Genomic DNA, 72089 nt, shown 5'->3' on the forward strand with positions numbered 1-72089 from the left:
TCGGAAAATAAAAACTTTAAATGTCAAATACTTACAGGAAGAAAATAAAGTGAAGTTAAGTTCTTGTCCAGGTCAAAAGTATAATTTCCCTGGGTCTTCGTTTCGACCATTATTGTAATGAAACGAAAAAACTTAGAATGTAACGCACTGCACCACTACACTCGGTCATTTCATCCCAAGAGGCCATTGCGGCAGGACAGTACGTCGTTGATCAGTTTCGCGACAAATCGCATAAACAGGTCCCTCCTTGGGTTTTTGTTTACTAAAAAGTCAATTTCTTTGGTGGCATAAAATGACCTAGGAAATTATAAAAGACCTTTAATAATTCGGCGTAAAGTCAAATTTTGAGTATTTCTTTATTGGAATAAGTTTAAAATTTACATTTTAAGAAATAGGTATCAGAATAGATAAAGAATAACTTGTTTTTAACTCTTAACCCAATCTACTGCATTTATCTTCCTTAGTTGTGTAAAAAGGTCGTAATGATATAATATTCATTGGCATGTTTGCTTGCGAAAGTACACAAAAATGAGGCGAACAAAAAAAAAACAAACCACAGAAGAAAACTTAGAGAAAAAAATATTTATAATAATTTCCTTGGCTACCAAAAATTTATGACCTCATAACTTTGTTTCTAAAACGAATTATGACACCCCTTCTAGATATATTAGCTTAGTTTTTACTACTTAATGCATTGGGAAACAAAAAATAGTTAAAAACAAAAATAAAATTCGTGCCAAGGAAATTAGGCAAAATTGACCATTTTTGGCGAAATACCCATATCCTGCGATGTACTCTTAAGAGTTAAAACCATGGTCCCTGTATGTGGTGCACTCATACCGATCCCAAGGAACCGTACTTACTCATAACAATAAGACACATACTGATCCATGTATTCATGCACTTGACAAATTTTTATCTTGAAACGCTGGTAGGGTAAAAAAATAACGAGATTTGACGATTTGTGAGAATTAATTTATTTAAAAAGGTAAATAAAGATGTTTTTGATTTTGTATTTAACAAATTATCAGTTTTATCGGAATTAATTAATTTTCGATTCGAGTCACACGATATCTTTCGATGACTTTGCGAATGCAGTACGATGATACGATTATTTTCACGTTGCAGCAATCACTAAAATTTGCTAAAATGACACTAATGACGTTTAAAAAGTGGCACGCTCGGCTTCATACAATTTTTTTCACATGCTGCATCTATCCTTATCTGTGTATGGGACGGTTCAATATAGGTAGTTCCAAAATACTGAACTGTCCTATCCATGACATTGACAGTGGGGCGCCACCGTCAATACCGGTGGGTCTAGACAAAGTGCAAATTATAATCGCAAACCAGTCGAAAAGTGGTCGAAAAGCCCCTTTTTTGTATGGAGTTTTGACGGATTCGATTTTCGATTCGATCAAAAAGTGCGTTTTGTCTAGGGGGGCGGATCGCTGATTCCGACTTTTGCCATGTTGGAAACCATATAGTTGAACGATGGTAGCGCCCCCCTGTCATTGAGTTTGGTGGGACAGTTCAGCGTGGGTCATCTATAGTTGGACTATTAATAACTTCTCTCAACCGTCCCACCTGTGACGCCACGCCTGTGACATTGACTGAGGGCGCTATTGTCAAGGGTTACTTTAAACACAAAAACATTGATGCATTAATGTATAAAAGCCGTCAAAGACTCCAAAGTACAAGTTTCTTTATTATCTGATCCAAATGCGCAAATAACTTTAAAAACTATACATAACCTGGATTGCACCATCTTACTTTTACTGTAATAAATGTCAAAAATCTGTCAAACTTCATACAAAAAATCATCGTTTATCGTTATATTTACGATTTGACCGTTTAGTGGTGCGCAACCCAGCCTTAAATTTTTTTCTTAGGAAATACGACAAACGAAATACAGGGTGTTGATTTCAATACTCGCCATATTTAGGGAGTTGATTAAGTAGCTTATTCTGATCACGAATCAGTAAAAAAATTTACTTCGAAAAAAATTAATAATAACTTTAACTTTAGTTAGTCAATAAACACTTTTGGTCAGTGTAAACTATTGCAGTATTGCGAGCCACAGTACAGTTGATTTCGTACGGAAAATATTCACTAAAAATTCTACTTTCAATTGTATTTTTTTTGGTAAATTTTTTTTTTTTTTTTCGTTTATATAAAGTCATAACACTGCACAACAAAATTGCAACTTTTGGCTGATGATTGACTTTCATTACATGATGTTTACTAATTTGACGTCGCTGATTCTGAATCTGCCGTCCATTTTTTCGTAGCAGCTCTTGTTTACGTGTTATAGCTTTCACTCAAAAATTGCTAAATTTCAGTCTTAATTCGCCGACAGTTCAAAAAATACTATGTTTTCTTTGTATAATTTAATATGGTAGCATTAAGAAGTGTTTGTGTGAATTATCTAAATCAATTTTGTTTCATTTGCGGAGAGGATATGTTTAAATAATCCGTTTAAATGTGACAAAGTTCGTAAAATTGGCTTAAAAAAATTAGTTTGGGGACCCAGTGGAAATGAAAGATAAGCCTTGAATTCCGCAAAAGGCGTGGAAAAGATGCGTTGAGTTTTTACGTTTATAAACAAATAAGAATATGTGTAGATTTAGGTACGAAACCGCTATGATCTGAAAGGAACCCTTGAACCATCGCGACGACTGTTATTTTTATTTTTGAACAAAAATGGTATTAACCAAAAAATATTGAACTAAATAGTAATTCCTTGCATACGTTTGGCATGTAGACGTCTTTTCAACCCTAAGAAGTCACCTGAACCTCATGTTGATACTTCACATGAGGATTTTGAGGCGAAAACTGTCAGTGTGGTAGAGACTTTGAATGTGACCCGAAATTTTCAAAACCATGTAGCCAAGATGGTTTAAACGATCGTTTTAGAGATTTAGGATCTTCAAGTCTTCCGAAAAGACATGGAATGAGTTATTTTGGCATTTTAATTTTTTTTTTGGAAAATCCGAAAAAATCTTACTATTCTTACACATCGAACAACGTATGAGTCACTTACAAACATGTTTTTTTGGTTGGATGTAATATAAACATCGAATTACACTCTCTTCGCAATCACCTGAACAATTTTATCACAACTCTTAAGGATCTAAGTGAAGAACATGGCGAGCAAATCCACCAGGGCCTTCGTACGATAGAGGGCCGCTATCAGGGCCACTGGAATGCACACATGATGGCTGACTGCTGTTGAATCATTCAGAAGAGCTGTCTGCCTTCAGCATCAGCAAGGAAGTCAAATAAAAGAAAGTTTTTTCAACTTAACAACTTCATAAAATAGGATCATCTCTAAAAAAAGAGTGTTTTTTTACAAAAAGACCCAAGTGTCATCTTTTTTTAACCAGAGCTGATACAGATATTTCAATCACAGATTTGAAATCGCCATTAAAAATTGGACTAATATCATGTAACATAACCCAATCATCAGAAATGCTGTTGTGCAGTGTAATAGATCACCTATATTAATATGGCGAGGATTGAAAAATTTTTTTAAAAAATCTATTGTATTGTAAACTTTGAATTTTATGAGAATGTGTGCATGCGCTAGACTGCTGATATTACAAATAAGCTTAGTACAGGATTCATAATCTAGGTGGCAGCACTATTCAATCAATGGTGTCAAAAAGTTGACTGAGAGAGAGGGCCTCTATCTAATCCATATCTGTGGAGAGGGCTCTGTGTTTAAATATTACTTTTCTTCTCTGTGGTTGACATTTTGTCGTTCATTCGGTCACATCCTATTTCCGTCGGCCATTTGTTTTTTGACAAAAACCTATCTGTCAACCATTGTAGCGTTAAAATAATTTGCGTGTCAGTGAAAGAAACCCATTTGATTGAAGATTGGGAAAAGTTTCAAACCAAAACAAACATCAGAAAATATTAGAATAGGTTAGTCTGGATTTCTACCAATTTCTACATAAAATACTTACATATATCTAATACCTGCTAGCTGTATGTTGCTACAGCTTACATTAGAAAATGAGCACAGTGCTGCAATAATTTTAGTGTGTTTATTTTTGTCAGAAGTTACTAATAGTTCCAGACTAACTTGTAACTAATTTTCTCACCTTGTTTATTTCTCACTGTAGTCACTAATAATTTAAGAGACCTGTTACTATCTGGGTAAAGGTTATTAAAAAAGGAATGAAACAAAAACAAAATAATTACTAAATTGTGCCATATCTTTTATTTCTTTCTCTTTCTTTTCTTGTCTTGTATGGTGTACAATTAAGTGTGTTCTATCTATCTATCTAATGCCCGTGCGAGATAAAAATGTTGAATGAATAATTGTACCATTTTCAGATCTCTGGAAAAAATATAACCAAAGCGTTTGAAGCAAATGATTACCGGAGCCTCATCGTTAGTCAATTGGGAGCATTACTAAAATGACTACACCACATGAGCATGGTCAAAGGCAAACCGTTGAATGTAGAGTAACAAGTGAAGGCATCGTTACAGCTCAAAGTGACGATTGGATGGTAAATCAGCACGAAGAAGAAATTGATTATCATGAACAGGAGGTTGAAAACTTCGATCTCAACAATTCTCATGCTGTTGAACCTGAGGAGTCTGTTGAAAAGAGACCAAAAATTTTGATTCAACGGTATGTTTATAGAGAAACTTGTTTCATTGTATCTCATTCTGGTTAGTGCTTAGGCATATCAAAGGTTATTTGTATTTGTACTTACCTTAACCCTTCATTCAAGATCTGCGAATTGAGACACAATAGAGATCAATTTGTTACGTGGTCTTGTACGACCGCTTGGGATTCTTGGGGTTTGATGGCTTAATAGCCGTACATCACTGTCATCTTAGATAAAGCCTGGTCCGTGAGCACATAGAATTTTGTCCAACGACCCCAAGCTACCCATCCTTATCGCTCGCGCGTAATTATATTGCTGTTGCGCTCGCACACTCACTGCGGGCGCCCGTCGCACAGTCGCGACAGCAATATAATTACATGCAAGCGATAAGAATGGGTAGCTTGGGGTCATTGGACAAAATTCTATGTGCTCACGGACCAGGCTTTAGTTAATAATAGGTATGGTTTTTATTGCTGGCTACTTATATCTCATTTACAATGATTGCAGGGTTTTTCACCAGCCCCAAAAAGGTAATGTGGTTCAGAAGTTAGATTACATCCTTGCCAAGTCAGATGAAGAGATTACCAAACATGTCTTTGGTGGGTTATTTAAGAGCAAGTACTATGGTGAGTTATCAAAATAATTATCATTATCTTTGTTTATTATAATAATAAAAGATAAAAGCTTTATTAACATCCAACTTTTCACATTCAGAGTGGTTTTATAATACATATTAATAAAAGAATCTTCAGGCTACATAACTGAATACATATACCTACTTTAGGGAAATGAGAACATGTATTTAAAACTTCATTTAAATGTAAAAAAAACATGTTTCAAAGTTGAGGTTAAAGTGTAATGAAAACCCTGAATAAAAACTATAATATAGTATAATAAAAAGTTTCACTTTTTTATACTTTCAGCTTATAAACCTGAAAATTACTGCAAGAAACATGATCCAAATTTGCCTGAACATATAGATGATGGACTACTCAAAGTGGGGGACAAGTTTGATTCCTTAGAAACATTTCGTTTATATGTTGATAGTAACGCGAAAAAGTGGAAATATTACCTAAAATGTGCTGATTCACATATAAAAGATGGCAAATCAATATTCGTCTATAGATGTGTGTTTGCAAAGTCATCAAATTATAATTATTTTAATGCTAAGGGACTAAGAAAAAGGTAAGGAAAGGTATATTTTTAAAAGTAACTTTAATCTTGGACACATTTTTCAAGTTTCGGATCTCAATGCCTTTTATTTAATTCAAGGTAGACTTGGTAATAGTAGTAATTACTAATTTCAAATCACTCATACAATGTAAGCACAAGCCTATCCTTATATAAAATTATGTATGTACTCTATGCTTTAATGGAAATAAATGCTTTAATAATTAATCAATATTATTTTTTTTAATTGTTGAATCATGATAGTTGTTGGTAACACAACCATTAGTACCTACATTTTTTTATGCATAACTAGGTATTTGACCACAATCGCACCTGGTGTTGAGTCAGTCGGGATGCAGTCTAGGATGGTACAAATCTGCCCTGTGCCTATTTATTCTCGCCTTGAAAATTATTTATAATTATTGTGCTGTTTTTAGAACTTCCAAAGTGCCAAAAAATGAGTGCCCCTGCAGAGTAGTGTTAAAACCAGTACCAGTAACCGCTGACACCTTGACAGTGGTGTATGTGTGCAATCATCATGACCACCCTTTGACTGACGATTACTTCGACAAGTTGCAGCACGGAAGACGGATACACCCCAGTGTCAAAGAAGAGGTAAAGTTGTGTTCAATTTTGAACTGCTTCTGGAATAGGCTGCAAGAAATCGTGCGTTTAATATGTGGGGTTTATGCTGATAGATAATTTATAAAATAGGTTTGGATTGGCACACTATAACACTAATCAATGAGGGCTATTGCTGCTTTTACACTACGCGGAAATTTGCCGAATTAAGTCAAAAAAACAGTGGAGTGGGGATGAAATTAATTCATTTTTCATCCCCACCCCACTGTTTTTTGACTTGGCTAATTTCCGCGCAGTGTAAAGGCAGCATATCGTTTTAGCGCTCACCAATTGGCGCCAATGTCACAAATGTAGTGTAAAATCACTGACACTTGCTAGTGGCGAAGACAGTGGCGCCAAATGGACTATTGCATTTGCATCTTACACTCGCCAGGATGGCACCACTGTAGAGTAGGGTCATGTCAATCGCCAGTGGTGCCAACTGTGATGTATAAAAACGGTAGCCCTCATTGCACCTGAGGCATTTATTTTTATTTCAAAAATTACATAAAAATCTAACTTTCAGTTTTTTTTAGATAATGGACCTCTTATCTTTGGATGTAGACCGTGAAGTAGTGAAAAAATATTGCGAATCATTGACAGGTTATAAAATGGATGGAATATATTTTAACAATTTAATAATGAGGATGAAGAGAAATAAAATTGAAAGGCAATTTACATTAGATCAACTCAGAGAAATGTCGAGGAAGATTGAAAGTAAGTATAAAATGTATATCAACATTAGGAAACAAATTTAGTCTCCATAGCAAGAGCACACCCCTTTAATTTACTAGTGGTAAATGGACAATTTGGCATATATTCCTCACAGTGGCGGCGTAAGGCGTAGGCGACGTGGGCCACCGCCTACGGCCTCGCGGAACAAGGGGCCTCGCACATCAAAAATTTTGAAAAAATGTATACAAGGTGGAGATGACAATATCACAATACGACCATAAATGCAAACATTGACTATTAAATATAAATTCTTGATAGCTAAACAATGTAGTTAAAAAAATATATTTTTTTCCAAACAAATTCAGCCATAATCAGACACAAAATTAAGCAACAACACGGTTTTAAGTGACGAACATTAGGTATTCTTTGGCGCCATATTCCCCCGTCTTGCCCCGCCACTGATTCCTCATGCTTGAAGCATTGGGTTGGGTAGGCTGATGTTCAAATATTTGTCCCATAGTTATGGTAACCAAACTATACATTCACTTATTCCCAATCCTCTTAGCTGTATCAAAGTTTGTTTTTGCAGAAATAAAAGAAGAATTGGGTATAATAGATAAAAATGATGAAGAGGATACTATTAATAACGAATTTATGTCGGCTGATGATGAAGACAAAACTAAAGGTAAATTATCTATTCCAAAGAGCGATATCGAAAGTCATAAGTGCCAAAATACTGGTTAAATATGAACAAATATTTTTGAATTGATTTGTAGTAATAGACAGATCTTTTAAATTCTTTAATTATTTTCAGATAAAGCGTCACAGATTAAGGAGGCGATAAATGTATTGAGAACAGTGTCGGCGCCCAAGAAAGTTCCACCAAAACCGAAAACACCTCGTGAGTATTAACTTAGAAATACTCATTTAGAGAAGCGTTTTTACGTAATTATTTTTGTAAGCCCGTAGTTTGTGACGAAGTATAATTATCGTTCCATAGCCATAGATAGGACACCAAAACTATTGCAGACACGCTCGTAATGAATAGAATTCATTGAATAATAATGTAACAGTTATAATTCATAGATTTACAGATTACATTGTGTTTCAGGTAATCCCAATATAGGTAGAAGACGACCCAAAGTAATCAGCAAACAAAATTACGAAGGTGGGTACTTACTATTTGACAAGCCTCTATGTTTTTCGATTGACATTATTTTACTTGAATATCTATTACATTATTCAGTCAAAGGAGCACCTTATTTGCTGAATTTTCTATAATTTGATATATGATTATGATATATGTTTCCTATACCCACTTTTTACGTATTTTCACTTTCGTGTATTCGTGTATTGAACCTATTACCTATCATTGATTGTAATGTCATTGATTGAACTTACTATTCTAGATTTCGACATGGAAACTCCAGTGACGAGTAAGAGTCGTTTAGAAGCGCGTCTCCAAGAGTTGTCGTTCGATCAAGAGACCCTACAGAGCATAAAACACTTGCAAGACTCGGTGAGGGGTGAGACAGAAAATTCTTCTAGCTCATTTCAGCTGGAATTTGAACCTTCTAATAGGTAAATTTTCTTCTGTGTGTGATTTTATAAGTTGATGTAGCAATTCTACACTATTATTATAAAGAAGAAAGATTTGATTGTTTGTCTTTCACAATTTTAGAATCCTAAATTATTTCTGATGAATACGCTGTACGAAGTTCGCCGGGGCAGCTAGTATAAAATATTTCTGTTGTGGATTGATCTCAGTTTGATATTTACATTTGAAACTGAGAGTGAGAACATCAGCTCAAACGCAAATTTATTATGTAGAATATGATTGATTGATTAGATTTTTTATCCTTGCTTTTTCAGGATTCAGAGAAATAAATTTAAAAAATACGCCAAAAACTCCCAAAGAGTTCCTGAGCCTGTTCCAACTGTAATACCAAAATTAGAACCCCAAGCAGTAGTAATAGAAAATACTCAAAACGTCGATCCCTATGAAGAAAACCAAGACATCGTCTATGAAAACGTAATGACTGTTGTGGAACCGGTGGAAAATTGCAATGAAATAATAGTATACGAAAGTCAAGAAAATAATAACACGGAAGTTATAGCGCAACCTGAAGATTATTGCTTGCAATTCGAAGAAAACACTGAACCGAAGGAACAAACGATTGAACAGTTTATAATGATGGAAAATTTAGAAAACGTGCCAGAAGTACATATTCAGGTTACAGACTTGGCTACAGTTAGTATTGTGTCGAATGACGAAGCTTCGAAGACTGATGATCAAAGGAATAATAATGATGAGATTACAAACAATGATCAAGAAATCCCAACTGTGACTGAAGTACACGACCCGGCTGGTAATGATGATGAAAAAATAGACGAAGTAAAGGAAGCAAATATAACAATTTTAGGCGATGCAGACAAAAACATTGATCTTGGGACAGATGCGCTCTACGAAGTGGTAGTAACGGATGACAAAAAGTTAATACCGAGTAGAGAATTTGTAAGAAGTGTGATATTTAATAAGCCCATCAAACCTAAAAGTAAACGTCGTTTAGCAATGCCCCAAAAAGCTATTTCTAAAGGTCAACCTAGGAATAAAGCGAAACCTAGTAATAAAGGTGAACCTAGTTATAAAGCTGTACCTATTCAGGAGGAAAGGTTAGTACTTAAAATACGTTGCATCAGAAAAGTATGTTTGGTTCACCATGTTGAGAAACCTAATAAAATACATAAACAATTACTCGACAGAACATTCACAAACACGCCTTTAATTTAATAAAACAACAAACCTTTTTATTCTTAAATATTAATTCAGCATTATGTTATTTTGTATCAAAAGAGGCAAAACTAATAATTTCTATGAGGAATTATTTTATTTCTGTTGTTTATAATTCAATTATTGTTATTTTCCAATAACTTGCAATGCACTTACAGGGCTTTTGTTTGTGTCTAGACATATTTATTTGTAAACACCTAATTCAACAACAGGATGCAATAAATGAATATGAATACTAAATGTAATTGTAGCCTTTCTGTAACTATTAACCTTTTTTAAACAACTTACATTTTCAGATCCGATTTAAAACGCGTCATCAAACAAATGGAACTTGACGAACTAGCTGATGATGAATGTTATATGGTTGTGGTGGATGATATCGATGTTGATGAAGTACAATCATTATCATCTGAGGATGACATGTCCTGTGATTACTCTGTGGAAAATAGTGCTGTTTTCAGTCGCAATGAAAAGATTCAGCGTAATGCATTAAGTTCAAAAGGAAAAGACAGTTTGCGTTCTAATAAAATTGAAAAAGAAATCGAAATTATTGATCGATTAAAAAAAATGAGGAAAATTTTAGAGCAAGATGTTAAGAAATTAGTAGTTAGAAAAGATATGTTGGTAAGAGATATTATAAGAGCCAAAAGATGTAGACGATTTTAACAGCATACCGACCGTATATTACACATTGTAAAAAATATTGTATTTATAATTTATGATAACAGATGGTGCCTTTATGGCCTTATGTTATATTTATTACAGCAATAAATAAGTTAATTTAATATAACTTTTGTTTTCTTCGTAAATAATATCCTTATAAGTTAAAATAGGTAGGCATATTAGAGACCTTAGGGCCTAATGTGAGTTTACATCAAAGGCGATCACTTCACTTCTCTAGCTATAAACATTCAAAAACTAAATTTTCATACGTTTGATGTCTCAGCCCACTGATCTATCATAGCACCATAAAATACAAACATGTCGCGAATAGGTTTTAATTTAAGGTATTGATATTTTAAGTACAATATTTCCATACAATATTTAATTGTTTATTTAATTTGCTCAACTTTTTTAAAATGGAACGAACGAAAAGAGAAAAAGTTGAGTCTTAACACACCATCTCGCCCAAAGCATATTAAGAATGAGTATTGCTATAGTGACTTTGTCTAGAAAATGCCTTATCGTACCTTGAACTTGAAGGCTTTGGTTATAGAGACAAAAGTTTTCATGATTATGGCCTTAAGATTTTGTCTTATCAAGTAGGCAGTGGTGTCTGGATGAGGTTGCTGTGTATTAATCTGCAAGACAGATACGTAAATTTCATCACCGCCATAATTTGCACGAACGAAACCGGTTGCACGGATCGCTGGATAGATCACAGACAATGACTGTCAGACAAAGCCACTTTCACCTCGCCCCAGGCCAGGCATGAGGGTTTTAATGACATGGCTTTTATTTTTAGACAATAGGATAAGTATTTTAATTGACAAATAATGAATGTTAGATTATAATTAGGCGACGAACGTGATGATAACTCAACATAATAGTGAAGTCAAAAGTGTTTTTATGTAATTAGTCTATAATATATTTATTTTGTAGCTTACGAACTACGAATATTCATGAATCATGATATTACCCACTTACTTACTTACTTAAATTTTTACAGTTTCACTGCAATTTATGATTTACTATTATATCCCATCATAGTACTTATCTGAAGTAGGTAGCTCTTACCACCTACATAACAAATACTGCCAAAAGTACCTAACTACTATTCTGAAATACTAATCAGAAAGAGTTATTGTGAACCTAATTTCACTTAAAAGATTATGTAAACGCTGCCATTTATAAAAAGTTTCGAATACAAATAAAATTTATTCTTGAATCTCTAAAGTAGGTAATTTATGTGTATGTGAGCTGCGAGTCAATCAATCGATCGTCAAGAGAACAAGTTTGATGATGTAGCTAGGCGGTTCTGAGACTCGTGCTGCGTTGAAATGTGCATGCACTTTAGAATGTATTCAGCGCTGACTTCAGAAAGTTTAAACGGCTTCTGTTACGCCATATTATACCCACTGTCAAAACTGTACTGGAACCGCAAGGATAAAAACTGAGAGTTCATCAAAGTAGCTTAAGCTCCTTGATCAGTGAGGTATCCGAAAAGAGGAATCATGTACCTTCAAATCTACGACGATCGTTGCTTTATTTGGACACAGCTATCTCCTGTCCACGATCAGTGCCTGTAGACAATGATACAGTGGTGACATTATGTTAATAACACTGTTCAGACACTCGTTTGTGGGAAATATGCCATCCATTCTTTAATACATACCCACATAGACTGTTTTTAGTATACCTATTAGTGAAGTGATCAAGAAATCAAATCAATAACGAATCTTACATTGTAGGTCTGGTGCAAGATGACAAGACAAACTTCCTCCTCGACAAAGTTCACATTATAAAATCCGAGGCTACCAATGTAACACGCAAAGTGCAAATGTGAAAATGTGATGTAACGCTATTTACACCGATATTGTAAAGCAAATAGTTTGATAGTTATTTCACTTCCGCTACTTCTCCTAAAGGCCAAACTTGCAATCGTTCTCGGCATATGAAAACCCTGAAGATTGTGCACTATTAGGCAGTGAAGCACTACCCTTTAAGATAATACAGAATATGAGGTTCTTAATTACATAAGTATATATTTAGTTTACTTACTGGAAGAACCGATTTACTAATTAAGTAGAGAAGCCAGTTGATTTGGACTCCAGGTCTTGACTATTTTGCTATGTGTTTGTGTGAAGTTACGTACTAAACAGTGGACATAATCGTCAGTATCGTCTAGCTAGGTATCTTTTTAAATCAATTTCTGAATCGGTTATAACAAAGACAACAATACGCTATTGTTGTATTTGACTTGTACTTGTTATGTTCTTGAATAATATACTCTTCAGCTTGTTACACAACGTTTATTTAATCATTTACAATTTCTTATAACCTTCCAGTTGACTCACTAAGATGGACGCTTACACAATGGCGCCAAACCCGCCATGACATCTAGTGTTGTCCTAGGTGCCTAGTGATGTCCATACCTAACATTTCCTCCCCCTTTATCATCTGATCATCTCAATACATTACAATTTCCTGTACCTCTCAGGTACCTTTATAAGTCTACCTGATCGACTTCTTATCTCATTATTTCCCGGTACATTCTCACTATCATTCTGATCCGATACTACTTCCCTTTCCGGTACCGAACTACTCTCATTTCCATTAACCAAAATAGGGTTCCTGTAATACCAGTCATTAGTTTCATTAAATTGTACAGGTTCCCGTTTCTCAAGCATGTTTCCACTTCTACACTTTCTTAAAGCACTACCATGATAATATTTTTCAACACCGTTTACCACAACTAAAAATCTAATAGGGGACAAACATTTTGAGACAACCCCTTTTACCCACCTCTTTTTATCATAACTCTTACACCAGACCGTTTCTCCCACTTGATAAAGATCATTAAATTCACAGGATTTCTGATAATCTTTGACATGACTTTGCGGTTTCATTAAATCCAGAGGTATCATTGGTTTATGTTGAAAAATACTATCATTGGGTGATTTTCCAGTATAATTTGGGGTGTTTCTATACATGAACAAAAATCTTTGTAATTGTAACTCCCTAGTTAGTCCCGACTTAGTTTGTTCCAATCTAGACAGGCCATTTTTTACAGTTTGTACTACCCTCTCAGCCAATCCATTAGATTGAGGGTGGTAAGGTGGACTTTTAGAAACTACAATGCTATTACTTTCCAGAAATCGTACGAACTCTTGAGACGTAAAAGGCGGACCATTATCACTGACCAATTCAGTGGGCAATCCAATAATCGCAAAAGTTTTACATAACTTCTCTATCACCTGTGAAGCGGTAGTACTATTCATAATATGTATATCTATCCATTTTGAGTGAGAATCTACTATTAACAAATATGTAATGTTATTTTTCATGAAAAAGTCTATATGAATTCTTTCAAAGTTATAATTTGTTTTCGCCCATGAAAAGGTAGGACAACTATTCGTATAATTTCTGGAAGCTTGACAAATATCACATTCAGCTATTAATTTTTCAATGTCCTCGTTTATCCCTGGCCACCAACAATAGTTTCTAATTAACATCTTAGTTTGAACAATCCCATTGTGAGATTCATGAAAACGATTCAGATATTTTTTTCTTAATTTGGGTGGTACAATCACTCTACTTCCCCATAAAATACATCCCTGTTCTACAGTTAATTCTGCCCTTTTTGAAAAATATTGTTTTAAGTTTTGATCTTTTACAAAGTTAGGCCATCCTTGCTGAATATATTTAAAGACCTGATTTAACAAAGAATCTTCCTGAGTACTAACAGAAATTTCTTTAAAACACAAATGGCCATCATCCTGACCAAAATTAAAATAATTGACACAGTCGGTTACTTCAGCTAATTCTGGCAATGGCAACCTAGATAATGCATCAGCATTGCTCAGAAGTTTGCCTTTTCTATATGAGATTTCATATTGATACCCAGACAATATAAGTGCCCATCGCTGTAATCTGGCATTTGCTGTTATTGGTATTTTTTTTAATGGGTCAAATATAAATTTAAGTGGTTGATGATCTGTTACTAAAATGAATTTCCTACCATACAAGAATTTATGAAATCTTTGTACTGCAAATATTATAGCTAAGGCCTCTTTTTCAATCTGTGAATAATTTTTTTGAGCGTCATTTAAGGTGCTAGATGCAAAATAAATAGGGTCACCATCAATCTTATGGCTTAGAACTGCCCCAACTCCATAACTACTTGCATCAGTTGTAACATAAATATCTTTACTGCTATCAAAATGAACTAATAAGTTATCACTTGTAATTAATTGTTTACTAGTCTTGAAAGCATTATCACATTGTTCTGACCATTGAAAACTTTGACTTTTATCATTTTTTAACAAACTATATAGTGGAGCTAACTTTTCTGACAAACATGGTATGAACTTCCCATAGTAATTTATTAATCCTAAGTAAGACTGTAACTGAGACAAAGACTTTGGAGTTGGAGCATTCATAATTGCCTTTATTTTGTCAGGCAATGGTCTAATTCCTTGTTTTCCTACTACATGCCCCAGAAATTTAATTTCTTCACAAAAGAATTGACATTTCTCAAAGTTGACTTTAACGTTGTATTCTCTAAGTCTGTCTAGAACTTTTATCACATTTTGATTACATTCAGTCCTACTTTTTCCTGTAATCACCAAATCGTCAATAAAACATTTAACATTTTTAAGCTCTTTTAAAATTTGATCCATGACATATTGAAAAACAGATGGCCCACTAGAGATACCAAATTGTAATCTTTTTGGCTGGAATAGCCCCAAATGTGTATTTATAGTTAAATACTCCCGTGACTTTTCATCAAGTAAAAGTTGTTGGTACGCTCCAGAAAGATCTAACACACAAAAACAACTAGCACCACTGAGCTCATTAAAGATATCCTCTGGCAAGGGCAAAGGATAGTGTTCAACATCCAACATTTTATTAACTGTCACTTTGTAATCCACACAGATCCTAATTTTATTATCATTTCTTTTAGCTAAAACAATTGGGCTTGCCCACTCACTATGTTGTACTCTACTGATTATACCAGCCTTTTCTAAATTCAACAATTCTTTTTCCACTTCTTCCTTCATAGCATAGGGTATTGAGTAAGCTTTGTGAAAAATTGGAACTGCCCCATCTTTTAACTTCAATTTAGCTTTCATGTGATTAATATGAGAAGACCTATCCTTGCTAAAAATATCCTTGTATTTAGTTATCAACGTCAATATATCACCCTCTACTTTTTGCACCATCCNCAGAGGTCTGCTCCTTGGGGTCTTCCGGTATGCCTCCAAACAGCAGGCATTTCCTTCGGTGCCTCATCTCAAGAGTGTCTGTGACTCCGGAAAGCTCACTTATTTGCTTGCGTAGTAGCAATAAGATACCGTGGACGACTTCTTTGAAGGCCTTGAATTCCTCGTGCAGCTGAACAAGCGATGATGGCTCCGCTGAAGTCTTGAGCTGCGACTCGAACTGGCTCATGCGCTGATGTAGCGATGCCTCGAGAGAAGATTGGAGCTGTTGCACGTCAGATAGTGTAGCCATGACGACGATGTGATGACAGTGACTTCTTCCCTGGAGGTAAACGTCAATGTCATCTCTTCTCTAAATATAATGAGACCGCTCGGACACCGAGCCCACAGCGTGGTGGGGGTGGGGTTGCCAGCTCTTTTGTTTTTTACTACTACTACGCTGAATATTGTGTGCGGATTGGCTTGTCGTACAGGGGTACTACACGGTAAAATAAATCTCTTCGGCGAAAACAGGATAATTCAGATCGAACTTCACTTGGTAAGTTCGTTTGATCATCTAAGCATAGGGTATTGAGTAAGCTTTGTGAAAAATTGGAACTGCCCCATCTTTTAACTTCAATTTAGCTTTCATGTGATTAATATGAGAAGACCTATCCTTGCTAAAAATATCCTTGTATTTAGTTATCAACGTCAATATATCACCCTCTACTTTTTGCACCATCCCTGTAATGTTTTTTAAGTCACAATTTTTCACGAAACTTTTTTTCCAATTTGGATATATTACAGCCAACCAATCCCTGCCTAGCAGTGGTGCAAAATACTGATCACTTTTTATTACAATTAACTCTAAGCACTTTTGTTCATTTCCAACAGACATTTGGATCAGTACCTTCCCACTTACCGGCAAATAATCTCCAGATACATTTCTTAACTTAGACATGCAATCACTTAATTTATATGACTTAAAATACTTTTTGAAATCACTTTGATGAATCACTGTTTTGCATGCTCCTGTGTCAATCTGCATTTTCATGACCTCCGAGCCTAGTCACAATTCTACATAAGCTGGATCCTCCTCCACGTACATGATGCTCCCCAGTATTGCGTCCTTTTCATCTTCACTGGTAGGTGACTTCTCATCGTTCTGCTCCATATTGTTTACCTTGTTTCTGAAGTACTTAGGCTTCATTGTCATTCCCTTGTTGAACCGGCATTTGATAGCAATATGCCCAATTTTCTTACAAATATAGCAGGTTAATGATTTTCTGAAACATGCGTCTGCTTTATGAGAACCCCCACAACGTGTGCATTCCAATCTGCTGCTCACTCTGCCTAGCATGGTGGAGGAGTTTGGCTGCATATTGCTCACTCCTTGTTCCGCATTCTCATAATTGGTAGCTATTTGAATAGCTTTTTCGAAGGTTAAAGATTCATTTTCAATCAAAAGTTGTTTAGTAATATTTTCATTCTTAATACCACAAACGAACTTATCTCTCAAAGCTTGGTTCAAAAACTCTCCAAATTGACAGTTGCTTGCCTTCACTTTTAATTCCAATATGAACTCGTTGATAGATTGTGTGTCTTTCTGGGTACATTTATGAAATGTAAATCGTTCAGCTATCACTGATTTTTTTGTCACATAATGACTTTGCAAGATATGGACAAGTGCCGAGTAATCTGAATCACACGGTTTTTTCGGTGCAATTAAGTTTTTCAGGGTTTCATAACCTTCCGCCCCAATCAACGTCAGGAACAATGCTACCTTCTTCTCAGGCTTTACCTCATTCACGATGAAATACTGTTCCATTCTGTCTATATAAGTTACAAAATCTGTGTCCGTTTTATAGGGCTCAATAGATCCAATCATGTTTGATGTTGCTTTTTCTGTCGTGGACTCGATGTTCTCGTCGTCGCCAATGTTATGTTCTTGAATAATATACACTTCAGCTTGTTACACAACGTTTATTTGATCATTTACAATTTCTTATAACCTTCCAGTTGACTCACTAAGATGGACGCTTACACAATGGCGCCAAACCCGCCATGACATCTAGTGTTGTCCTAGGTGCCTAGTGATGTCCATACCTAACAAGTTAAAAACCAGTTTACTGAAATTTACTTCGCACTTGAATCCCTGCTGTTCCCAAGATGGTGCTTCTCAAGTTGTTTCGAAACCGAGTCATCTTAATTTGCCCAAAATTGTAATACCAGTATTTACAGGCAAATATTCGGAATGGCCAACATTTTTTGATTTGTTTACTTCATTGGTGCATCATAATGATGACTTAACAAAGGTTCAAAAGTTCCATTATTTAAAAAGTTATCTCAAAGGCGAAGCGGAACAGCTTGTGAAGCACATTTCGATCGCAGAATGTAACTATGACAGATGTTGGGAATTACTGGAGGAGCGATACAATAATAAGAAGTACATATGCCAACAAACGTTGATTAGATTTTTCAATCAGAAAACCATGGTTAATGAGTCCGCACCCATACTGAAAGAACTGATTGACACCACGAATGATTGTATGTCCACTTTACTGAACATTGGTGTCAACGTGGGGAGCTGGGACGTGATTGTTGTACATATTTTGAGTCAGAAATTGGACACAGAAACCAAACGTAGTTGGGAGTTTTACGTGAATAGTCATAGCTCGGCGGATCAGCTACCAACATATTCAATGTTTCAGGAGTTTTTGACAAATAGATACCGCGCAATCGAATTTTTGGTTTCTGGATCCAACACACCTAGGAAAAACGTGACTCAAAATTCAAATAAGTTGAAAGCCCTCCATGTAAATAACCATAGTTGTGTTTTATGTAAGGAAGCACACACACTTGCATTTTGCCCGGGTTTTGCGAAAGAAACAGTTGACAGACGTAGAGATTTCGTGCAGGACAATAATATTTGTTTCAATTGCTTAGGTAGAAGTCACCCAGCTAAGTATTGTCGTATCAAAACAAGATGTCAGATCTGCAAAAGGAAGCACCACTCACTGCTTCATTCTAATGGGAAATTTATTTCAGAGGCTAGTGAGGATAAGGAGCAAGGGTCTTCAGCAGTTGTCAGTTGTACGCTTACTGAAGAAGCAGGAGGTGCAGAAGGAAATATTACTTCGTGTTTTTCGGCGGATAAAACGGGAAAACAGGTACTATTAGCTACAGCTGTGGTAAATATTGAAGCTAATAACGGAACACGGAGAACGGTACGCGCTTTGCTCGATCAAGGATCGCAGGCGTCATTTGTGACCGAAGCGACGATACAAGGTTTGGGTTTAAAGAAGACAAAGACGAAAAACGTTGTATCGGGTCTGGGAGGAGATAAGAAGGTCATCATCAACTCGACGGTTAACATCAACTTGCAGTCTCGGGTCAATCCTAAAATCAAGTTCAAGGTCAAGGCGTACGTGTTAAGAAAGATCACAGCTTGTCTTCCAGCGAAAAAGGTTAGTGACCTGGAAGGTTTGGATTTAACGGGAATTACCTTGGCTGATCCTGAGTACCACACGCCCAACAAAGTGGATCTTTTGTTAGGTGCAGATGTGTACGGGCAGATTCTGCAAGAAGGATTAAGGAAGAGTATCCAGGGTGGAGTGATTGCACAATCTACAGCTTTAGGCTGGATCATTTCGGGCACGGTTATGGATTCACAGCAGAAGCCAAAGAGTATAGTAGTAATGCATTCACTGATCGATGAAAATGATCTCCTTAAGAAGTTCTGGGAACTGGAAGCGGAACCTGAAATAAAAAGAGAGAAAATGTTTACAGAGGAAGAAAAAAGATGTGAGGAGATATTCACAAAGACAACTTCAAGAGACGAGGAAGGGAGATATGTAGTTCGACTTCCCTTGAAGAATGATCCTCCTTGTGTAGACAACTCCAGGGAGATATCTGAAAGGAGATTTCTTTCGTTGGAACGGAAATTCATGAAGAATGAAGCCTTGAGAGAGAAGTACTCTGAAGTGATGCAAGAATACATAGATCTGAATCACATGGAACTTGTACCTGATGATCAAGTTGACAATCCATTGGCGATATACTTACCCCATCACGCAGTCATACGAGAAGACAGGGAAACGACGAAGGTACGGGTAGTGTACGATGCCTCCTGTAAGGGTAAGAATAATATGTCTCTAAATGATAACCTTCTAGTGGGACCTACCTTACAGTCAGAGCTACGGCACTTGGTGAGGCGATGGCGTACGTACCCCGTTTGTCTCACGTCTGACATAGCCAAAATGTATCGGCAAATGAAGATCTCGGAATCAGATGTGGATTTTCAAAGGATTCTCTGGAGAGATAACCCTGAAACTAAGATAAAGCACTATAGAATGTTAAGAGTGACGTTTGGAACTGCATCTGCGCCATACTTGGCTGTCAAGACATTGCAACAAGTGGCTATTGATGAGGGTGGGAGTTATCCTATGGCAGCGGAGAGAGTATTTAGAGATTTTTACATGGATGACCTATTGACGGGATGTCAAACTAAAGAAGAAGGATTCCAGATATTTAAAGAAATGAATGAATTGCTAGAAAAAGGAGGATTCGAGTTAATGAAATGAACGAGTAACTGCGACGAATTAATAGAAGAGATGAAAAGAGAAGTAGGAAATAGCAAATGGTTCAACGGTCAAGTAGAAGCCTGTCTTTATTCAAGACCGCTGTCAGTTGTTTTAAGCGATGCTGAAGGTGTTTCTGTTTTGACTCCTGGTCATTTCCTTGTGGGAGAGCCTATTGTAACGGCTCCTGATAAAAATTATGAGTCTAATAATGTTAGTTCTTTAAGGCGGTCGCAGTATATTCAGAAAATGCTGCAAGAGTTTTGGAAGGTATGGTCTCATGAGTACTTAACAAAGTTTTATAATCGGTACAGGTGGTCATCACAGCAGCCTCAGCCACAGGTGGGCGATGTCGTGTTGGTGAAGGAGGATTACCGCCCTGTCGTTGGCTGTATGGTAGAGTTTATGCTGTCCATCCGGGACAGGACAATTTAGTTAGGGTAATAACGCTTAAAACAAAAAATGGGACAATTAAGCGCCCAATATCTAAGTTGTGTCTGCTTCCAATATAGACTGATGTGTAAATAGGTATAAGATAAATACTCTAAGGTAGTTGAATAGTTTGAATTTTAAGTTAGCAGTTATCGGGTAGTTACATTGTTTGTTTTGTTAGATAAGGAAGGACAAATTGCATATTTGTCCTTGGTGGGCGATTATGTTGACGTCGGTTTAAGGTTTGGTAGTTTACCGATAGATGTCACCGCGTGCTAGATGACAGGTAGTTCACGTAGTTTGGCCAATAGATGGCACCTCTTAGATTAAGGCAAAATATTAGCGCGCGGTGTCCAGATTTTTTGCCCGCCCTTTATATATAACCGAGGACAAAATAAAATTGAATTCAGTTGACCTCAAGACGGTGTTTGATTTGATTCACTAGTTAGTAGTACCCCTAGTCAGTGTAGGAGTGAGTGATAGGAGTGATAACGGCTAGGAGTGCTCAGGGTGAGGGAATTCCACCCTCTCACTACGGGAGGGTTAAACACAGTTAAAAACTTATTAAAAAAGAAAAAGATTAAAAGATCATTTGTTCACCGAGACAAGGTAATACAATAAGAAAGATTTAAATTCCTAAAAAAATAGAAATAGATAGTTTCCAAAATCTTTTAATACTATAACAAATTAAACTTTTATTCTTACAGAACCTACGTTCTATCTGTTCTATTTTCTATTTGATACTTTTACAACAACTGGTAACATACCTACCAAGAAAATAATAATACTTATTGCTCACACAATAAACAATGTTTCGTCGAAGACAAAGAAAAACGAGTAACCTACTAAATATAACCTTGATTATAACAAGAGAAGTTATATCGTTAGATCCAGCTCTTCTAGAGGCCATATTGTCTATGTCAGAGCGATCATCGGCTACAAGAAATAGTAATTTTGTTTCTTTGTTCAACTTGTATAGAAATTCGTCACAATAACGAGTGTTTGGAAGCCAACATAAGCCTTTAGCAAATATTTCTCATATCCTAAGAAAGTATACACAAACACAGAAATTACTTTATGTCTTAAAGTACAGTACATCAATCTATACTGTTGGTTCCAAATAACACCTATTGCTGGCTACCTAACATGCAACAATGACTCTTATGCCAGTTTTCACCATCAATCCCTAATTTTTAAGTGACCCCTTTGAAAACAAAATTCCTGTGATGTGTTACCAAGTCATCAAGGTTTCGTCCATGTCCCAAATTGTACCTACAGGTGTCCATTTTTTATTGAGGAAAAAGATTAACGGTACAACAAGAGTGTGTTAAATAGGCAACGGATACCTATAAACATACTTACATACTTTTATAAAAACATACACATAGAAAACGTCTAGACCAATACACACTTACTAAACACTCACTGAGTATGTTTATGATACCCAAAACAACGAAAAAACCTGAAAAATGTTTTACATGTAGTGACTAGCAAGTTAACGACGTGCCTAGATATAAGAACTTGGTAATACTAATATATGCTGTAGGCAGCCCCTTTTGTACCCTTTGCACCACCGGCCTGCACCACTGGTGGTGCAAAGGGTATTTTTTAATCCCTTTTGCACCACCAATAGTGCCGCCCTACCATTAACTNATTATTTAAATAATATTATAATTTATAGGTCAGGTTTCAATAATCAAAAGATTGCTATTAAAAGGTGCTATTAAATAGAAACCAAACGTTTTCCTCGCAACAGTGTTGCTTAGAATCCAAATTAATACTGTTTTGGAATACTGGTCAAACTGTATCCAAATAAATTAATAAGTTTGAATTAACCACATTATATCGATGGGTGCCTGGAATAAAGCCGCAATCGACAAAACACAATTTTACAGGAGAAGAGATTTATATTGGAACTAGGCAGTATTTCAGCAGTATTTCAGTAAATAAAAAATAAAGTTAGATTTCTTTACGTTTATTACGTACTCGCAGGTGTCAGAAAAAGAAAACATATCGCATACATTTACGAAGACATTTCAACATTTTCAACAAAACGTTTACGAAGATAGTTATTAACTTAAGAATTTATATTAATTATTCAACACTCCCCCTTAAATTCATAAGTTACACATAACAATTTTACTTTTAACTAAACTCATGTCTTATCTAACTTCTATTCAAATTTAAATTATTTACTTAACTTTTACATAATTCTTTCATTTACAATACTAGTAGCATTAGCCACATCAAACTTTTCTCATAATTTTATCTCTAATTAAATTGAATTTCCCTACAGGCAGAGCTTTAGTCAAGAAATCTGCTATCTGATTTGAACTCTCTACATATTGAATATTAACAATTTTTCTTGCAACATTATCTCGAATAAAATTGTATTTTATATCTATGTGCTTACTTCGTCTGTGAAATACAGGGTTGTTGATCAATTTAATTGTACTTTGATTATCGACATTTAAAGTAACGGAACCTTGTGGCTCCCCAACATCAAATAAAAATTGTTTAAGCCACAAGATTTCTTTAGTAGCTTCACTAGCAGCCATGTACTCAGACTCAGTTGTGGACAATGCCACAGTATTTTGCTTACGGCTAGACCAAGTAATAGGACCGCCATTCATCAAAAATATATAACCTGTGGTAGATTTTCTAGTGTCCAAATCACCTGCATAGTCAGAGTCTGAGTAGCCAATTAATTTAACATTACCATTATAAACAATATGTCTATTGTTTATAATGGTAATGTTAAATTAATTGGATATAATAATCTTTAGAATAAATTAAATAACGTATGATTCTTTTCACAGCGGTAACATGTGAAGGACTTGGGTCATTGACATACCTGCTCACAACATTCACAGCATATGCTATGTCAGGTCTAGACACAGATGACAAGAATAGCAATGCTCCCACTGCTTCTCTGTATGGGAAATTAATAAAAAAAAAATTAAAAAAAAAATCGTTTATTACCAATATATCATTACATATTTTCACATAATAACGTTGGACTCCACACTAGGCAAGCCTGTGTCGTGGAGGCCAGGAGACAGTTTTACGATGTAGTAGGTACTTAAAACTAACAACAATATTAATGTATGGATGCTTTGATAAATTTACATTTACATCAGCAGGAGTATTACTACGTTTAGCCTCTGACAAATTAAATTTATTTATTAATGTTAAAATATACTGTTTTTGGTTTATACTTATATAATCTTTTTCTCTATTTATTACCATACCAATAAATGAATTACAGTTTACAATTTTAATCTCAAACTTTTGTCTTAGATCATTTAAAACATCAGACAAAACAACTTTACTTTTGGCCAATAATAATCCATCATCAACATAAAGAATCAATATTACTTTGACATCTTTAAAATACCCAACAAATACACAGTTATCAGATGGACATGGTTTGAAACCATAACTAGACAGAAAAGAACTAAATTTCTCATTCCAACATCTCGCAGATTGTTTAAGGCCATAAAATATATAGATTTAATTAACTTACATACTTTGGAAGACTGAGTTTCTAATCCCTCTGGCACCTCCATGTATATTTCCTCTGAAAGCTCACCATACAAGAAGGCTGTCTTCACATCGAATTGCTCGATCTGTAGTCCATCTCTCGCAGCAATACTAAGCAGCACCCTGGTGGAATCGTACCTGCTAGTGGGGGAAAAGGTCTCATTATAGTCCAAGCCCTTGACTTGTGTGAACCCTCGTGCACACAGTCGTGCTTTGTATCGTACTATTTCTCCATCTTTATTCTTCTTTACGTCGAATACCCATTTACAAGTAACAGGTTTCTTTTCAGTTCGATCAGTCAATATCCAAGTTTGATTTTCTTCATGTGACTGAAGCTCATCAGCTATAGCTTTCTTCCATAGATGAGAATTTGGACTATTTACCGCTTCTTCATAAGTGTTCGGTATTTCCAACTCTGTGAAATTAGCCTCAAATCTTATATCTCGACGAGGACGTAATGTGATATTTCTCTCTTCTTCCTGTATCAAATGAACACGTCTTGGAGGGATATAATTCTCATCATTATCTTCCAAACTTTTCATACTGTCATCTGAAGAGATTTCTTCTTCAGGTTCTTGGTGTTGATGTTGGAGCTCAATCAGTGGGGTAGACATTGTGGATTGTTCTTTTTCTTCTTGTTCAACTCTCATTTCTACAAAACTCTGTTTTTCTTCCAGTGTACTAGATTCATCAAACTTCACATCCCGCGACACTGTCACCTTCCTGGTATTTTGATCGTACATCCTGTAGTTATCTTGGTCATATCCAACTAACAACATCTTCACACTTTTCTTGGCAAGTTTTCTTCGCTTTTCTTTTGGTATATGTACATAACCAATGGATCCAAATATTCTGATATGCTGCAAGTTTGGCTTCACTCCATGCCATAGTTCAAATGGTGTAACATCTCCGGTCTGGCTTGATGTATTTCTATTTAACAAGTATATTGCACAATTGACAGCTTCTGCCCACATGTTCAAGGGAATGTCCTTCGCATATAACATTGTTCTTGCAGTTTCCATGATAGAACGCATCTCTCTCTCTGCTCTCCCATTCTGTTGTGGGGTATAGGGGGCAGTACGTTCATGTGTTATTCCCTTACTCTCCAAAAATGATGTAAATTCTTGGTTCACATATTCACAACCATTGTCTGTATGTAGTATGTGCAAATCACGTTGAAATTTGTTCTTCACAATAGCATAGTACTTCTGAAAACATTGGAATACTTCACTCTTATGTTTCATGAAGTAAACGTGGCAATAACTTGTAGCTCCGTCTTTGAACAAAACAAAATACTTCATACCCGACACAGAAGGTTCTTCTATAGGACCGCACACATCGCTGTACACAATCTCACCAGGATGCGTTGGACCTCGGGTAGATTTCATAAAGGGGCGTCTAGCTTGCTTCCCATATTGGCACGCTTCACAAACAAAATTCTGATTTCCACTCAATTTAACAGGAATCACTCCACTCTTGCACATGTTTTGAAGCTCCTTCACATTCAAATGTCCTAATCTTTCATGCCAAACTTTTATGTCAGTTTGGACAATATTGCAAATTTCTTGTTTGATTGTTTTGACATCCAGTTCATATAAATTGTTCTCTGTTAGTTGTGCACTCATTACAACAACATTATTTTTCATTATCATTGCTTTTTCATTATTCTTTAATATAGTGTATCCTCTTCTAGTGGCAGCGCCTTCAGAAAATAGATTTCTTCGTAACTCAGGTACATATAGCACATGCTCAAGTTTACATCTCTCCCATTCGCCATTAACTTGTTTATCTATCAGTACAGTTCCTTCACCATGTACTTTGATGCTCTGTTTGTTACCCAGTTTAACAGAATCGTTGCATTGAGACTCGTTCAACTCACAGAAGTAGTCGTGTCGAAAGGTCATGTGCATAGAAGCTCCACTATCCAATATCCATTCCTCATCATTATGTTCCGATGAGTATCCTTCTGCGCTGAACGCCAGCATATTGTTAGGTTTCTTATCATTGTACTTCTTCTTTGGCAATCTGCAGTCTCTAGCAAAATGGCCTCTTTTATTACAATTGTAGCAAACAAATCTATGCTTTGAATTTTTCTGATCATTCAAAGTTTTCTGATTATTTCCATAACTTGATTTGGAATTTCCTTTTGATGTTACCAATGCAGTCTCACTATTACTAGCATCGTTGGCAAGGCTGGCTTCTTCATCTATCAAACGAGAAGTGAGGTTTTGAATTGTTTGGCAATTTTCATCGAGTGACAACCATGCTGGTCTCAGCGAACGGTATGTTGTTGGTAATGTGCTTAAAATCTTTGTCATTATAGCTGTGTCACTGATCTTCTCACCAGTTTCCCGTAGCTGCTTTGCCAAGCCTTCCACCTTAGACACATGCTGTGCCATAGTATCACTATTATTATACGCATATTGGTAAAACTTTTCATGAATCACCATCTTGTTGAATTCTGACTTTTGTTCATATATTGCCTCTAAAATTTTACCATTATTTCTTTGGCAGTCTCACAGTTTTCTATGAGGGAGATTTGTCTCAAATCCATCGATGAGGTTAGGATGAACATGGCCATGCCATCATCTTTGTCCCACTGCACTTGTGAGCTGCTTTCTATAGGCCTCGCCTTTTCTATATTAATTCCCTTCGCTCTTAGTGCACACTTTATTTGGAATTTCCACTGTTGGAAATTTCTGCCGTCGAACTTTTCAATCTTCATGGCATTTGACACTTCCATTTTTGTATCAAATATAATCTTGAAGAATCTTGCTCTTAACTTGATATTTTTGTTGAAATATGCGTTCACTTTATGCCTGGGCCCATAACCTATTGGAACTAGGCAGTATTTCAGCAGTATTTCAGTAAATAAAAAATAAAGTTAGATTTCTTTACGTTTATTACGTACTCGATTGTGAAGGAAAAAGATTGCGAACACAGCGCCACAAGTGTCAGAAAAAGAAAACATATCGCATACATTTACGAAGACATTTCAACATTTTCAACAAAACGTTTACGAAGATAGTTATTAACTTAAGAATTTATATTAATTATTCAACAATTTAGTGAAATTTTTGAATAATAACTAAACTACGAGGCGTATCCAAATGGTTTGTATATCAAACGATGCGTTATTTTTTCTGGAGTAACATATAATGTGCATAAGGTTATAGTGCTTAGAATATACCTTAAAAAAGGTAGAAATACATATTGCCGCTTCATACATTGAAAGTCGGTTCCGTAAGAGTCCATTGTGGTTTTATTCCGGTAAAAAGTGCAAAAGTAATCATACAGCAATAGTGCATTGCAGCGTTGTGCGCTGATCTGAAGGATGTATGGCGAATACAGTAATAGCGGTTTGCTTGAATTTAATGATCGACTTGGAAAATGTACTGGTGAATGCTGTGTACATTATATGTATTTATATAACTTTTTTTCAATTTCATGACCTAGTAGGCTTTAAAAAAACTTATCTTTATTTCGGGTTGACTTATCTCAGATTTTTTTATTTTGACAATATCGCTATTAATTGCAAATGTTTGAAAAAAATATTCACCTTCCTATCTTTGATGCAAGATTCAAAATTTTTGCTAGAAACATAAAAAAAATGCTTTTAGCAGAACATTCTCAAAATTTCAACTTAAATGTTTAAATAATAAAAAATGAGAACTTTCATAGGTCTAAAATAATTTTAAAAACTGCGCAGTTTTCTGGACATTCATAATAATACAAAAAAAACATGTACTTAATAGGCCACTATTTTTGTAATCGCTCCACTAAAGTGGTAAGTCGCTAAATGTTTTTGACTTTCTTAAAGTGAATTAATATGGGCAATTTTCTAAGTTTACATTACGTAGAACAGATTTAGAGACAATAACTGAACAGAACATGTTTTTATTCTCAGCAAGGAAGCTTTTGCCCTTTATCACACCTGGTGGAAACTGTGATCAGGCTCAAGGTAGAAGGAAACTTCAACTACAGAGAAACTATGGCTTCCTACCTCCAATGCCGAAACATATTGTTATTATAAATAAGCTTTAATGAACATAAACCAAATATCCCTCCTTCTTCTCTTCCTAAGTCCCCTTTATCTTCCTAAGTCTGTCGCCATAACAATAATGTTGACAGCATTACTGTGTTCCAGCAGTTGTCAGGTAGGTACACAGCATTGCTTAATGTAAATCCAATCAACATATTTTTATTGCATAGAAGAACACCATGAAGTATTATTACTTAAGAAAGTTTAAAGAAATTGTACAAGTAGGTAATGTTTATTGTGACTTGGTACACATAGTTTGTTTCGGGGAACAAAGCCGCAATGGCCGTTACTTGTAAAAGTTTGAAATAAAACTTTTAACATTGAACATGCCACGATTATTCTGGTAAACAAATTTCCGGGAATAACTCAGCCAGTTTCAAAGATAAAATTCTGAAAAAAAATCACAAGGTGTATAGGGACCCCCAGATTACAAAAATCGCTTAATCGGAAAACTGCTGCTATGGCTATTGCGGCTTTATTCCAGGCACCCATCGATATATTTATTTAATTAAAATGCAAGTGAGCTCATGTTTTACAACAATCAGAGTGTTAGCCTTGCAGTCACTGTGATCGATTCGGTGTTAACCACTACCGTCGTCAAGCTCAGTTCTGAGATGAAACTGGATAAATATAGGAAAGGAGTGTCGACACGAGGGTGTTCGGCCCACACAGCACGCGACACGCGGCAGTATTGCCTGCGGTTTGCGCCGCTGTCAACGTTGACACAATTAGCCAGTGTGCTGGATAGACAGGATGCTCTGTCAACTGTCTTGGCAACTTTTTACAATCAGTAGTCGTACTTAACAGTTAATAGAAGTACAAATAGATGTAGATATTATACAGGGTGGAAACGATAAGTGATCTCACTCGATTATTTCTAAACTATACAAGATATCAAAAAACTAGTTACTGATCCTGAAAGTGCTTCATGAGCTCTATCAAACGGTATTAATAATCCCACCAAAAACATTCTGTAAAAAATTAGCCAAGTCTCGATGGAGCTGCCTGTTTATCTCTAAAAAGTAATGAAATCTAGACAAAGTCGTGCCAAGTCTATGGTTCCTTACTGCGATTTCTTTATTATTATATTTAATGTTGTGTGACTTGGCCATTGTAGGGTACCAAACCAGATGCTCCATGACACCATTGCACCAATCTGTCGCCAAATCCGCTACCCATTGACGATGGAAAATAAATTGCACTTGGAAAACGTTGATGCAATAACCAGTCAATTGTAGGCTTAATAAAGCTGCGTATTTCAATAATACTTANTAAATAACAAATACAAAATAATGAGGCATTCAGTGTGCAGGTGTATGATAATGAATGATATACCTAATTTGTCGAGGTCTAGATTGGCCGGAGGATAAGTTTCACGTCTTAAATGATAATATGGTGAGACTTCGGGGCTTAATTACATGCGCCACTTGGTCAGCCAAGCAGCTGACTGTGCAGTCTAGTCACTTTAAGATTACAGTTACATTTGAGGAATGCCGCAGCTTTCTGGTGTCTGGGCTACTTTGCTAGTAGATGTTATAGAGTATCGGACCAAATACAGAGTCCTGGGGTACTCCAGCTCTGCAGCTAAAAATAGAAGATTTTGTCACCGAGTTTGATTTAAAACTGTCTGTCACTGGGATAAGAATCCATCAGCAGGTAGTAGAAGCGTGCTAGAAGGTACTTTTTAATTTCATAGAGTAGTCCTTTATAATAAACCCAGCTGAAGCCGCAGCGAAAGCACGAGACGTACAAGATTCTTTCTTTTCCAAACATTGTACTGATTATGGTTGGTATGGTTTTTGCCAAAATTTATGGTCGGGTATAGTATATTACATGGGTCATACTTAGGCAAGGGAATAAACGAGCAAGAATGATCCTTTTCCATAATTTTAACAATAAAAATGTCAGATTAATTCAGCGATAAGAGAATTCGTTAGGCGACTTGCCAGCCTTATGGATCATTTCCAAAGTTAAGAGGCGAGGCGACTTGCGAGGTTCTTCTCACTCAGAGTGGTCATTGTCAAGACCATGGACTTAATGGTGATCAGATCAAATGCAAGTGCTTTAAGAGGGTCCATTTTGACTATTTCTTTAGCTTAGCCATCTCTCTTAGCGTTAGTTCTTTCTTTTCAGCTGAAAGACGTCCTGCGCCGCTCGCATCCAGGCACTTCCTGCGACCTTCCCCAAATCGTCGGTCCACCTAGTGGGAAGCCTGCCCACGCTACGTCTTCCGGCTCGTGGTTGCCACTCAAAAAATTTACTGCCCCAGCGGCCATCAGCTCTACGAGATATGGGCCCCACCCACTGCCACTTGATTTAAGCGATTCTGTCGACTATGTCAGTCACTTTGTCCTCCTGCGTCTTTCGTCCGCAATTATTAGCGTAGTAGGAATCAATCTTCTACTTTGAACTTGAGGAGGGTAAGCGGAAATATGGCGGTCAACTCCTCAGATAGTCAAGCACAAAGATGTCCAGAAGCAGCATACGAAAAGATGCAAAATGAGCCCTCTCAAATCACAATGGGAAGGTTTGGCAGCACAGCACCTAGAATGGCGGGAGATTGTGTTGTGTAGAGGTGAGTCCGCGAATTCAACGAGCAGCGCACAACTGAACTCAACGCAAAACGCGATGATGTAATATTAAATGCCGTCCATCTGCAGCCATTCTCTATAATTATGTTGGCGGCGGGTAATTACTCTCAATATGCGAGGAGTTTAGGTACCGCGAAGATCGGCTATGTAAGCCATCTTCGGGCGCACCAGCGCCGCATAAAACAGCTAAGTCGAAGTGGTCCCCAATAGTCACCATGACCGAAATCGGTCGGATGAATCATCATCATCAGTAGGAATCAAAGGCAGGCATAGCTGCAAGTCTCGGATCAAGTCCAATGCTTGATCTTATTTTTTTGATTGAATTGTAGATTTTTTGGATTATCCGTGTTAATGGGTTTAAATAAACCGGCTTGTCATGTAGCAAAGGTCTGTAATTTTTCTTGTCAGTTCGCACTCATGTAGTCCGGTAACCGGACCTAATAAGCGGAGAACACTTTGAGGGAGGTATTTTGTTGCCTTCCAGAGGTTGTGGTTCCCATTTGCATTCCGAGACATATTTGCCAATTTCTGTGTGAGTGATTCACTTAAAGAATAGTCCAATAGTGTGGGTTATCTGTCAGACGAAGGCAGGGATTTTTTTCTTGACAGCAAGAGGGACCGGCGCCTCTCGCGATCAATTATTTACTGGACCAAGCAGTAACTTGAATAATGTACTTGATTAACTGTTAATACAGGGTGTCCCAAAAACAATGGATAACCCTGTAACCATCGATAGGCCTCGCCATGGTCTCCCTAACGTCCAATTTTGACCCCCGTAAAAATATCACCGTTTTCAAGATTTTTAAGTTTTTGTGCATTTNCGGACCTGCGGCACTTGGTGATGCGATGGCGTACGTACCCAATCTGTCTCACGTCTGACATAGCCAAAATGTATCGGCAAGTGAAGATCTCGGAATCAGATGTGGATTATCAACGGGTACTCTGGAGAGATGACCCTGAAACTGAGATAAATCACTATAGAATGCTAAGAGTGACGTTTGGAACTGCATCTGCGCCATACTTGGCTGTCAAGACATTGCAACAAGTGGCTATTGATGAGGGTGGGAGTTATCCTATGGCAGCGGAGAGAGTCTTAAGAGATTTTTACATGGAGGACCTATTGACGGGATGTCAAACTAAAGAAGAAGGATTCCAAATATTTAAAGAAATGAATGAATTGCTAGAAAAAGGAGGATTCGAGTTAATGAAATGGACGAGTAACTGTGACGAATTAATAGAAGAGATGAAAAGAGAAACAGGGATGAAAGACGTTCAAGAGGGATTGAAGATTAAGTCAGATGAAACAATGAAGATAGTTGGACTTACCTGGGACCGCAGTGAAGATTCTTTAAGGCGGTGGCAGTACACTCAGAAAATGCTGCAAGATTTTGGAAGGTATGGTCTCGTGAGTACTTAGCAAAGTTTATAATCGGTACAGGTGGTCATCACAGCAGCCTCAACCACAGGTGGACGATGTCGGGTTGGTGAAGGAGGACGGATTACCTCCCTGCCGCTAGCTATATGGTAGAGTTTATGCTGTCCATCCGTGACAGGACAATTTAGTTAGGGCAATAACGCTTAAAACAAAAAATGGGACAATTAAGCGCCCAATATCTAAGTTGTGTCTGCTTCCAATAGAGACTGATATGTAAATAGGTATAAGATAGTATAAGTACTCTAAGGTAGTTGAATAGTTTGGGTTTTAAGTTAGCAATTATCGGGTAAATGTTATGTTTGTTTGTTAGTTAAGGAAGGACAAATTGCATATTTTGTCCTTGGTGGGCGATTATGTTGACGTCGGTTTAACCTTTGGCGTGCTATTGAGCCGCGCTAAACTGCACCCGCCAACTGCTACGGTTTTCAAATGATGTTTCAAATGACAAAGTAGTCTTGTCTTAGATCTGAGACATAGCAGTTGACAGAGGTTGCACAGATCTGAGACAAAGCATAGGAGAGGTTAATATGCAAACATAAGGCCTATCCTTAATCCGCCTGGATGGCATGGGAAGTTTAAGCCAAATCTTCGTNAGCAGCACTACTTAAGTTGCCGATACAAACAAAAAAACTGAAGTATTTTAAAAATTGTAGTCGTGGTCATGTAAAATATCATAAGGGGTGTCAATTTTCGACGAATTTCATAATTTATTGTGTAACTTAAAAAATAATTGAGATAGATTTTTTTTCTTATTTTTCCTAAAGCAGTCATGACTAGGTCCACCCTGCGGCGCCGGCTTATCCTTGAATTTTGGGACACGTTGTATATGTTACAAAATCTGTGTCCGTTTTATAGGGCTCAATAGATCCAATCATGTTTGATGTTGCTTTTTCTGTCGTGGACTCGATGTTCTCGTCGTCGCCAATGTTATGTTCTTGAATAATATACTCTTCAGCTTGTTACACAACGTTTATTTAATCATTTACAATTTCTTATAACCTTCCAGTTGACTCACTAAGATGGACGCTTACACAATGGCGCCAAACCCGCCATGACATCTAGTGTTGTCCTAGGTGCCTAGTGATGTCCATACCTAACAGTACTGATTTTCTAAATCAGCGCCAATATAAAATTAATATGCGGGGCATACACACGGTCGATTTTGAGCGTGTACAGTTAGCTTATGACCTGACTAGAAAATATTAAGTTTTCCAGGAATATGTAGAGCGAATTAAATTACCATACATTACTTACTTACAGAATAACTAAAAGTAGGTTTGTTATAAAAGATATTCTGTGATAACAGTGCGAGTGATATTAATCCAATGGATCATTTATTGTTGATTGGATATAGGTACCGACTTAGCGCCTTTGATCTTTACGATTACTAAGGTACCTGCATGCCAAATTTCAAGCGTCTAACTTAAGCGGTTTAGATTTTTCATACAAAAGGATTTTCCCGATAATTCCCGTTCCCGTGGGAATTCCTAAGTATACTATAACCTGCCCAGGAGTATGAAGAATAATTGTACCAAGTTTTGTTAAAATCCCCCGAGTAGTTTTTGTTTCTATAAGGAACATACAGACAGACAAAAATTTTACTGATTGCATTTTTGGCATCAGTATCGATCACTAATCACCCCCTGATAGTTATTTTGAAATTATATTTCGTGTACAGAATTGACCTCTCTACAGATTTATTATAAGTATAGAATTATTACCTGCACTACTTGAAACTATTGAGATACAAGTTTTTAACCTCGATGCGAGGTAGGTGACAGACAATGTATGAATCCTTTCATTGTATGTACCACATGAAAGGCGTTGTTGACTGAGTTACAAGTCGGCCTCCTATATCATATATAAAATAACTTAGCTGTAGGTACTGAAAAAATGGAAAGTAAGGTAACCACCGACTAAGATCAGTCATTGAACTGTATCCGATGGATTTATTAATTGGAAGCAAAGATAAATCAAGCGAATTAATTATGAATGTGAAAGTTAAAGATTTATTTCTTTAGACGACCTTTGTTACAGCACATTGATATTCGCTAAAGATCTTTGGTATAGCTCTCAACGTAAGGATTTATTCCGGGATTTTATAAAGCCATTGGTATTCCAAGATGCAATCGAATTAACAATACTTAGTGAAGTTTCCGGTATTTCGATACAGTTGTAATATTTTATCGTTAGTATTGAAGTATTTCATCCAGGAAGGGTCAATGCGTGCAACTATCTCAATATTCTCAAATTACTGCCTTTGTAGTTTGTAGTAAGTTAAATAAATTTTGATTTATTGACACTGACTTTGAGATCTTTTCCTGGTAGAAACCAGTTCAAGAAGCAGTTACGAAATGGAATGAATGTAAACTTGAAAGTAAATTTTGATTTTTTGAAATGTAGGTACTTTTAGAACCTTGGTAGACGAGTAAAGACCGTTTCGGAGAGAGCCCCGGAACCGGAAATTCAATGTCCCTAGACAATGTAACGTTTAATATAGACTCATTTTCTTACTCTTTTCACTATATTTCTATCATTGCATCGAAATCTATCTACATAAATAAAAATGAATTGCTGTTCGTTAGTCTGATTAAAACTCGAGAACTGCTGGGCCGATTGAGCTGATTTTGGTTTTAAAATGTTTGTCGTAGTCCAGGGTAGGTCTAAACGGTGAGCAAATAAGGAAAAATTGCGATGGCTTATTTATTGCCTTTAAGGCGGAACAGAGTTCGCCGGGTCAGCTAGTTGAGAATGAATTTTTCGAAGTCTATAGGCGTTGGGCTCGATTTAACTTTCAGATACAAAGTGATGCAAAAAAATAACCATATTACTTCATCAATCTTTCATAGAAGATTTAATCAGACGTTTTTTTGCCTGAAAAGAAAGACCATACAGTACTTTGCTATTATTTTATCTTGTCATTCAAGCTGTGTGATCCATGTCAGATGCTTATGGCGGCTCATAAACATTACTTCCCTTGTCTTTACTTCTTGAATCGCACAGTTACGTCTCTGAATACAAAATGTATACGACTGAATCCAATAGAAATTCACAAGAAGTGTGATTGTTATTAATGATGGATCTATTGCTATACTTCGAATTAATTAATAATATCATTTTATGTTCAAGTTTAAAGTACCTAATTATGTACTTCCAACTATTTTTAGCTTCAAATCGATTAATTAAAAATGCAATTTGAATAACAATTCTAAAATAAAATAAATGCATTCGTTGTGGTTTTGATCTATGTTGGGACTCGCGAAATTCCTCTATTAGCGACAATATCTGATTAGTGCGATGCAACCGCGAAACAATGAAATTATAGACTAAGAGCTAGTGAACGCCAGACCTACGTCATTTTATAAAAGCTGAAAGTTTGTCAGCGTATGCTCCTAATATAGGATAGAATGTTGGTGAATCATGAAGTTTGGGTCATCGTGGCTTTGGAAGATATCCTAAAAAAACTGTCTGGCAAGGAGTTGGAACTGCCAAAACTGTCTGGCTGATCAGGAAACTACTTCTAATTATTGCCCTAATATTTGATATAAAAATCAGCTTTTATGGTATAACGTAAGCCTAACTTTTACGGTGGCTTTTTCTGTATATTCAATAGACTGTAATTCTACTTACGTTATACCATACAGTCTGATTTTTATGTATAACTAGCTTTCCGCCCGCGGCTTCGCCCGCGTGGAATTTTGTCTGTCACAGAAAAACTTTATCGCGCGCGTCCCTGTTTCAAAAACCGGGATAAAAACTATCCTATGTTCTTTCCCAAGACTCAAACTATATCTATGCCAAATTTCATCAAAATCGGTTGCGAGGTTTAAGCGGGAAAGCGTAACAGACAGACAGACAGACAGACAGACAGACAGACAGACAGACAGAGTTACTTTCGCATTTATAATATTAGTTGGGATTATTGGATAACGATTAGAAGTTGTTTTCACATCAGCCAGACAGTTTTTTTAGTATAGTTTCCAAAGCCACGATGACCCAAACTTCATGATTCACCAACATTCTATCCTATATTGGGAGCATACGCTGACAAACATTCAGCTTTTATAAAATGACGTAGGTCTGGCGTTCACCAGCTCTTAGTCTATTAGTATTGTTCCACTGGCTATGGAATTTGTTAAATCACACCTAAGTCTTCGTACCGGTTTGCGCGCGCAGGACAGCCGAAGAAAAGGCGCGCGCGTCGCTTGCGTCTGTCAGTCGCACCGGGGTCGCCAGAGGGGTCGGACCGCTATCTAGTCATATTTTTTATAATACACAATCAAAAGGTCACCATGAAAGTGTTCATCGTTCTGGCTGCGGCCGCTGCTCTTGCGAGTAAGTACATTTTTTCAAATTAATTACTTACCTAATTTCATTTCAGTCAGTTTTTCAATTTCAGTGAATAAGAAAGTATTTTTTGATGATTAAGTAATTTACATAATGCATAAAATGAGATTAGAATAGAAGAAATTTTAAAAATTAACGGTCTAGTATAAAAGACATCAACGCGTTAGTAACTTCTCTCGAATTACCCTCAATGATAAAACTATTACAATGTATGTGTAATTTTATTCATTTAGATAACAATCTTGAATCTAAAGTGTAATTTAAAAGTACTAACCATTACATTTCATAATGTACTAACAATAGACGTCACCGAAATCAAAAAGTAGGCTTTAGTGCTTACGTAAGTATACCATATTAGGTCGTGAATAACGGCCGTTATGTGTCAACGTCTTACAGTATGAATCGTAATTGTGAAAGAATTATAAAACTTATTACCACCTATTCAGTTACTATCGAACCTGATTACCTAGATTTCGTACTAATAACATTAAATAATATTTATTGCAGCAGAACTACCCTCGTAATAAGTAATGATTAATCAAGATTCTATTGGACTTAAACATATCGACCTAAAAGTGTTTTAGTTAATTGCATATTACGTACATTACATACATGTTTTTGCTCGTGTGGAAGTCTTGGTTACGTAGTATTGCAGATTATTATAATAGTCATATATGAGTACTCGAAAGAAGAAAACTTAGATTTGAGTACTCGTAGTAACATAAAGAGCAACTATAAAAGCAATATTTTTTCAACAATTACCACTAATGACATGTAAAAAGGTTCGTAACCGTTAAGATCCAAAAAAGTATGAGTACCCTCTAAATACTATTTTTAAACAAAAAGTAGAGGGTAGGTAGGTTATCTGAAAATCAAAAGCTGTATAATGTTGTTATATGAGCAATAACTATCTAATATTTCCGCATAAATATCCTAAATCTTAGCAGTATATGTATACTAGCTTTTGCCCGCGGCTTCACTCGCATGAAATTTAGTTTGTCACATATCGTCATAAACTATAGCCTATATGTTATTCTGGGTTATAAACAATAACACTGTAAAGTTTCATCAAAATCCGTTCTGTAGTTTTTGCGTGAAAGAGTAACAAACATCCAGACTTTCGCATTTATAATATTAAGTACGATTAACACGAGGTCATAGAATCCTACCATATCATTACACATGCAAGCCATACCTATCACTACTATTAACGCTCGCAGCGTCTACCCGGTGACATACTAAGTGTGTATGCTTTTGCACAATAGATTGTTTATGTATAGATCATTTTTGTTCTTCTATGCCTTAGCCCAGTGTTTTTCAACCTGTGTGTCGCCTGAAAGCCTCAATAGCGGGGTCGCGAGAGGTCGTAAAAACTACCTCAGTAAAAAATCAGTAAAGTTTTAAAGATAGATTTATCCGAAATCTAATTATGCAAATGCGCAATGTTGCATGGATTGAAGTATTCGGTCCCTATAACATCTTTGTAACATTATAAAATGCATGAAAAATAAGCGAACGGTTGGGGGTCGCAAAATATTTTTCGTAAGGAGGGTCGTGTCATGAAAAAGGTTGAAAAACACTGTCTAGCCTGTTGTATTGCATACATATTATAATCATATCGTGAAATCTTCAGGTGAGATTTTCAGTTTGAATAATATTCATGAGAAGAGGATGATGTGCTATCGACCGATGGTAGAAGCTCTGATTAGCCTAAAGCTACGTAATAAGTCTGATAGTTAAAACAATGAAAAACTTATAGTAAATAAAGCGTACAATATTTGTAGTTATGCGCCCTATTATTAGTTGGTACAAAACATAACAATTAGTTGGTACGTAATATAACAATCGAGAATAAGGAACGCATAATGCTACTTAACTCAATGCTGGATATTAATCCTTAATTTTTATGCAAACTTAAGTCATATTTCATCAGCCAACTTTCAGACCTACTTATTTCAAGAAATTACAAAAAAGGTTTCCGGAAGTTGTAGTAAACTTGATAAAGTATTTACAAGTAAGGTGATAAAAATGTATGAATGTTATACGAGTAAGTGTAAAATGTCATTGTCAATACACCATAAAGAAGTGCTAATTAGCTCAATTAGTGATTGTTTCATTGATATTTTCCAAAAGCTTTATTATTACTTTTGATATTTTGTTAGAATTTTTCCAACTGCGGAAAAAATAGTTTAAAAAGAGAAATTATTGTAATACAACAAAATCGGAAAGTTTCTCTTGTTCAAAAAAACTGTAACAATAGCAAAACAAAACCCAAACAGCTTTGGTTCATTCACACAGTGACCGCGTTCTGGCGATTTCAATACGGCGACATTGACATTCGCTGGTTTTTGCAATTTCCTCTTACAATTGTAATTTCCCTGAAAATACAATCACATAAAATTTCTAAGAATCGATTGCGGCCGTTCTGTTGACACAGTGATATTAAAATTTTTAAGGAAAAACCTTGTGATTTTGCAAGGATTACGTGTTCTGAGACCATGTTTAAAACATAGAGAGAGCAATGCACTTTAGCACTTAGTTGTTGGATGCTGTGTTGAAATTTAAGGAACTTTAACAGCATTCCTAAAACGCGTGATTGAACTTCTCAAACGCTTCTTTACGTTAATTATTTAATAGCAATTAAATCAATTTGAGTGCAAAAGAAAACAGTGCGCGTAAGAAGTTAACAAAATAAGAAAAAATAATTAAGAAACGGACCAGTTTCACAAACTTTCACCGAATTGCGTCAATACCAATGAACCGAATAATATGTAATTGTAATTTATCGTTTTGTATGTTAATTTACGACATCAAAATCAAAATACGATTAATTGAGAGTTATATAAAAGTACTTAATTAAATTTCGTTAAGTAATTAAGTAAAACAATAAAATTCTAGTTATTTAGGGCGCAATGTAAGGCGAGTTTTCACCACCTTCATTCATATTTCTTTTATATTTCACATCAAAAATATGCATATTTTTCCGGTTACTTATTAAATCATAATTATTCTAATCTAATGTTTCTTGTGGCATAATATTACAATTGCAGCCGTATAATAATGATTAAGTAGACATTAACGTTTTTATTAAATTGTTCTGTTGGATCAAATTAGTGGTTCTGGAATTGCTTAAGTTGGCAAACTGATTTCTTGTAATGCGTAATAATGACTTAATAGGTACGTAAATAATTACAAGTGTTTATTCTTTTATTTTGAAGCCAATTAGTTATTATTATCAGGTCTATCAAAATTATTAATTTGGTATTCTTAGGTAACTTTAAATGGTTAAGATTTGTGATGCCAATGTACGAGTATGTAGTAGTTTTGAAAAAGGGTAAAAATATTTCAAAACTTTTCCTCAAAAATAAAATAACATTTTAACTGTGAAATGGAAGCAATGTCCATATTGTCCATATTATGTAGTTACCGGTTTTAAACCCCGGCTGATAAGTATATAAAGGGCGTCGGTCAGTAGGTAAATAATCGCCAACTCGTTTGCGGAAAATACCTACCACATATCTTAACATTCTCTGTGGGTTATTTTCGTAACCTGTCGCTACCTGGATGTGAGGTAGACGATTTAAATACCTGACTTTGGAGACTATAAATACTTAATATCTTCATAAATCTTGCTACTTTACTTTGTCGCATCGTACTTTTTTGTTTAGAGATTAGTGTAAGTTGATATTCTTTCGTCTTCTTGATTATTTAAAAGAATTTTTAGTAATGTCTTTCTTGATTTACTCTGACTCTTTACTTTTTCATTTGATAATTTAACAGTAAATAGAATTCTACAGCTCTTAAACTTAAATTTGGTCAATTGAATGATAAACCTCTCCATACTTAGTCAAATATTTTTTCAATTGCCTTTGTTAAACCATATTTGTGCCCCTCGTCTTTGCCTGTGTCCTTAAACTATCAAAGCGGCATATTATACAGACTAATACCAGCGATCTTAAGTAAAAAATCTTGAGATGATCTAGTCGCATCTTCGTTCCACTTCATAGTGAATTTGGGATGTCGACCGATGCACGATGCACCGTGTCGCAAGCTGCACCTCACTTTCACTGCCTTGCGCAAACGTTGCGATACCGCCCCCGCGATAACCGCGGGCGCATATTGATCCCACGTTGGGAATTGCTGGCATAACTGTCTGGATTAATCATGTGTAGTCTGTCAATCATAGTAGCATCAAATTTTAACCCATTACTCCCAAGATGGTATACCTTTTCAAAATTTAACGGAGTTTTAAGAGCCATATTTGCAAATTAGTTACATTCTAGTTAGTCTAATTAAAACAACAACAGGCATATCTGCCTGCCAACTATGTTGCCTGCATCTAAATTAGTTTTGAAAAATGTTAGAGCAAAATATATTTTTGTAGTCTCAGGTGATCCAACTTAAAATTCAAAAGGTTGTATTCTTCATTTCATATTACTTCTTTTCAAGGGTGTCTGCTGTAAATAAAAATAAAACAAGGTTCGCGATGATTTACATAAAAAAATAGTTTTGAAGAGAAATAACAATAAGTTATTTCTAACCCATATTCTTGAACCGGAAATTTTAGAATTGAAAAGTCACTCGGCCTTGACAGTTCAACTCGATTAGAATTGCAAAAATACTAGCATATTAGCATCAAATGTCACGGCGACTAATTATGAGAAGCATCAATTTTGTAATAGCTGAATATTAATTTATTTTCATCCTTTTTCACCGCCGTCTAGTGCTAGACTCTAGATCCAACGGCCCTGGATTCCAATCTCAGGTGAAATATACAACCCTCTATTTATAGGACAAAACCTGTAGATCTTAATAGGTGAATAAGGTTCAAATTATGGTGGTAATATATGGGACAAAACGCTGTAGAGCTAACGTGTTTCCATTAGGTAACTATCGACGCATCTTCAACATCTTTAAACACGCACGACGCCGGCTTCGTGAGGAGTCGTGTAACACTCGTCTATCGGAGGAACATGCAAATGCATGTCAACGGTACATTATATTGACGCTCACTCTTACACAACGCGTGCTTATGCAAGAAAAAAACAGGCCCGCCCTGCTCTCAGCCGAACGACTAACAAGCCCATTTAATAAATCGACTTTCACTGTATCTAAACGGTCCATTATTTTCGAAGAACTAGTCCGTCACGTGACTGACAGAGTTCAAAATAAAGAGCAAGATCTAAGACCGTTTGCGTGAAGATCTCGTTAACAAGAGAGGATAAGGCCACGTAGTGACGTATTTACGTGGGACAAAATATCCTATGATACGTGTTGCTAATACATGGCATGATATGTGACAAAGAGTAATCTTTGGAGTTTAAGTCCCTAATTCTTTTGTTTTATATGACGCGATTGCAACGGTGGTTGATTGGCGTTTGTTTAGTTATCAAGAAATAATATCACGCTTAGCAACAACTCGTTTAATACATTTAGCGTGATCGTAGGTTACAAAAACGTGTGGTATTTGAATTTCGTAAATAGCGTTTAGGTTTAGCGTCAAAAATGCGCGTTTCGAATGCACGTGAAAATCGCAAATCTAGAACAGTGTGTCAAAGCTGTCGGACGGGTTGCAGTGTTGCGTATTCGGCAATTAATATTGATCTATTACTACTACAAATACTTAATTGGGTTGTTTGAGATCGAATTAACATTCTACAAATATTATTGCACCTATAAAAACTCTACACGTGCAGTTATTTCAGTCGGATTGTATTTTGGTAGTTCCATTAAGATTCCACACAATAAATTCAGTTTTTTTTAACTCGTGGAACTCTAAGGCTGGGTTGCACCATCTTACTTTGACTTTGACAAACGTCAAAAATCTGTCAAACTCCATCCATAAAACATCGGTTATCGTTATAGTTACGGTCAAAGTTAGGTGGTGCAACTTAGGCAAAGTGGTCGCATGAGACCGCGGTAACAAATGATTTCTATTGTGTATCGATTCGCTGATACTTTAAGATTAGATTTATAGGTTGAGCAACTTAAATTAACAAGCAATTTCTCTTCTTCCCCAGGCGCCCAATTCAAGTGCCCCGCCAAGGATGGCCAGTACGAAGACGACAGGCAATGTGACAAGTTCTACGAATGCGTGGATGGAGTAGCCACAGAGAAGCTGTGTCCAGATGGCTTGGTGTTCGACCAACTGATTAGGAAGATCAACAAATGCGACCAGCCCTTCAACGTAGACTGCGGTGACAGAACCGAACTCCGTAAGTAATAATATCAAAATTTCGCAGATACAACGCCTTAAACCGCATGTAGTGTGCCGGTCAAATTCTCTTTTTCATCAACATCATTTGACTCACAGGACATCCACTGCTGAACATGGCTTCCCCCAATGACTTCCATAATATGTGGGAATAATTTCAACCGGGCAAAGTGGAAATCCTCTGTTTACGTATACTTTAAAGAGAGAGTCATCTTCCTGCAGTAGAGACTAAATGACCTGATGATGAAATGCTTTAGGTGTCAAATAGTTTGCTGAGATGGGATAATCGAATAATACGATCCACTCCCAATTCAATCAAAATAAACAAAACCAATTTTTGCATACCTATTTATAAACGCTAACCGAGAAAAATACATTTTGCGTGAGATATTTTTCACTGAAGATCTGCAAGATAAAGACTTTTAACCTACGATTTCCCAAAGATGTTCCAAATGACCCTGAAATCATTAAAATTTCTAGTAAATTAAATTATTAGTAAAATTATATTTATTTATACTCTATACGCTCGTAATCTAATAACTATGACAATTACCAGAAGTATGCTTTCATTTCAATGATACTTAAATAAACAACTAATTAGGCAGTTCTCATTATTTTAACATTCATATCAAATTAGTATAGTCTGGTTCTCATGCACTTTAAATGACCTAAGTGCATTGTTATAAATAACTGTTTAACAATGACTTAGTTACGTCTTCACCCGGCTTCGAATTAAAGTATAGAATTTTGATTGCCTTTTGTTTTATGACGTCTACACACCTGGGTTGCACCATCTTACTTTGACTGTAACAAATATCAAAAATCTGTCAAACTCCATACAAAAATCACCGGTTATCGTTATAGTTACGATAAGTTTAGTGGTGAAACTCAGCCTTATTGTAGCTCTGCTTAATTTGTAGCTCTAATTAGTATAACTGTTTGAGGACTTAATTATATGTTATAAGTCAATCAGAACTCGACACCGCAGGTCGAGTGTTTCCTAGTGAACGTGTTGTCCACCTTTGACCACGTAGGTCATACGCGACTGGCTTTCTAGGTCACCTACTCCAGGACCTATACTTGTGTGTCAATCATTACGTTTGTCACAGTGTTACATTCACTTCTGTGTCACTTAACGTGTTTTACTGGCCGTGTAAATGATATGATTGGCGTGATTGTGAATGTTCCGCATTCGATTAAATGCAACACGATTTATAGATCTTTACGTGTAAGGAATTTTGAAAACTTTACCTAAGAAACTAGCTGTACTTTGCAGAGACAATACGCATGATTTTAGAGCAAATCACAGAACGAAGCTCAAGCTCAAAATTCTATTTAATGTCATGCACAAATTGGAGACTTTGGATTGGTTGAATTTCAATCTCTGCCTCTTAGGACAGACTCTATAAAATTGAATCAAGTTTTTTCTAGGATATCATTTTCTGAACGTTTGTAAGTTAACCACTCGACAACGTCCTTTCAATTTTGACTGTAAATCAACGAACTATCGAAGCATACTCAAAAAGACATAAAACACGTTCCAACTCCGTTTACATAAGCCTTGTTATTCTTGATTATTGGTCACCGCCGGTTTCTGGATATGCGCACACGCACACGCGCGCGGAATGCAACGCTCCCCGCCGTGACTTGACTGTTGAAAAGGGTACAATTCGGTGCCATTTACAAGCTTATACATTATGTATGTAGACGTATAGAAGAACAATGTAACGTGTTTCTAACTTCTATCATTAAATACTGTACCAGAACTTATGTCATAAAAACATGCACTTTAATAGATTGAGCAGCTTCTACATATTTAGACTCGGCCAGTTTCTCTTGCACACTTATTTAATACAAAACTTTCAGAATACCAAAGAAATCGAATCGAAAAAGTTCCAACATTTGTAATTCAAGGCAACTCAACGGTGACCGGAAAAGTCTATATTTAACGATTTCTCTAAAGTTACTTTCAGAATTGTTGAATGGTGGGAGACTGTAGCGAATCGCCTTCCTGCTCCTCCACTGACAATTGTTGTTTCCTAGAATAAACGGCCTAGGCCTCTCAAGGCTTTTCGAATGCATTTTTCTTAATAAAAATAATAAGAAAAATAACAATGTCAATCAATTATCACGCGTTAACATTAAATTTAACGTCATGTGAATAAAATTATATCACGTTGTAACATTTTATGTGAATCCTTAAAAAGGAAAAGTCGTTCTTTCATACCAGGTTCACCTTGAACTCGGGTGGCATTCGTGTACATAATGTGCGATTTATTCTGAGAATCCTTACGAACTGGTTGAGATAGCGACTGTAGAGGTTACACGTGATTTCAGAATGCGGTTGACATAAAGAATGAATTGGTTGCTAACTTGAGTAAGTTTAAATTAGGATGCGGTAGGTATAATTTGGCTTAACATGTTTGCACAAAAACTTTTATGATTATGATAATAACGGGTTAACGTTTGGATTATTATTATGTAGACGATGTGCTCATTTACCTTCAATGAACGAGGACCTTCGTAAAGATGTGACTATCAAAAGTGGTTGGAAAACTCATCTGTGTTATATTCCTCTTTCGTGCAAGAGAAGGATCCTCCTTGTAGAAATGTCTCGTAGTTAGATCCATCTTATTAACTACTAGTATACCTTGTAGTCAGATGTTATAAAACATAATTTTCTTTCACAGAGCCCCCCAAGCCCAACGGCAACTGCCCCCGCCGCAACGGTTTCTTCGCCCACCCCGACCCATCGGTGTGCAACATCTTCTTCAACTGCATCGAGGGTGACTTCACCGAAGTCAAGTGCACCGCCGGACTGCACTTCGACGAATACTCTGGCACCTGCGTGTGGCCCGAGTCCGCTGGCAGACAAGGATGCAACAACCAGGAGAGTGAGTACACAATATTTAATTGTTTCGAATTCAAAATCAATTTCACGTTTTATTAAGATCATAGAAACTCATTCAATTGTTTCTTCTACAAGCTCTGCTAATTTAAAAATCATACGATTGTATTAAGGAAGAGACTACCAATGTCAATGAAAACGGAACTAGGTATTGAAGGCATATTATAAATCGTTAAAATTTCTCGCAGTTTTCAAGGTTCATTCACACAGGTCTTTCCTTTTCTGATTAAATGACACCTTCTGTGATGTCATAACATCGTCAAAAAGAAATGTAGATTAATATGACAAATTACACCAATGACCATACCTTTGACACTTATTCAAATATTTTGCTGTTATTGAGATAATTTACATAATTAACTGAAATGGCAAGGTCAGCTATAAGTGCTTTGAAAAGGGCCAGCTATAAGTGCATACTAATAACAATTAGAATTCTTTGCCAAACTTGAGGACCTAATTGTAGACAGATTAAAATGAACCTTAAAGGCTATAAATCAAAACTTTTAACACTACTCTTGTCTTTTCAGAGAAGACCAAGGATGGTTTCGAGTGCCCCAAAGAGCAGCAGGTCGACTCGCAGGGTCTGCCCGTGGCCCACCCCAAATTCCCCCACCCGTCTGACTGCCAGCGTTTCTACGTGTGCCTGAACGGCGTGGAGCCCCGTGACCTCGGCTGCCAAGCCGGTGAAGTGTACAACGAGGAGACCCAGCGGTGCGACGCCCCTGAGAATGTCCGCGGATGGTCAGTATAAGTATCTGTAATATTTTAAGGCTGGGTTGCACCACCAAACTTTAACCGTAGCTATGACGAATAACCGGTTGTTTTTGTATGGAGTTTGACAGATGTTTGATAATTGATAAAGTTAAAGTAAGATGGTGCAACCCAGCCTAAAAATAATTAGTTAATTATGTCTATTAGTTTGTCACTTCTTTCGTTACAGCTATCAGATGGCTACTATATTCCGCTTTCTAATTTCAAAAGTGTACACACGAAAAAGTACTTGTAAAATTAATTACGTGCATGTAACCATATTGTTAAATCTAACGATAATTTTAATTTTAGTCACAAAATTTCGATACTTTGATTTTGCCCTTTTGGCTTTGATCAGTGTCTTTCAGTAAAAACTCAGGTACAGAATTGGTTTTTCAATCCAGACAAAGTGCAAAACGGTGTGTTCGATCTAGCCATGAGAAAACTTGATCGTTATCGTCTCTCCCAAGCGAATTGAGGGTTGTTTCAGCTTGCACTATAATAGACGATCTTCGCATGTTTTTTGTCTAGGGCCTAAACTGTCTTTTGTTTGAATTTGGATTAATAAACCTTTTTTTGTTACAGCGAGGACTGGTACAAGGACTCCGAGGAAGCGGCGCCAGCACCCAAAGCGAGGTCTTAGACTCTCTAGTGATACTGCTAATATAGTGTAATATAAGACTTGATAAGTTAATACAATAAGTTAAATAACATTTCGTCTCTTTTATTGATCCCCCATTTGTGTGATAAAGATATGTTATAAGCAGATAGATGAACAATGATAAAAAGATATAGATAGTAAAAAGAATAAGGCCCAGAACAGACGGTGAAACGCAACTGCAACGAAACTGCAACTTTCTGATGATGCTTATGAATGAAACTGAAACTGAAAGTTTCAAACTGGTCGCGTCATGACAATGTGTGGTCTCTCAACGGACGCTATGGCAGAAACTTAGATGCAACTCAAAAGTAACAAGCAGTTGCAGTTTCGTTGCAGTTGCGTTTCACCGTCTGTTCTGGGCTTAAGTCATAGTTAGGATATTAACACTAAGGTCGTTGTCTAGCTTATCATAATATACTGAATAAAATGAAATCATACGATTTCCAACAACCCTTAATAAAATGTTAAAACCATTTGGTGTACCTTAGAATTTTACTAGATTGTGCATGTCTGAATTATATTACATACTGCATTTCATATTATGGCACACTATTCCTGCTGAATTAGTAACTTTTATTTTTATAAAAATAAAACTCAAGTACAAATTAAAATTAGTTGAAACAGTTTCGTGAATTGTGAAGTCCAAAACACGTACAAATGAGTGTAATTATTAAACAAACCTAACTAAACTTCTAGTAAATTACTGGTAGTTTTGTATCTGATAAAGTATAGACCGTACGATTACTATCCAACTTAATTTTAATGAATTAAACGTACCAAAACAGTTGAGGTAGCCGAGTTTCTGAATCAAACGTATAGTGCTACTAGCTTTTGTCCGCGGCTTCACCCGCGTGAAATTAAGTTTATGACAGATCGTCATAAATTCTGGGTCATAAAAAATAATACTGTAAAGTTTCATCAAAATCCATCAGTAGTTTTTGCGTGAAAGTGTAACATACATCTAGACATCCATACAAACTTTCGCATTTATAAAATTAGTAGGATTTCATTAGATAAGCACAAGAATTTTTATTCAAAACTCCCTTTAATACATAATGCACGGCGTGCACTTTTTCATGTAAAATGCATGTAATATTACGTAATGAAGTTGTATGCGTCAACGCAAAATCGATAACGCGGCACGCCAACGCCTACGCACCGCCACGAAAGCTAAGTAGTTTCATAATACTGATAAAGCTCGGCTTCAGAATATTTAAGTTTTACCTAACCAGGAAGTAAAGAATAAATATCATTGTAGTGACGGTTCTTGAACCTGTATAAAGTAGATACAGCCATACAAAATAATGATAAAATACTTTATAGGGATATTCTATTATAGTCTTTAGCAGATTCAAATGGTTGGATTATAAATACAATTATAAATGTCAGTGCAACTGCAACAAAAGTAAAGATAAATACGAGTAGAAAATCTTTGGCCTTAATGTTACTCGTATATTCAGTGTACAACTTTTTACTAAATGTTACACAGAAAATAAGTTTGGGTAGATATAACAACTAAAATACATTTTGATTATCTTTCTACTTCTGATGGAACTATCACTGATTGCTGATGATTCAAAGAGTATAACTTAAGCTATTTATAAGAAATAAAATAATTATAATTATGGACAAAAGTTTTAATTACTTATATTCATTTTAAAGTGAAAAAAAATCATAATTATCAGTCCGATTACTGAAATGGATTTTGCTATCGTGGACCGCTGCGTAAATCTCGAGCAGAAGCTAGTCTCACTTATGTTCTTATGCAATAACATTCAATTAATAACAATGCTGTTACATTAGCACTCTTGTATCGACAGACACCCCCTGAATGCGTTATTAGCATGTTATAAGAGTGTGTTAACACTGTTTCAAATGCACTATTGTCGCTAGACAATGCAGCATCCAGCCCGCTGACAATGGTTATCTTAGAACAGAAAAATTCAATTTCAACATCTGAAAATTAGTCACAGAGACGGGGCGTGAAGCTTTGCTACTTATAATGTAACTGTGTCAGACAGAGACAATAAACTTTCAAAAATACGTTCCCTCGGAGCTTCGCGCTCGTTTGACATTTGTGTGACCTTTGGCAGATGGGGCGTTCGTAGTTCATAGTGCGAGTTTCAGTAAATGATAGCGAGCTTTATTTGCTGTTTGAATTCTAAGCTCATGTACACCGTAGGTAATCGATATCTGTGTGATTTTTATTAACCTCAAAGGGGAAGCTCTTGTCCTGCATCTTATCTGATGGAAAGTGACGATCAGGCCAAAGGTGGAAGCGAACTTCACGGAATCTTCAACTACAGAACTGGATATTTTATCTTCAACTGTAGAAATTTCATGGTGACAGATTTAGGTAACATGGTGGTCAGGTAGCCAGACCCGGCTCTACCACCATACAAGTAGTTCTGCGTTTACTGGGAATCGAAGCTGGGACCTCTAGGTCTGCATTTGGGACTTCTAGGCTACAGAGTTGTTATTGTTACTTTGAGGATTCACTATTTTCAGACGACTATGATATTCGAAACATACCAATGTAGATGCATTTTGCAATTCTAAATATCAAATAACAGGATATGCTTAACGATGTTACCAAACTTAATTCGATAGTCTTTCGAAAGTACTGAAAATTCTAGAATGAAGGTTATATAGAATATTTAGTGTTATCGAAAGGATGGCACGTAGAAACATGTGTACGTTCACTGCACAGGTTACTGCTTAATAAAAGCAGTAAACTTTAGGTTAATGTAAAATCGTTTATAAGAACAAATTAATATGTAGAAGTTTTGAAATACCTACGTACTTACTTAAATGAGAATTGCAAGTTAAAAAATAATTCCTAATTTTCTAAATAACAGTAAGATTTGTAGTGTTAAATTAGATTGTATACCTACTGCTCTACAGAAAATGTTTTCTGCTGTATACTGGGTCGTGCTCTGATTGACTGTATACCGGTACACTTAAAAAGCTTTAGTTCTTAGTAAGTCAACGTTGTGAATTCGATGCTAGCATTGTGCTAAGCCGCTAAGAAAATTTGAAAGATAAAGATCATATTGTAAAAAATGTAGACGAAGCATCCAATTTGAGCTATTTTTAAAATAACCAAATAATAAATTGACCTATCTTTTTCAAGTTTAAGCATATAACGCAATTAATAGAGCTCTGAATTCTAGAAACGACTTATCAAAAGGTTAATGTATAACGTAAAATAACGATAAAATGTAAAAGAAAGTTTATTCGTGAATATCGTTACTTATTTACATACAAGACTTTCTTCTGACGATAATTTTCGTCAAATTGACAAAGCAATCGAATAAAAATAATAGTCATGTAACAGGCAATGAAAAATGAAAGTGAAGTAAGAAGTTATTAGCATACTTACGTTAAAAAGCATGGAGTAATTTCAATAAGTAATTAACGGAATTTATATCGTTATGTGAGAGCTGATAAAATTAACTAAAATAATACTTCCGTAACTGTTAAGTGTATCTAACAGATCTTTTTGGCATTAATGATTGATAAGTTTCTTTGAACTTCAATAGAGACCTATTTTTAAAACATTCGAAAAAAAAAACAACTGAAATTCGTACACGCAAGCAAAGTGCGAAATTGATTTCCACTAGGTACTTATTCATGAACCACTCAAAAGCAGTGTTGCTGTTAAAACTATTATCTTAACTGTTTGAATCACGCAGAAAATGGAAATACGGGAAGTCATTAAGAGTTTTTCACATAACCAGCTTTAGGAAAAGTTTTGTGGAATGGCAGGGCATGCTTTCTTTTGCTTTTCATTTAGCAATGTCATTTGTCTTATTTCCAATAGAATTAAAAATACAGGTGGCTTCTCTTACATTTGCTGGATTCAGGGAACTGTGTAAATTCGTGCGAATTGTGTAAATTCGTATGCGATTTCCATTTCGAATGATTCAATGATAGGTCTTCTCAACGTAAAGCTTAGTTGCCCCTAGGACATACACGATTCAACCGACTAGTTATTCGATCGAAAGTCAGATTAGGCAATAGAAGTAAATTTTAATTCATATGCCTTTAGATATATTCAGCCTATGGTTATTGAAATTAAAAATAAATGACATAAGAACCGGTTCACTAGTATTTTTTCAGTATGAGATTATTTGGACTTGAAACATGCTTTGATGCTGTAACATTGAACTGAAATATAAAAATAACAGCTTGTAAACGATACACGTTAAAAATAGTAAAGTAAATAAAATTGTTAAGTCAAAATATTACATGTTCTAATAAATTATCTGATATAACATGATACAAGTTTTTCACGATTAAAAGGAACTAAAATATAACTTTTCGTAGCCCAAATACCACCTACTAATCAGGGTATAAAATATTAATTATATTTACGATATTAACAAAAACACTGCAGTAAATTATGTGTATAATATTATGACCCTTGAATAATTATTATTAATTGGCTAACACGCACATTTGACCCAGTTTTGAATTTTGGTCGTGACATTGCGTAGATATGGGCCATAAACCACACGCGTTCAGTTTTACAACTTACACACGCTACAATATTAAAGTTGAGTAAAAAGTATGAAATTTCTTTGGCAATTGCACTTGAAAATAAATATTTTATCTTACTACTTCACGTTACGTCTGTCTTTCTTTAAATTTTCTTAAAAGGTAAGGAGGTTGGAGGTTAAGGTTACACACCTTCCCGTTTTCATTTTATTTCAACAAAGAATTTGGAAATGATTCTTCAGTTAGTCAGTAGCCAAAATATCAATCATCAAAATGTTACCCATGGTTTCGGTCGCCACCTGAGAAATAAAAGAAGTATTTTCAATGCAAAAATATTTAAAACATGTAATTTCTTCTTACATTCACTAGAAGGCTGGTTATCCAACCAATAAGAAATGCCAAAAATGAGCTTGACTAGTGAGTCTTCATTAAGTGCGATCAATCACGAAGTGTTATAAACACTTTGTTATATAATTGCAATGTTATAATTAGTCTATCCTCGTAAGTCCCCGCGTACTTGTACAAGTACATATTAAGGATAGTAGTTCAGACCTGACATTTAAACTACATAGCAAGAGTAACTGCCCAATGTACTTACCCAAGTACAAATCTTTCTTTCCCCATTTACAGGGTAGTTTTTTTACAATGGCAAAAATGATACGACCATACTCATTCAATACTCTATGGTCAATTCCGTCATGTTAGACAGGTAACGTCAACTGTCAGTGTCAGTGTCATTTTTTCGCAAAATGGTCACGGGGTCGGATTGCCGGCTGGCACGAGGATAGTTTATCTGTTTATATCAAAGTAATCTTTGGTTTTTTGTCTTGTTTTTTAAATGTATCAGTAAATATAAATTATAGTTTTTGTAAATTAAACAAAATTTAAAAAGAAACTTAGTATTTTAGGAGGTTTATGATCGGTCAAAATAATTTGTACTTGATATAGTACGTTAGGCATTTGTTACACAAAAAATTGTATGAAATTTGTAGTAGGTATGAAATTAGCGTTTTTTTTCTTCAATTTTCATTACTATGTAATTTCTTTCATAGTATAGCTATGTCCATCATTCTTTTATTATTTGAAATTTGACTTCAAGAGCTTACTTTTACGTATAAAATGCTAAACTTAATTTTATTTTTTTAATTTGAATTTAATTTTCAAAGATAGCTCGTCCTAATTGTCGTCCGTTTCCATTAAACAAAAATAAATATATATTTTATACAGACACCAATTTTCAAGAAATGTTTTAATTTTTTTATAGCTTAATGTTGTTTCAATCTACCTACAAAATATCATAACATTTGAATTTATGGCTTTTTAAAAAATCCCAAAAATATAAGTTTAAAAAAATAATTTTGGTGAAATTCTCCATATAAAACGCTAAGGCCAAATAATTTTGTCTTAAAGACTGAATTTTATAATTCTTGCCTATTTAAGTGACGTTTAGAAGAAAAAAATTATTTATTTATAATACATAAATAAAACCTTTATCTTAATGATATTATTTTTTTACACTGTATAAAAAGCCTAACGTACTTACAGGAGTACAAACTATTTTCAATATTTTTCTATTAAAACAGGTGCTAAAGATGCTTAACTTACAGTAAAAAATACAAAACATAAGGTAACACATAAAAAACTATGTAAAACCGTCTATATTTTATCTCGGTCTGAAGCACATTTCTTAGTTTGTACTTGGTATAGTACATCCGGTAGATATGAATACTGCTGTTGAAAAAACACAGGACTTACGAGGCTATAATTGAAGAGATAAACGCAGTGTTCACATTGTTATGATTCGCATGGTCATTATATAACTTACACAGGGTTAAGGACTGCTGAAATTAGAGCTTTATGCTTATACTTATACAGTCCACAATTTCTCGGTCAGATCAGGTATTCTTACACGCAATGCCGGGTCCTTAGTCTAGTCCTAAACCAGACCAGTTCTTGTTTGGTATTTGTTACCCAACCTTAATTGTAGGCACGACGTTGCCTAATTTTGATAATAATATATCAAAAGTTGAGGTATTGGGATAAAAATCCTTTGACACATTAAAGAGGGCATCTAAAAATATTTTTAAAAATTCAATTCAAAGTTGTACCTATCTGATATTATTGGTTTATATCGAATTAACTATGAAAAATTATGCTACACATTTTTTCAGGTCATTATTAAAACATTCCGTTACTGCACCATTTAAAGCCAAAAAACGAGGACCGTCCGTCCGCATCCGTGAACAGCTTAAAGTCTACAATCACTTATTAAATTATAGAATTTCAGGAACTGAATGTCCTAATTTTGACTACCTCCCATTCGATTTTAGGTCTTAGTACTGACTGATAAGGATAAGTTTGCCTTTTCGGTTGACTGTACATTCCAGACAACTTTCCGAGCCATGAAATTGACCATGTGAAAACCGAGGTGATCCTCTTTTAGCCCTCGGAGTTGTCGGCACTGTACCACTGTACCGCCACACATGACGTAGGCGAAGCTTCGAGACTTTAGTACTTACTTTTGTTAATGGACATACGGTGAAATCGGGTGCAACTATTTTTTTTAATTTAGATATTACGAGTAATTGAATATTCAATGCCACCAGTATTATTATACGCTGTGGTTGTATTGAAAAATATTACGAGTAATAAATACAATTGTACCTACTAGGTATGTATAGAATGGAAACATTTACATTGGCATGGAATCAGAGGAAATGTCATAAAGCTCACCTTTTGTTTCTGTCCCATGTGTAAGGCTTTGAATTAATAAATAGATACAAATAACAATTTGGTTAGTTCATACTTCTGTTGTCATGTTGTTGAGATTTGTGACGACGTGACAGTTAAAGATATGTATGTCCTATAGAATAATGTGAATGATTCAAAAAAGCTTTTGTACTTATAGCAAAAAAAAACAAAGTTTATCAAATTACTAGTTAAAAGCTCACCTTTAGAATAAATTCTAGTAATGTAGATAATCCACTTTTCCTTCATTCATGGTATACATACATTTTTTTGAGGACAACGCGAATTAACAAAGCTTTTAAAGTTAATTGAGAATATTCCTGTGCAATATATTAATTACAGTCTTAGGCTGGGTTGCACCATGCTACTTTAACACTGACAAACGTCAAAAATCTGTCAAACTCCATACAAAATACACCGGTTATCGTTAAAGTTACGGTCAAAGTTAGGTGGTGCAACTCAGCCTTAATGTGTCAATTAATTGGTTACATTTACTTTAGTTTATAATATAATTTCCTTATCACTTTCCAACTTTCACCATCCCTCCGCACGCTTATTCCCCGAACGTTTTGTAGTAAGTTGCGCACACGCAGCCACAATGGGCGCAGCGGCAACGCCGGCAATGCGCTGCAACCTTCGGCCGGAGTCGCACGTACACCGGGACAGTTTTATTTATTTTATTTATAGTACATAACTTGACGAAAAAATGAAAAGCCTACTTTTTGCTGTCGCCCTGACCTTAGGATTAGGTAAGTGAATTACTTTTACTCGTTAGATTAAACGATTGCAAAGAATTTGAAGTTGCGTGACTTGACAACTACCTACTTTTGATAATGTTTTGTTAATTTTAATAAAGTTGGTTAAAAGGGGTAGAAGCCAAGATGCATAAAGTACAAAACGTAATCTGTTATGCGTTATGAATTTTTGAATAATATTTACGATTATGTAAGAATACATTTAAAATATGATTAGGAAATGATAAATTCAGTACGTGATATTAATTTGTTTCCTTAATTGCAATAGGATATCTGGCATTGTATACTTCCGTAGGCGGAAACTTAGTACCTACATAAATTCCTGAAAAACAATTTCAGTACTGTAATTTATGTCTTCTTTGATTGAGTAATACGTTAATAACTAATTGTTTCAAAGTAGGTAATTTAAATTCATTTAAAATTTATGTTGTCTACCTTCATATCATCTAAATATATAAAAGGAGAAACTGACTGACTGACTGACAGATCAACGCACAGCCTAAACGGCTAAACGTAGGCACTTGAAATTTGGAAGGGACGTAGCTTAGGTACCGTAGAGGTGCACTAAGAAAGGAATTCCCGAAATTCCCACGGGAACGGGAAAAACGGGATTCACGCGTACGAAGTCGCGGGCGGCCGCTAGTTCGTCTATGAAATAGCTGCGACCTTGTTTATTTATTCCTGCTCGTAATTTCTTGGTGAAATTAAACTGACCTTTAACTGGAATTTTGAATTTGAGCACGCCAAGTAATTTTCGCAAACTTGGACGAAAACTATTGAAATAGTATTATGTCTATAGTTAAACGTTTTTAACCAATCATTCGAGCTATGATGATTACATTATGTTTTATCGGCATATTAATTGCTTCATAAAATGCTATGATGATTGTAGACTAAAGCTAATTTGAAAATAGCTTTTATCGTCGTGGAATTTTAAAAGGCTACCGGATATTAATTTCATGTTTAAGCTCACGGAACCAGTGTGCCCTAGAGCTTAAAATAGCTGACATAAACACATATCGGTTCAAGATCATGGCTATTTTTAAAATAATTGCAAATGTCTCCATATTTACCGTTATTATGGGTGCCTATTTATAAACAAAACAGTAAAATTGTGACATTATTCATAAGCAGGTCCATTAAATATCTTATTTTTTACCGCAATTCATTAAGAAACTTTAGTATAAAATAAGAATAGTAAAATTGAGTTTTGTAAAAGGAAGAATAAGAGTTGGCAATTTCGAACGGAACTTCTGACTCTTGGACTTATAACTGAAGTTAATCGTAGATTTTTAAAGTCCCTTAAATCGATACAATACTTCAATTGTTCTAAAACTATAATCCATACATCGGGGCTGATCAACCGCCGTTCTATACCTCGTCCTCCTTTCACTCACGCGTCCTATCGTTCCAGTGTATTTGCCTAATGTATGTGATGCAAGGCCAATTTGCCCATTCAACGAATTGCCACCTTTTGAATTCACCCCACGTATTAAACGGTATCGCGACAAAAACGCACTGTTTACATAATTTTCGGCGATTAATTGTTATTTGGCTGCAGCGCACGAAAGCTGCGATGCAATGAAGTGTAGTTGCACTCGGTGAAAATGTTTCTTTGGCAAGTTAGAAGATAACACTTTCTCTAACGATCTTTAGACTCAGATCTTAATCGATGGTTTTTGCTCAATTTAAATTATATTTATCAATCTTTATGATATAGGTATTATGTTGTAATCCTTGAATGTAAAAATAGTCTTCGTAAAGTCAAAGTTCTTAATTTGCATAGACTAGGTACTTACATTAATTAGAAGTAACAAATCGTTGTTTTTAAAATAAAAGTTGATCAGGAAGTCAATATGCCAACTTCTTACACTTAAACGTAGATATTTATAACTTTTTAAAGAGAGCATGGTTTAATTAACGAATCCTGTAAAAGGTAGTAATAAAACCGCATTTAAACTACTTAATGATAAGTTCGTAAATTAGGTACTCGTGGGGACAATATTTCGTTTCATAACTGAGACACTTTAAGGAAAGCATATACGTAAATCGGTGACTCGTGATTTTGAGTTGCATTTTTGAAGTTGACTAAATTTGCAATTGTGGCAACATTATTGCCTGTTATCGATGACGTAATCAATGGTCAAGAGCAACTTGCAATTGTGTTGATTGTAACACGACACTTTGTGTGGTTGGCCAATGGAACATGGTAGCGAGAGACACGCTTTATAAGCTGGTTAAATAGTTCAATGTGGAACATGCTAGCACTGAATTGTAGTCAGTATTGCGATTTAAAGTCTGATATTTGTCAGTTCAAAGTGCTGTACACATATTTATTTAACAATCTTTAGTCACTCCTTAAACAATTAGCCACATGATTTATCTACCTTACCTAACTAATGGAGCTTTCATAATATTTACGTTTGCTTAAACTTTTGTATGGTTAGAATTTAATTCGAAACAGATCGCTGTAAATTAAGAATAAGTTGTTAAATTTCGTCAAAAAATACCGGAAGTATTTATTTTGTAACCTGAAAAGTCATTATACACGCTCAGACGGACACCCTTATTTCAATTTCGAATTATTTCGTTTTAATATTGCTGTACCTTGGCTTCTTTTGGCACACCCTACACTATTGCAATCCGATAAATATCTAAGGACTTTACTAGATACTTTTAGTTCTATTACAAATTTCCCGGCTTTTCTCTTCTATAATATGCATGTTTTATACCTATCTATAGACCTTCCTCTTGAGTCATTCTATAGAATGACTATAGATATATTTAAAAAAATACATACATTTAAAAAAAAAACTAGGAAGGTCTAATATATTTAAAAAAATACATATATTTAAAAAAAAACTGCATCAAAATCCGTTGCGTGGTTCTGAAGATCTAAGCATACATAGGGACAGACAGCGGAAAGCGACTTTGTTTTATACTATGTACTGTAGTGATACTTTATTTTGATAACCATTTTCTTTCTTTCAGTCACTGCTCAAGAATTCAGCTGCCCTGAGAAGAATGGATACTTCCCGGACTCTTACCAATGTGACCTCTATTACAAGTGTGTGAAAGGTCAGTATGGAGTAAAGGTCATATTGTATGCGCATGCACAGCTTATATAACTAAGTGCAATTATTATAATGAAACTGATCATAAGGAAATGTATGGTGACATGTGAATTTATAAAAAGGATCACTCGCCAAACTACATATGATTACGTGCAAAATAATGATAGAGTCATACTCGTAATTCTGCCATAAAATCTCATAAATGTCAAAATCTATGGAGAAGTATCTGCCTTTCATTGATAAGAAGCTTTTGTTCTCAATCTTATGTTGAGACTACTGAAAAAAAGTCTGTAACTCAAAGTTATTATGAAGTTATTATATTATATGAAAGAATATTCAGGATAGACAAATAAAGTTACTTAATATATCAAAATAAACAGCTACAAACGTTAACGTAACCACGAATAAGTTTTGTAATGAAATTTGCTAACTGGCAATTAAAAATAAATGATGCAAAGTAAATATATTGCATGTTATTATTGAAGCACACTACTTTAAACACACAAGCGTTCTTAAATTAGAAACAAAATATGTACTTAGTGGAATTTCTTGAAATTAATTTCGTCGTTGCACCTAATCGAGTAGGTACATAACAGTTTTTATTGTTTCCAAGTCATGCCAGCGCTATTATAATAGGAAATAGACTGTGAAAATTCTCAGGTTTTGTGTAAGTACAATGGACCAAATATTTTAACAACAAAAAATTACACATAGTTGTCGATAATTGCAGACACAAAGAGCGTTAAAAGAAATTGAAAGCAGATTTTCATCTCCTAAATAAGTTGAGCTTAATTAAAACAAAAGAAGACTTAATTAATTTGCGCATTCATCGCTTACGGCAATAAATGGCTGAGCCATTGCTAGCTTTTATTGTTAAAGAACATAATATGTATAAGTAATTGTTTACATTGGTGTACGATATATTTTTTTCTGTTGACCTGCATCTCATGTACCTGTTGGAAAGTGATGATCAAGCCGAAGGTGGAAGCGAGTTTCACCCGTAATCCTCAACCAAAGAAGAACTGCTATTAGATCTTACTTGCTGAAATATAAAAATGGTGTTTACATTGTTGTTATGATGACAGACTTAGGTAAGGTAGCTAAGGTAGCATTCAAGATATCTGTTATTTGAAGTCTCAATATTCATTATTTTAGTACCAAATAAATATTTTTTCTTTCTTTCTTTCTTTCTTTCATAAATTATCCAATATTGTTGATACACCTCGGTGGGATCCCAAGGTTATGTAACATCGGATCCAAGCCGCAAGATCGGGTCGTGCGCAGCCGGTACCGCCCGATCATGCCACAAGAATTATAAATATATTGCATACAATTGCTAACTAAATTCTGCATTATGTTTGTCTATGTGCTAATATTATTACGAACTATTCGTTCGTCAGTCTTCTGCATTTGTGGTGTAAAGGCATTTTATAAATTTATTGGCCAATCAATCTGGCATTAAGAAAGTTGGAGATGTTAAAAACCAAAAATGGTAACTTCTATAAAGTTTATAAAAAATTGTAATTTGAATATTGAACTTGTGAAGATTGTCCTTGTTCATATTTTCAACCACTATTAAACCTTAGGCTACCTATGTATACCTATGCCCTTGTGTGCTAGTAACAGTAAACAAAAAGGATTTATAAAGGCCTTCAGACGGGAATAATCATAATGATCCTACTTGACCTTAATCGCATTGACCACATATGCACTCATGATGCAATTAGACTCAACTTAAGGTTCCGTTTTGTGCTATGAATATTCAAATTGCCCATTAACTGGGCACTCAACGGTTTTTTTACCATTGTGTCTGTTTACATGAAACCGGTGTGCCGGTAAGTGAATGCTGTTAAGAAAATATTTTAGTATTTGCAGAGAACATCCATGGAATTTATGTGACCGGTTATTTTGTGTCGCATCACAACTTATAAAACAAGTTTCAAATTAATTATGGTTACAGTTAATGATGCTGAAATGTCATCATTCTAGAACAGTTATTGGTTATGTGATTAGCATGTCTAGACTGTTATCACAGTGGAAAAAGGCATATTTAGAATATTGTAAAACTTGAGAGAATTAAGATTGAATTCAGTCTTAATTCTCGGAAGTTAACATGCCTGAACTCTGCCATCACAGTGGAAAAAAGCATATCTTCAAGTTTAGCGACTTTTTGCATCCATCATGGTCTTACCGTTGTGATTATCACTAACGGATGTAGAAGAAAACTAGTTTTCTAACTAGTGGCTAGTGGAAAAATACCCATAGGGTGGTAACAGCTTCCTAGGTAATATCTAGTTTGGAGTAAGATGGTTTATCTTACGCATTGAGTATCGCTCTAAACTTGGAGAATGTCAGTTGGAATACAAAACGATTCCATGCCTCAAATGAAGTTATTTATACGGACTCACGTAATATACATATTATTATCTTGATAGAATGTTTTTTAAGGAGTTTTTTATTGACAGTTGATAAATTGTAAACAAAATCACCGAAGGGTTTTATTTTTCATTCAGATTTCCTCTTTATTTTAACATATTTCTAACGTTTCAGGCAAAGCTGAAGCAAAACTGTGTCCTGACGGCCTAGTGTTCTCCGATGAGAACCCTACCAAGGAACGATGCGACATCCCCTCCAATGTCGACTGTGGCGATAGAAAAGAACTACGTAAGGTTCCTTATAACGTCCATTTTTAGTTATCCCAGACAAAAATAAATACCAATTAACCTTGCCACTACACGAATAGAACCTTCTGTAAAAATACCCACAAATATTTGAAGTGGGTATTGGAGACGACTATAAAAAAGCTCGTGTAAAAAACTAGACTAACATGATCTAAAAATAAACCCAGATAAGATAGGTCATCATGGAACCAGACAAATACATTAACGAGTTTATTTTCCCTATGCTTCAATTACTTTTAGTCGATCTTTTTTATTTAGGTCTTAGTCTATTTTGCCTACATTTCTTGTTCCTGCTGACATAATATTGTTCTGGTATTCAACAAACTGATTTTGTTTTCCAGAGGAGCCTCAGCCCACTAAAGGTTGCCCGCGACAGAATGGCTACTTCAAGCACCCTGACCCTCAGGTATGTCACACTTTTTAATCGATTCTCTCCTATTATTGTTTAACTTCATAAAAAGTTCTAGTACGAGTAGACTTACCTATAGTGGAAAATAAAGGAGAATGCTGATACACAAACGATTATATTTATTTATAAATAAAATCAATTTATTTATTGTTTTTTACCGAAATTATTTTAATAACGTAAAACTCTCGGCTCTTTACTAGTTTCATTATCTTTTAGGCCTGAATTTGACAGTTACATTCATTTATCTAAACAAATAAAAGCAACTAACTGTTAGTCACACAGTCTGATAACAAAAGCCTGCCCAAAGTCAAACACTCGACTGATTCTGACTGTCTGAAAAGAATATTATCTGTAAAAGTTCATTGATCAATCTTTACACTTCCAATTTTCAGGCTTGCGACAAATTCTACTACTGCTCAGACGGCATCCCCAACGAGCACCCCTGCCCCCCCGGCCTCTACTTTGACGAGGAGACCTCCAACTGCGACTGGAAGGATGCAGTAAACCGCCGCTGCGACCAGATCACCAAGGGTAATCATCATTTTAGCCACAAGATAGCTATGAATTCTAAAATCGGCACGACTTGGAGCGAGATCAAACGCGAAGCTCAAGACCGACGGGATGTCTGTTGTGGACGCTCTCTGTCCCATTTCAGGCTCATGAGGACATGAATGCCCGTTTTCACCATCTATCCCTAATTTTTAGGTGACCCCTATGGTAACACATAACAGGAATTTTGTTTTCATAGGGGTCACATTAGTAGTAGAGTAGTAGAGACGATGGCCGTTGGGGCAGAAAAGTTCTCGAGTGGCGACCACGGGCTGGAAGACGGGGGAAGAGCCTGGATGCGGGCAGCGCAGGACCGTGCATTGTGGAAAACCTTGGAGGAGGCCTTTGTCCAGCAGTGGACGTCATTTGGCTGAAACGAACGAACGAACGAAGGGGTCACATAAAAATTAGGGATTGATGGTGAAAATGGGCATAAGCCAAGTTAGTCATAGCTATGAACTTCCCCTAATGATTGTCAGATTTACCAGAATAAAGAGGTGATTTATTCGTTACAATATCGTGTAAGCGTATCATAATACAGGCAATATCGTAGAAGCCACTAAAGGTAAACATAGAACGCACAGCTTGCAGAATATTTGCAGTGCAAATAAAAATAGGCAACAGTTAATAATAAACATACGTCTTTCGTCTTTTGCCCTATTTTTTTTGGGACTTCCAGAGTTGTTTTTTTTTTTTAATTTTTAGAAAGAATATGTCCCGATAACATTCGAATAGTCCCGCTAACCCCTCATGGCGAAGCTAATAATAGTGTTACGAATGGGTTCACCACAATAGTGCAGCGACGGCGGAGTTTCAACAGCCGTATCTTCATCATCATCATCATTTCAGCCACAGGACGTCCACTGTTAAACATAGGCCTCCCCCAATGTTTTATGTTGATCTATTGGTAGCGGCCTGCGTCCAGCGTCTTCCTGCTACCTTTATGATGTCGTCTATCGGATCTCCTCATTTCTGATTCGACCTCGTGAAGAAACACCGAGCATAGCCCTTTGGAGAAATAATACTTATTGACCTTTTTGTCCCCAACAGATGTCTTAGACGACGGTTTCTCCTGCCCTGAAGGCGAGGTGATGGGCCCCAACGGCCGCGCTCTGCCCCACCCCACCTACCCCCATCCCGAAGACTGCCAGAAGTTCTACATCTGCAGAAACGGCGTCCAGCCGCAGAAGGGCAGCTGTCCATCGGGCAAGGTCTACAATGAGGACACGTTCACTTGTGACGACCCTGAGAAGGTTCAGGGATGGTAAGACACCTTATTTTTTTGAAATATTAACTGGTTAAGAGTCACATAAATGTAGCAGATTTGGGTTTAGTCAGGTTTGCTTAACTGGAATCAAACCACATGTAATGTAACAGCTAGAGTTCAATTCCCAGACAGATTTGCTATTTGGTATGTTAGTTAGGAACACTAATTCGATGGAACGGTAACCTTAAGAAAATATAGCTGATACAAGCTGGATGGAAAAAGCTTGGGATTTGGCATAAAATCACAATGACGATGACAACATCCTTTTACAAAGATGTCGCACGATATTGAATATCAAAACCACATCATTTTCTTAGTTAATTTGTTAGTTAGAGATAATAAATACGAGCAGTATGTTTAGATCAACTACACTTCGATTCCCAATTTTTCTCCCCTTAAAAAATAAAGGGTTGTAGGGAACCACCAGAAGAAAGTAAGAAAAGTACAATATCGGAATTCCGAATTAACTTATGTGTTTCTCTTATTTTTCAGTGAAAACTACTACGACGGTCAACCCCTGGACAAGAACAAATTGCCGAAGAAAGCGTGAAGGGTGTCATAATAATTTAAGTTTAAGTTACTGAACTAGACTATATTTTATGTAATAAAATGTAAAATAATTATTATTTTAATCGTCTTTCTTTATTATCCTACCCAATACTTAACTTATTTCGCCAAATACTAGATAGAGAGTATAGTAGCTTTTTTAATTGCGTAAATGACACCTGGAAATTTAAATAAAATTACTTTTAAAACCTTTTCCTATTTCTTTAGAAATAAATCTTCATCTTTATGAAGAGTATCTTTTCAAAACAATCAATAATTAGTACACACACCTAACATTTAAACATTTATTAGAACAATTTAAAAACAAACGTACACCCAACGTAAAATTACGAATATTCGCCTATTAGAGCGCAGCTATGAATATTCTTTCTGGATGTACGAGTAGTTCTAATATCATTGCACTACTAATACTTACTACTACCGACTGCCATTACTTCATTAGCAGTGTGAAATAAACATAAAAAAAATATAAAATGTAAATTGGTATTTAATTAAGTTCAATAACCATATAATTTCATTAAATTACAATGCACGTTAATCAAATAATGCAAGTCTTGTGTTACTTACATCAGCCATTTAAGTAAGTTTTTGGTTAATTTTGTAGTAGAAAGTTGATCTTGTTTTAATTTCCTTACACATTACGTACTTACGTGTGCCTATTTGGCAATATTTATTTTATGTAAGGAACATAATATAGGTATAGGTACTACATAACTCTTGTACCTATTTTTAATTAACGAATTAATAGATAAAAGAAATAATGAAATAGGAACGTAACTCACAATTAAAAAGCGTATAATTCGGTATTAAACGTACTTCCACGGGATACGAAAAAGAGGGCAACCACTAATCTAGTACTAACCATACATAATTAAGTATTAGAATATTTCTTTACGCATTAAGTATTTATTAAGTCAATTCAGCAAACTACATCAATCATCTGCTTATCATGACATCGATACAAGACCTACCGAAAATTACATCTTCTGATTCATTCACTGATAACAAAACAAAGGCGCCAATGGGTCTAAAAAAAGCGACCCAGCTCCTGATTAACTTTTTCGATACGTTATGAACAAAACCTCATTGAAGCGAGTAACCGACAGGACCGAGTATAGGTCACAATCGGATTGCGGTCCAATTATGTACAGACGACAGCGTATCAAGCTAAACTATAGTCTCTTAAGCCGTTGCAAAAGGTGCTATTTTACAACAGAAATGTATAGTGTGTAGACTGTATACTTAATTGTAATACTTGCGCAACGCCAGACCCGCTCTCGTTGATGTAAGAAAGCTGGACTAACTAGTTTGTGCGTACAATGAGAACAAAATTAAATATGTGACGCGCCAGTACTTACTTTGTTCGATTGTCAATCACTGTCGGTACCACCCTGTATTTTGACAGGCTGTATCTTGATTTGATAGATGTATGCACAGCTTGTAGGAACACATATAATAGCCTTCGATTATGAGTAATGTGAGATTATTATTATTTATAGAGATCTGAGGTTGAATACTACTCTAATAAAGAAGATGCTTTAACCTCGGTATCTGAATTATTAAGTAGTATCTCTATTAGGTACCTTTGTATGTATTTAGTAGGAAGTACACAATTGAAAATTGTAAGGGAAAAGAGAAAAAGTTTTCTTCCGATCATTTCATCAAGATATCACCAACTAATTTACAATGTTTCATCTTGATCACGTAAAAACCATTTTACTATCACTTTTCCTCCTTGTTAGAAAGTGCAGTGACACTTGTTTGCTGTCTGCGGTTCGACGTCGATTTTAGTTTGTTGAACATTAAATTTTCTTGTGTACTTCAACATAATAATATACAGAAATAACACATCAAGCAAATGAGTGAGACGTCTTGTTCTGATTATTAAATACGTCTTGGCAACAACATTTTATTGTAAATTTTTCAGACTTCGAAAAACAGAGGTTTTATAAGAATAAAGTTCATAGGGAGTCCTACGTTTAATAGGAAGATTGAAAAATAATGTTTTTGATGGCTACGACCAAAAAAGCATTATACTCGTATTGCTGCTTTCTGTTTTTTCATGAGCCGATTCTCATCTATACAAAATAACAAAAATGTAATCTGTCGATGCCCTTAAGAAGATAAAAGGCTCCAATAGGATAAGGTGGATAAAAAGCGAGAGCTTTAGCGCTCCCTAACTTCTATCAGTAAACAAGTTATCATTGGTTTTTATTTCGTTGCCTTATCCATTTTTCGTAGCTGCACGTCCAATGCGGTTTTACAACAGTGCATAACGCAAGTGACTGATACTAGATAACGACAGCTTTGGGTTTGTAAGCTCGTGGCTAAAAGCGCAATACGGCGGCTGCTTTGATTTTACAATTTGACCATATCTTTATTTATTACTAAGTTAGTATCAAGATTACTAAGCACTTACAAAGTTACAGCCAAAATTGATACACGATTTACGCGACTACAGATAGGTAGACAGTTTGACATAAACTTCTTTGTGAAAATAAAACAGGATATAACAAAAAAAAGTCCCCCGTGTTTCTTTAAACACTCGACATTGGCGAAACCAGTGTGCTTCAAATATGCACTATTGAAGCCATTACACAGAATAATAATAAATATATATAACAAAAAAGATACAAGAATGTAAAACATCTCTCATTATCTTAATGAGCCTAGACATAGTGCGTTTTACTTATTCTAATTAAAATCTAGTTAATGAGCAAAAACTTCATTTGATTTATTTACACGCAAAAAGGCCTAACTCAATTAAATTAAGATATGTTTACAAACAAAACATAAAGTTTACTTAAAACTTATATTAATTAGCTCTCATTATGATTTTGTTTCATAAAAACTTCTCATAAATTAGACATGATAGATTAAATTAAGCCTAGATATCTAATAATTAATAAGAAAAAATAAACTAGCTTCTTTTATTAGTAATTTTTCACAGACAAGTTCTGTTAAACCTTTATTGATGATTTCTACAGATCATTAAACAGCTGTTTCCTGCACAAATCATTTATTTAAGTTCGCTTAAATCCAAGTACGACTAGACCTAGACCTAGATATGAACCTTTTTTGTGTTCGTAATTGCTAAGGGTTTGTATGAAAAGAAAAACTGTAAAATATACCTACCCTAAAATTTCAAAATTCGGAAAAACTGAATGTTCTTTTTTCATTGAATTTTTCCTATTAAGGGCTATAGATACGTCTGTCCTAGTCTTTAATAAATAAGGCGTTGCAAGAGTTTACGGGTGACAATTTAAGCGCACGCATCTAACTTATCGTCACGCGAGTTCGTGTTCCACAACTTACGCTAGCATCGAATAAGTGTGACATTAGCATCAACATGAATAATTGTGTTTTGATGCTTGTAATACCCATTATCAAAAAAATGGGATTAGTGCATAAGCATGTTAACACGTAGAGTAATTCACTAACATTCATATTCCAAACTCATGCATGTACCCTTGACGCGCAAAATTATAGGAAATCCAAACCAGTTATGTCAAACGTCAATGTGATTTATGCTCACTCGATTACCATGCTATCGATCAGCTTAGTGTCAAATAGTCTACTAATTCGATAGAGTAACATGCTAGCGAGATAATCGTATATCTGCGGTAGAGATCATAATAGAGATTGTTTTAAATTAAAATGTCACATGCGTTACAGGCCCACTGACATCTTAAGGCCAATGGATTGTATGATTGTATATTAAAGACATAGAAAACGTTGACACAAAGGAAAATTATGCCTTTATGTATGTATTCAATTAATGTTAAAATGCTCAAATCAAGAGCACTATTATGAACAATGGGGTTCCAATACTCGTAGGTCAAGCTCAAGGTGATTTAAGGTGACAATAGTAAAACAGTTTCAGTGTCTGTCTGAGGACTAATTAAAGGGTAAACTAATGTGATCTCTATTAATTCCTGAAATATTGTAGTGAATCCTAGTCCTAATATGAGAATTAGTTGGAGAGATTAGAAGGAGTAATTAGTCCGTCCACAAATTACAAGTAATCCTTAAAAAAATTAAGCTACATGTTCCGAAATTAAGCTACATGTTCCGAAATTAAGCTACATGTTCCGAAACATTGCTCTCCAATTGTTCCTTGTGTATCCAAGGTTTTATGTGCATTGACTTTAGACGTGTCCTTTCTATTCTGGTTTGTGACCAAATGACAATTGTCATACAAATCACGTCGAGTAAGTATATGGCCATTTTCGTAATACGTCGCAGGCTTGAACTCGATACCTTTGCGATATTCATAAGGCAGACGTATTTTTATGCATGACAATATAATATATTTGGAGCTGCAAATATAATCACTTAGATCCTTTCAATTAGGTTTCCTTATTTAATGCAAAGCAAAACAATTCATAGCAAAAAAATAAAAGTACAGTAATGGTTAACAAAAACATGCAGAAACAATTTGTCAAAATGTACACTAAACATGACAACTTAGCCCTAAAGATTGTACTAAAGACCTGGCTTTCGGTGACGCCAAAAACAACGATAAAGTGATCGGAGCAATGGTTGAGATAGTTTTCAGTAAAAACTAAACTGCCCAACTGTAGGATCCAAAAAGAAATCAGCAAATAGTATAATTCCCAATCTATAGATTTGAAGCAGTGAATAAGAACTCAACTGAAACTCAAGATACAAGCTACACTGCTTAGTTTGGGTCTCATTGGCAAATAATTTAAATAGGTTATTATCTAGTGCATATAGCTTACATTGTTATTTCGTCAAGAATAATGTAGGTATCTCCTTTCTTTTTGGGAAAATAAATAAGTATTTATTTATTAACTTGTTAGAAGTAGCGAGTTTGATATCTGAGTATGACAAAACTTGGATGTTTAAAAATAATACCTTTAACAGGCATAAACTATGGTACAAACTTAGTTTGGGACTACATTCCTTTTAAACTGTCCAAGTATATCGTTTACTGTCGATCTACCTGGTACAAAAGCAGACCAGCGTTATACATACGGGTCGCTACGGCCGCTGCGTGAGCCGTCGAGTCGAACCCCAGTGCTGCCGGCAAGTCTACCACGCGCACACGTCGCGACTCTATAATGTATAGTGCAAGTTTATTGTCGTTCGCCGCTTGCGTTGCTTTCGGTAAGATACAGTTTTCTTAGTGTAGATAGAGTTTAGTATAAGTTAAGATATGTTTAAGAAAATGTATTGGATTGGTGGATCTTGAATGGATTGATAACAATTGATTAGAAGCAATGATTGTAGTAATATCATTGAACATATCAAACATGTCTTTTCATAGTAGATTTAAAGGCTAAAGGTGTGAGTTATATCTATCAGCTGGGGTTTTCTAAGTCACTTCAAATTGCACTTTATAAATCAAAATATTTAAAAGTTTTGCCCTATTTGCTTGCGTCGTTCCACATGACAAATTGTTAAGGTCATATCAAAAACATACAAAGCTCATATAATGATTTATTACCTATCAAAGAACTTGCTTTTTTTAAGTTTTCGTAATAATTTAACCGCCACAACGGGTTATTGTATCACCAAAATCTCGCATTATGTATCGCATTTGGTAATTATCTTTATGTAATACCAAAACCAAAACTTGACAATCTGGTTTCTAAGACTAGACATACTAGAAATACATAATTCATTATTGCCAGATAAGGATTAGCCTTGGATATAGAGTCAGAATTTATATTTTTGTAAATAAAACACTTATATTTTACGAAAGGAAACGCTACTAACGTTCGATAATAAGTTAAATGATGATTTATATCAAATATGTAAGTAGGATTGCTAATTGAAATAATTGACAGCCTTACATTTCCGCTTGTTGTTAATTTTAGAGTTCGAGTTGGATTTTCAACGGTTAGTTTTGAAATTAATTTATTATTTACCAATCGGTTTTTAATTACGGATTTATTTATTAACAATTGTCGTATTTAATGTTATTAATGTCATTGTTTAGGTATGACATGTGCTTATCGTGGATCCATACATTTTTTATTTATATTGTTTCAACATTTCTGCAGTTACCGAGTAGTATCCTAATATTCAAATTAGGATTGTGACAGTATATTAAAATAACACACCAATTACATAAACTGATGAAGAGTAAACGAAAGTTTGAGTCTTCATTTGTCTGAATATTCTTCGTCCAAGCTACTCTACGAGTAAAGTAGAACATAATACCTTGGTATATAACGCGAATTACAAAACTAATTATATCCTTTCGATATTAATTGTTGTAAATAGAGCTATTCCCAATCGTTGCCCAACGATTTGAAAGGTGGCCGGAATTGTAGTCAAGGCCCTGCCGACCACTGCGACATTTAAAAAAACATTTTGGACCAGATTTATATGTTTAAGTCCGTTACAAGTTTTTTGGTTTCGAAAACGTGAACTTTTAAGTTACAGGTTTTGTTAAAATGTTCTGACCGCTTTTATTGGCTCAAACAGAAGTAATGATACAGTGAAATGTGTCATTTCATTAACGTCAACAATAAATATTGTTCATTTGTTAGTTATTAAGACACACTGAATGAACTAAATGCCATTTACATAACCGATTAAATTGTGTATGAAAATCAGTAACTCACTCATTTATTTAGACGTGTATTTATGGGCATTTTATTGTGTAATTTTTTAATTAATTTCGTAATAAGAATCAAGTAGGCAGTCATAGAGGCAACTTAAAACAAGATAACGTAACGTTTTTTCAACTTTAAATTGCTTAAACGGATTACATTGACTCACTTGTTTGAGTTATGAGAATATTAGTGATAAAGAGGCTATTTAATCATCATTATACTTTTAATTATTGCCATTTAAAACAGGAAACCACTTGTAAAAAATATTTATGTTCTTAAGCTTCTACAAGATCCTTTTCCTTGTTGCAGTCCCAAATATAGAGTGCTAAATTATGCTATAACATCATGAAAATAAAATCCCACTAGTAGAATATATCCGTTTACATCCGTTGTCTAGTACCCATAGTACAAGCTTTGCTTAGTTTGGGACTAGAAGCGCAGTGTAAAATGTCCAAGGATATTTATTTATTTATTATTTATATGTGTATGTAAAATGTTGTAAAGATGAGACCATAATATGACTCAAAGTGATAAAAAGTTATCAAATCTTATGTAGAGCCAATCTTCTAGTTCTATACGCCCTAACTCTATATTATGCCCTAAGGTCATTTTACACCTTACTCGAAATGTGGCTGGGTCGTTTCGCTAAATAAAATAACATTTACAACAAACTTGTTCATTATGACTCATCATCTAATTATTATGAAGGCTTAATATCAAAGCTTAGTTTTTTCTTTAGTATCTTCTAAATCTTAAGGTCCTTCATGAAAATTCCCACACATGCAATAAAAACAAAAATACACATTAACACTGCCTTAAAAATAATTCAAACATTTTTAATGTGACAGCATTAATTTATTACCCATGCATGTTGAGCACATTTTAATATTTCAAGGTCTTTAGATTTAAATATAAAAGCTATAATTTTTATTATTGTTATAAAAGGACCTTTTCCTATTGCTTAGTAGTATTGACAGGAGGTTCTGGTTGTCAGCCAAAACTCTAAACGTATTGTAATTCAGACACTGTGTAAATATGTAAACAATAATGTCAAACTTATCTGACAAATTTTGTTACTAGCTACTTTATTTCGCAATCCACAAACAAAAATTTCGCATTTGAAAACTAAATCTAGCGGATACTCTACAAAATACACAAAACACTTCCATTTTCATCGACTCTCGAGTAGATCATCCCATTCGCGTGTTGCGCAATTGCGCACGAGTCGATCGTCGCATCCAGGGCCGTAGCTAGGGTGGCACAATATGGGCCAATGCCCTACCTTTAAAGTATTTGGCATTGTATTCAAAATATGTGGCTTGGCAATTTCATTACTACAAGAATTAGTAATGAATGGTGATTAATTTTTTCACCTTCCACCTTTTTGACGATAGAGAAACGACCAGACCAAATATTTTGACTAAGGTACAGGTAAAGCTTGTGATACTTCACAAATTGATTGAATTCCTGTCCCGTACAACCAAACTGTGGAATGGACTGTCGTCTGCGGTGTTTCCGGATGGATACGACCTGCAAGCTTTCAAGAAGAGCCTATCTTCACCTTAAAGGCCGGCAACGCACCTGTAACGCCTCTGGGTCTGCGGGTGTCTATGGGCAACAGTAATCACTTACCATCAGGTGATCCGCCTGCTCGTTTGTCTCCTGTCACATAAAAAAAAATATATGTGAATTTGAATCTTGGA

At 35.4% G+C, this 72089-nt stretch overlaps 6 protein-coding genes across 6 annotated transcripts in view; 5 read left to right on the forward strand and 1 right to left on the reverse strand.

Moving 5' to 3' along the window:
• Positions 1-3795: 3795 nt before the first annotated feature.
• LOC114359218 (uncharacterized) lies at positions 3796-10672 on the forward strand. The gene is made up of 12 exons (XM_028313515.1): positions 3796-3930; positions 4345-4645; positions 5133-5251; positions 5549-5810; positions 6233-6410; positions 6953-7133; positions 7681-7776; positions 7906-7992; positions 8203-8259; positions 8501-8672; positions 8964-9764; positions 10179-10672. Exons 2-12 carry the CDS (start codon positions 4428-4430, stop codon positions 10546-10548), a joined length of 2541 nt encoding a protein of 846 aa, XP_028169316.1. The 5' UTR covers positions 3796-3930; positions 4345-4427; the 3' UTR covers positions 10549-10672.
• Positions 10673-15744: 5072 nt separating this feature from the next.
• On the reverse strand, positions 15745-16074 carry LOC114359183 (uncharacterized). The gene has a single exon (XM_028313466.1). The coding sequence runs from the start codon at positions 16057-16059 to the stop codon at positions 15745-15747; it is 315 nt and encodes a 104-aa protein (XP_028169267.1). The 5' UTR covers positions 16060-16074.
• Positions 16075-18238: 2164 nt separating this feature from the next.
• Positions 18239-20626, forward strand: LOC114359184 (uncharacterized). Its single transcript, XM_028313468.1, has one exon. The coding sequence runs from the start codon at positions 18239-18241 to the stop codon at positions 20327-20329; it is 2091 nt and encodes a 696-aa protein (XP_028169269.1). The 3' UTR covers positions 20330-20626.
• A 15897-nt stretch (positions 20627-36523) lies between these two features.
• On the forward strand, positions 36524-47301 carry LOC114359168 (protein obstructor-E). Its single transcript, XM_028313448.1, has 5 exons — positions 36524-36704; positions 42737-42931; positions 45621-45824; positions 46366-46579; positions 47174-47301. Exons 1-5 carry the CDS (start codon positions 36662-36664, stop codon positions 47229-47231), a joined length of 714 nt encoding a protein of 237 aa, XP_028169249.1. The 5' UTR covers positions 36524-36661; the 3' UTR covers positions 47232-47301.
• A 7805-nt stretch (positions 47302-55106) lies between these two features.
• LOC114359210 (protein obstructor-E) lies at positions 55107-63864 on the forward strand. Its single transcript, XM_028313501.1, has 7 exons — positions 55107-55246; positions 58244-58330; positions 60877-60990; positions 61349-61413; positions 61809-61947; positions 63016-63229; positions 63725-63864. The coding sequence occupies exons 1-7, from the start codon at positions 55204-55206 to the stop codon at positions 63780-63782; spliced, it is 720 nt and encodes a 239-aa protein (XP_028169302.1). The 5' UTR covers positions 55107-55203; the 3' UTR covers positions 63783-63864.
• Positions 63865-68814: 4950 nt separating this feature from the next.
• LOC114359228 (protein obstructor-E) overlaps positions 68815-72089 on the forward strand; it is a 16259-nt gene continuing 12984 nt past the window's right edge. Inside the window, exon 1 of the mRNA XM_028313526.1 lies at positions 68815-68929. Coding sequence (XP_028169327.1) covers positions 68884-68929 — 46 coding nt within the window. The 5' untranslated portion in view covers positions 68815-68883. The remainder of the gene's footprint in view (positions 68930-72089) is intronic.

The sequence above is a fragment of the Ostrinia furnacalis genome, unplaced genomic scaffold (assembly GCF_004193835.3).
Source record: "Ostrinia furnacalis isolate ACB-3 unplaced genomic scaffold, ASM419383v2 OfSCF4245, whole genome shotgun sequence".
NCBI classification, from domain to species: Eukaryota; Metazoa; Arthropoda; class Insecta; order Lepidoptera; family Crambidae; genus Ostrinia; species Ostrinia furnacalis.

Bases quoted from the DNA above. Each gene is read 5' to 3' on its own strand.
- LOC114359218 (XM_028313515.1), top strand. From the start codon at position 4,428: ATGACTACACCACATGAGCATGGTCAAAGGCAAACCGTTGAATGTAGA. The intron at 4,646-5,132 runs GTATGTTTATAG...CAATGATTGCAG, and splicing joins CCAAAAATTTTGATTCAACG to GGTTTTTCACCAGCCCCAAA. The intron at 9,765-10,178 runs GTTAGTACTTAA...TTACATTTTCAG, and splicing joins GTACCTATTCAGGAGGAAAG to ATCCGATTTAAAACGCGTCA.
- LOC114359184 (XM_028313468.1), top strand. From the start codon at position 18,239: ATGGTTAATGAGTCCGCACCCATACTGAAAGAACTGATTGACACCACG.
- LOC114359168 (XM_028313448.1), top strand. From the start codon at position 36,662: ATGAAAGTGTTCATCGTTCTGGCTGCGGCCGCTGCTCTTGCGA. The intron at 36,705-42,736 runs GTAAGTACATTT...CTTCTTCCCCAG, and splicing joins TGCGGCCGCTGCTCTTGCGA to GCGCCCAATTCAAGTGCCCC. The intron at 42,932-45,620 runs GTAAGTAATAAT...TTTCTTTCACAG, and splicing joins CGGTGACAGAACCGAACTCC to AGCCCCCCAAGCCCAACGGC.
- LOC114359210 (XM_028313501.1), top strand. From the start codon at position 55,204: ATGAAAAGCCTACTTTTTGCTGTCGCCCTGACCTTAGGATTAG. The intron at 58,331-60,876 runs GTCAGTATGGAG...CTAACGTTTCAG, and splicing joins CTATTACAAGTGTGTGAAAG to GCAAAGCTGAAGCAAAACTG. The intron at 61,948-63,015 runs GTAATCATCATT...TGTCCCCAACAG, and splicing joins CTGCGACCAGATCACCAAGG to ATGTCTTAGACGACGGTTTC.